This window comes from Pagrus pagrus (genome assembly GCF_965226575.1).
Source record: "Pagrus pagrus genome assembly, chromosome: 9".
NCBI lineage: Eukaryota > Metazoa > Chordata > Actinopteri > Spariformes > Sparidae > Pagrus > Pagrus pagrus.
The window spans coordinates 32701493-32773581 of record NC_140193.1 but is presented as its reverse complement, the minus strand read 5'-3'; the positions used below and the strand labels follow the sequence as shown (position 1 = coordinate 32773581).

The 72089-nt window shown below is 41.5% G+C and overlaps 1 protein-coding gene and 1 long non-coding RNA gene across 2 annotated transcripts; both read left to right on the top strand.

Annotated features, from left to right (window-relative positions):
* Positions 1-30769: 30769 nt before the first annotated feature.
* Positions 30770-33502, top strand: LOC311262166 (uncharacterized protein; the record flags this gene model as incomplete). Its single annotated transcript, XM_084361398.1, has 4 exons — positions 30770-30986; positions 31073-31166; positions 33065-33351; positions 33471-33502. 4 exons carry the CDS (start codon positions 30770-30772, stop codon positions 33500-33502), a joined length of 630 nt encoding a protein of 209 aa, XP_084217524.1.
* A 20-nt stretch (positions 33503-33522) lies between these two features.
* Positions 33523-35310, top strand: LOC311262273. The gene is made up of 3 exons (XR_014623227.1): positions 33523-33587; positions 33705-33864; positions 35232-35310. It is a non-coding gene; the product is annotated as an uncharacterized lncRNA (long non-coding RNA).
* Positions 35311-72089: the final 36779 nt, after the last annotated feature.

The following is a 72089-nucleotide window of genomic DNA, read 5'->3' as shown; positions in this document are numbered from 1 at the left end:
ATTCGGTACGCTTATGCATCATGACCAGACGCACAAAAAACCCTCTTGGACCCATAACCTCAGTCCAACGGGAAGTCTGCCATATTGGTTCAAAGTTGAGATTTCGCCGCCATTGTCACCCATTTCTATGCCTCGTACATTATTTAACTTGGCCTACAGATTTAACGCCACAGGCTTCACATTCACTATATATCATCTTCAGACCTTGATAATGAAAACTTGTTAAAAGCTTTCACCTACGTTATTTCTAGTGGGCGTGGCAGTGTGTTCAACTTCGCGACCCCCCTTATGGCTGTTCCCATTCTGTAGGAACCCATTTCTAAGCCTCGTACATCTTTTAACTTGGCCTACAGATTTAACACCACAGACTTCACACTCACTATATATCATCTTCAGACCTTGATAATGAAAAGTTGTAAAAAGCTTTCACCTACGTTATTTCTAGTGGCCGTGGCAGTGTGTTCAACTTCGCGACCCCCCTTATGGCTGTTCCCATTCTGTAGGAACCCATGTCTAAGCCTCGTACATTGTTTAACTTGGCCTACAGATTTAACACCACAGACTTCACATTCACTATATATCATCCTCATGCCTTGATGATGAAAAGTTGTGAAAAGCTTTTACCTACGTTATTCCTGGTGGGTGTGGCAGTGTGTTCAACTTCGATGACCGCCTTATGGCTGTTCCCATTCTGTAGGAATCCTTTTCGAAGCCTCGTACATTAACTAACTCATCCTACAGATTTAACACCACAGACTTCACATTCACTCAGTAGCATCCTTATACCTTCAACAGCCTTAGTTGGACTGGACACAGGAAGTCACTGAAGATGTCACTGTTGTTTTTTGTGTGACACGTATCCCATTTAGGGAGGAACTTTCGACAGGCAACAGGCAAGCACACATCTGGGTGCGCGGCCTCCAATGGCGCCACAGCCCGACGTACGTGGGCTTGCGAGGGCCCGTTCATCACTGCTTGCAGTTTTAATTTATTATTATTATTTTTTTTCCTTCCCCGAGATCGCATATTTGGCGGCCTGAACATACCCCAAAACTCACCAAACTTGGAATATAGATCAGACCTGGCGAAAATTTTTTTAATCTGTTGTCGTTGTGAATTTTCACCACTAGGTGGCGCTATAATCAAGCAAAGTGCGTTTTGGCTCATAACTCCCACATACTTTGTCGCACATTCAAAAACCTTATATCCACGCGTTCAGTGAATTGTGCTGAATCTTGTTATATAGGCCACGCCCATTTCCGGTTACCTAATTTTTTCGCAAATTAGCAAAATGTCGCAAACGTACTTTTGCTAACTCCTCACCGCCAATTTCTCCGATCTGCACCAAACTTTGCACACGGCATCTGTGGACCATCCTGACAAAAACCATTTAAAAGAATGTTGATATTCCAAAGAATACTCAAGTTATTAAATGACAACTTCCTGCACATTTCGTACTAAACAGGAAGTGTGGCATATCTCCACATTGGTCTGTCCGAATGACATGAAACTCAGGATACTACTTCCACATGAGCCCCTAAGGCTCTGTGCAAAATTTTGGCTGATGACCACTAGGTGGTGCTCTTTAAATTAAAGTAATTTATATCTCAACATCCGTTGGTCGGATTATCATAAAACTTGGTACACTCATTGCCACTGCCCTCCTGACGATAGCTGAAAAAGGGGCTACCGATCTTCCACTAGGTGGCGCTCTGGTGGCAGTTTAATTTTATATTTGGTACTGTGCCCACACCATAACACTTATGGATATGAAATTGATAGGGGTGGTACAGACTGGCCCCTGTAACTCACACACCAAAAATGACCAGCAGGGGGCGCTAAATGGCTCCATAGCGCCCCCTGGAATATTTCAAACTTTAAGCCCCGCCTCCTACATTCACAAACATGAACAAAATTCGGTACACTTATGTATCATGACCAGATGCACAAAAAACCCTCTTGGACCTTTAACCTCAGTCCAACGGGAAGTCTGCCATATTGGTTCAAAGTTGAGATTTCGCCGCCATTGTCACCCATTTCTATGCCTCGTACATTGTTTAACTTGGCCTACAGATTTAACGCCACAGGCTTCACATTCACTATATATCATCTTCAGACCTTGATAATGAAAAGTTGTTAAAAGCTTTCACCTACGTTATTCCTAGTGGGCGTGGCAGTGCGTTCAATTGCGATGACCCCCCTTATGGCTTTTTCCATTTTGTAGGTACCCATTTCTATGCCTCGTACTTTAATTAACTCGTCCTACAGATTTAACGCCACAGACTTCACACTCACTATATATCATCTTCAGACCTTGATAATGACAAGTTGTAAAAAGCTTTCACCTACGTTATTTCTAGTGGACGTGGCAGTGTGTTCAACTTCGCGACCCCCCTTATGGCTGTTCCCATTCTGTAGGAACCCATGTCTAAGCCTTGTACATTGTTTAACTTGGCCTACAGATTTAACACCACAGACTTCCCAGTCACCAAGGATCATCCTCATGCCTTGATGATGAAAAGTTGTGAAAAGCTTTTGCCTACATTATTCCTGGTGGGTGTGGCAGTGCGGTCAATTTCGATGACCCCCTTATGGCTTTTCCCATTCTGTACTGAGCCAATATGTCTATGCCTCGTACTTTAACTAACTTATCCTACAGATTTAACACCACAGACTTCACATTCACTCAGCAGCATCCTCATACCTTCAACAGCCTGCGTTGTGCCTGGTGGGCGTGGCCGTGTGGTCAATTTTGATCCTTCGCCATCACGCAGGAAGTCCTTCCAACTTCAACATACAAATTCCCATCTGCATCAAATTGGTCACACATGTAGAGGGGCTCACCCAAAATACGTCTCTGCATCAATACTACGTCATATCTATAGTTCCACCCACTGGACACAGGATGTCACTGAAGATGTCACTGCTGTGTTTTGTGTGACACGTATCCCATTTAGGTAGGAACTTTCGACAGGTAACGGGCGGGCACACATCTGGGCGCGCGGCCTCCAACGGTGCCACAGCCCGACGTACGTGGGGCTGCGAGGGCCCGTTCATCACTGCTTGCAGTTTTAATTATTATTATTTTTTTCCTGTCCACGAGATCGCATATTTGGCGGCCTGAACATACCCCAAAACTCACCAAACTTGGAATATAGATCAGACCTGGCGAAACATTTTTTAATCTGTTGTCGTTGTGAATTTCCACCACTAGGTGGCGCTATAATCAAGCAAAGTGCGTTTTGGCTCATAATTCCCACATACTTTGTCGCACATTCGAAAACCTTATATCCACGCGTTCAGTGAATTGTGCTGACTCTCTTGATATAGGCCACGCCCATTTCCGGTTACCAAATTTTTTATGCAAATTCGCAAAATGTCGCAAACCTACTTTTGCTAACTCCTCCCAGACGATTTCTCCGATTTGCACCAAACTTTGCACACGGCATCTGTGGACCCTCCTGACAAAAACCAATTAAAAGAATTTTGATATTCCAAAGAATACTCAAGTTATTAAATCACAACTTCCTGCACATTTCGTACCAAACAGGAAGTGTGGCATATCTCCACATTGGTCTGTTCGAATGACATGAAACTCAGGATACTCCTTCCACATGAGCCCCTAAGGCTCTGTGCAAAATTTTGGCTGATGACCACTAGGTGGCGCTCTTTAAATTAAAGTAATTCATATCTCAACATCCGTTGGTCGGATTATCATAAAATTTGGTACACTCATTGCCACTGCCCTCCTGACGATAGCTGTAAAAGGGGTTACCGATCTGCCACTTGGTGGCGCTCTGGTGGCAGTTTAATTTTATATTTGGTACTGTGCCCACACCATAACACTTATGGATATGAAATTGATAGGGGTGGTATAGACTGGCCCCTGTAACCCACACACCAAAAATGACCAGCAGGGGGCGCTAAATTGCTCCACAACGCCCCCTGGAATATTTCAAACTGTAAGCCCCGCCTCCTACACGCACGTACATGAACAGAATTCGGTACGCTTATGTATCATGACCAGACGCACAAAAAACCCTCTTGGACCCATAACCTCAGTCCAACGGGAAGTCTGCCATATTGGTTCAAAGTTGAGATTTCGCCGCCATTGTCACCCATTTCTATGCCTCGTACATTATTTAACTTGGCCTACAGATTTAATGCCACAGGCTTCACATTCACTATATATCATCTTCAGACCTTGATAATGAAAAGTTGTAAAAAGCTTTCACCTACGTTATTCCTAGTGGGCGTGGCAGTGCGTTCAACTTCACGACCCCCCTTATGGCTGTTCCCATTCTGTAGGAACCCATTTCTAAGCCTCGTACATCGTTTAACTTGGCCTACAGATTTAACACCACAGACTTCACACTCACTATATATCATCTTCAGACCTTGATAATGAAAAGTTGTAAAAAGCTTTCACCTACGTTATTCCTAGTGGGCGTGGCAGTGCGTTCAACTTCGCGACCCCCCTTATGGCTGTTCCCATTCTGTAGGAACCCATTTCTAAGCCTCGTACATCGTTTAACTTGGCCTACAGATTTAACACCACAGACTTCCCAGTCACCAAGTATCATCCTCATGCCTTGTTGATGAAAAGTTGTGAAAAACTTTTGCCTACGTTATTCCTGGTGGGTGTGGCAGTGTGGTCAATTTCGATGACCCCCTTCTGGCTTTTCCCATTCTGTACTGACCCAATATGTCTATGCCTTGTACTTTAACTAACTCATCCTACAGATTTAATACCACAGACTTTGCATTAACTCTAGCATCCTTATACCGTCAACAGCCTGAGTTGTGCTTGGTGGGCATGGCAGTGCGGTCAATTTCGATCCTTCGCCATCACGCAGGAAGTCCTTACAACTTCAACATACAATTTCCCATCTGAATCAAATTGGTCACACATGTAGAGGGGCTGGCCCGGAATACGTCTCTGCATCAATACTGCGTCATATCTATAGCGCCACCCACTGAACACAGGAAGTCACTGAAGATGTGACTGTTGTGTTTTGTGTGACACAAATCCCATTTAGGTAGGACATTTCCACAGGCAACGGGCAAGCACACATCCGGGCGCACAGGCCTCCGACGGCGCTACAGCCCAATGTACGTGGGGAGCGAGGGCCCGTTCATCACTGCTTGCAGTTTTAATTTATTAGGGCCCGAGCACGAATCTCGTGCGAGGACCTATTGTATCTGCTAGGATTATTTATTTATTATTATTTTTTTTCCTTCCCTGAGATCGCATATTTGGCGGCCTGAACATACCCCAAAACTCACCAAACTTGGAATATAGATCAGACCTGGCGATTTTTTTTTAAATCTGTTGTCGTTGTGAATTTCCACCACTAGGTGGCGCTATAATCAAGGAAAGTGCGTTTTGGCTCATAACTCCCACATACTTTGTCGCACATTCAAAAACCTTATATCCACGCGTTCAGTGAATTGTGCTGAATCTCTTGATATAGGCCACGCCCATTTCCGGTTACCTAATTTTTTCGCAAATTCGCAAAATGTCGCAAACGTACTTTTGCTAACTCCTCACCGCCAATTTCTCCGATTTGCACCAAACTTTGCACACGCCATCTGTGGACCCTCCTGACAAAAACCAATTAAAAGAATTTTGATATTCCAAAGAATACTCAAGTTATTAAATGACAACTTCCTGCACAATTCGTACCAAACAGGAAGTGTGGCATATCTCCACATTGGTCTGTCTGAATGACATGAAACTCAGGATACTACTTCCACATGAGCCCCTGAGGCTCTATGCAAAATTTTGGCTGATGACCACTAGGTGGCGCTCTTTAAATTAAAGTAATTTATATCTCAACATCCGTTGGTCGGATTATCACAAAACTTGGTACACTCATTGCCACTGCCCACCTGACGATAGCTGAAAAAGGGGTTACCGATCTGCCACTAGGTGGCGCTCTGGTGGCAGTTTAATTTTATATTTGGTACTGTGCCCACATCATAACACTTATGGATATGAGATTGATAGGGGTGGTACAGATTGGCCCCTGTAACTCACACACCAAAAATGACCAGCAGGGGGCGCTAAATTTCTCCATAGCGCCCCCTGGAATATTTCAAACTTTAAGCCCCGCCTCCTACACGCACGTACATGAACACAATTCGGTACGCTTATGTATCATGACCAGACGCACAAAAAACCCTCTTGGACCCATAACCTCAGTCCAACGGGAAGTCTGCCATATTGGTTCAAAGTTGAGATTTCGCCGCCATTGTCACCCATTTCTATGCCTCGTACATTATTTAACTTGGCCTACAGATTTAACGCCACAGGCTTCACATTCAATATATATCATCTTCAGACCTTGATAATGAAAAGTTGTTAAAAACTTTCACCTACGTTATTCCTAGTGGGCGTGGCTGTGCGTTCAATTGCGATGACCCCCTTATGGCTTTTTCCATTTTGTAGGTACTCATTTCTATGCCTCGTACTTTAATTAACTCTTCCTACAGATTTAACGCCACAGGCTTCACATTCAATATATATCATCTTCAGACCTTGATAATGAAAAGTTGTAAAAAGCTTTTACCTACGTTATTTCTAGTGGGCGTGGCAGTGTGTTCAATTTCGATGACCCCCTTATGGCTGTTCCCATTCTGTAGGAACCCATGTCTAAGCCTTGTACATTGTTTAACTTGGCCTACAGATTTAACACCACAGACTTCCCAGTCACTACGCCTTATCCACATGCCTTGATGATGACAAGTTGTGAAAAGCTTTTGCCTACATCATTTCTGGTGGGCGTGGTGATACGGTTTATTTCAATGACCCCCTTATGGCTTTTCCCATTCTGTAGGAAACCCATTTCTAAGCGTCGTACATTAACTAACTCGTCCTACAGATTTAACACCACAGACTTCACATTCACTTAGAAGCATCCTCATACCTTGATGATGAAAAGTTGTCAAAAGCTTTCGTCTACGTTATTCCTGGTGGGTGTGGCGGTGTGATTAATTTCAATGTCTCCCTTATGGCTTTTCCCATTCTGTGCGATCCCAATTTCCAAGTCTCATACTTTCACTAACTCGTCCTACAGATTTAACACCACAGACTTCACATTCACTCAGTAGCATCCTCATACCTTCAACAGCCTGTGTTATACCTGATGGGCGTGGCGGTGTGGTCAATTGTGATCCTTCGCCATCACGCTGGAAGTGCTTATAACTTCAAAATACACTTGCCCATCTGCATCAAACTGCTCACACATGTAGAGGAGCTCACCCTGAATACGTATCCCATTTAGGTAGGACATTTCCAGGCAAAGGCAAAGGGTGAGTACACATCTGGGCGAACAGGCCTCCGACGGCGCCACAGCCCAACGTACGTGGGGGGGCGAGGGCCCGTTCATCACTGCTTGCAGTTTTAATTATTATTTTTTTTCCTTCCCCGAGATCGCATATTTGGCGGCCTGAACATACTCCAAAACTCACCAAACTTGGAATATAGATCAGACCTGGCGAAAATTTTTTTAATCTGTTGTCATTGTGAATTTTCACCACTAGGTGGCGCTATAATCAAGCAAAGTGCGTTTTGGCTCATAACTCCCACATACTTTGTCGCACATTCAAAAACCTTATATCAGCGCGTTCAGTGAATTGTGCTGAATCTCTTGATATAGGCCACGCCCATTTCCGGTTACCTAATTTTTTCGCTAATTCGCAAAATGTCGCAGACCTAATCAGACCTAACTCCTCACCGCCAATTTCTCCGATTTGCACCAAACTTTGCACACGGCATCTGTGGACCCTCGTGACAAAAACCAATTAAAAGAATGTTGATATTCCAAAGAATACTCAAGTTATTATATCACAACTTCCTGCACATTTCGTACCAAACAGGAAGTGTTGCATATCTCCACATTGGTGTGTCCGAATGACATGAAACTCAGGATAATACTTCCCCATGAGCCCCTAAGGCTCTGTGCCAAATTGTGGCCGACCACCACTAGGTGGCGCTCTTTAAATTGAAGTAATTTATATCTCCACATCCGTTTGTCTGCTTGACATGAAACTTGGTACACTTATTGCAAATGCCCTCCTGAGGATGGCTGACGAAGGTCTTACCGCTCCGACACTAGGTGGCGCTCTGGCGGCAGTTTCATTTTGTTTTTGGCACTGTGCCCACACCATAATACTTATGGATATGAAATTCATTGGGGTGGTACACACTGGCCCCTGTAACTCACACACCAAAAATTGCCACTAGGTGGCGCTGTTATCAAGACAAAACCGTTTTTCCCTTGACTGCCTTCACTTTTCATTACTCAACGGAAGTTGTTGCATGAACAAGCCCCGACGGCAGCATGCCCCGACACGCGTGGACTGCGAGGGCCCGTACATCACTGCTCGCAGTTTTAATTAGGGCCCGAGCACGAATCTCGTGTGAGGACCTATTGTATCTGTAAGGATTATTTATTATTATTATTATTATTATTTTTTGTCTGTCCCCAAGATCGCATATTTGGCGGCCTGAACATGCCCCAAAACTCACCAAACTTGGAATATAGATCACACCTGGCGAAAAATTTTATAATCTGTTGTCGTTGTGAATTTTCACCACTAGGTGGCGCTATAATCAAGAAAAGTGCGTTTTGGCTCATAACTCCCACATACTTTGTCGGACATTCAAAAACCTTATATCCACGCGTTCAGTGAATTGTGCTGAATCTCTTGATATAGGCCACGCCCATTTCCGGTTACCTAATTTTTTCGCTAATTTGCAAAATGTCGCAAACCTACTTTTGCTAACTCCTCCCAGACAATTTCACCGATTTGCATCAAACTTTGCACACAGCATCTGTGGACCCTCCTGACAACAACTAATAAAAAGAATTTTGATATTCCAAAGAATACTCAAGTTATTAAATCACAACTTCCTGCACATTTCGTACCAAACAGGAAGTGTGGCATATCTCCACATTGGTCTGTCTGAATGACATGAAACTCAGGATACTACTTCCACATGAGCCCCTAAGGCTCTGTGCAAAATCTTGGCTGATGACCACTAGGTGGCGCTCTTAAAATTAAAGTAATTTATATCTCAACATCCGTTGGTCGGATTATCATAAAATTTGGTACACTCATTGCCACTGGCCTCCTGACGATAGCTGAAAAAGGGGTTACCGATCTGCCACTAGGTGGCGCTCTGGTGGCAGTTGAATTTTATATTTGGTACTGTGCCCACACCATAACACTTATGGATATGAAATTGATAGGGGTGGTATAGACTGGCCCCTGTAACCCACACACCAAAAATGACCAGCAGGGGGCGCTAAATGGCTCCACAACGCCCCCTGGAATATTTCAAACTTTAAGCCCCGCCTCCTACATGCACGTACATGAATAGAATTTGGTACGCTTATGTATCATGAGGAGATGCACAAAAAACCCTCTTGGACCCATAACCTCAGTCCAACGGGAAGTCTGCCATATTGGTTCAAAGTTGAGATTTCACCGCCATTGTCACCCATTGCTATGCCTCTTACTTTAATTAACTCATCCTACAGATTTAACGCCACAGGCTTCACACTTACTATATATCATCTTCAGACCTTGATAATGAAAAGTTGTAAAAAGCTTTCACCTATGTTATTCCTACTGGGCGTGGCAGTGCGTTCAACTTCGCGACCCCCCTTATGGCTGTTCCCATTCTGTAGGAACCCATTTCTAAGCCTCGTACATCGTTCAACTTGGCCTACAGATTTAACACCACAGACTTCCCAGTCACTATATATCATCTTCAGACCTTGATAATGAAAAGTTGTTAAAAGCTTTCACCTACGTTATTCCTAGTGGGCGTGGCAGCGCGTTCAATTGCGATGACCCCCTTATGGCTTTTTCCATTTTGTAGGTACCCATTCCTATGCCTCGTGCTTTAATTAACTCGTCCTACAGATTTAACGCCACAGACTTCACACTCACTATATATCATCTTCAGACCTTGATAATGAAAAGTTGTAAAAAGCTTTCACCTACGTTATTTCTAGTGGGCGTAGCAGTGTGTTCAACTTCGCGACCCCCCTTATGGCTGTTCCCATTTTGTAGGTACCCATTTCTAAGCCTCGTACATCGTTTAACTTGGCCTACAGATTTAACGCCACAGACTTCACACTCACTATATATCATCTTCAGACCTTGATAATGAAAAGTTGTAAAAAGCTTTCACCTACGTTATTTCTAGTGGACGTGGCAGTGTGTTCAACTTCGCGACCCCCCCTTATGGCTGTTCCCATTCTGTAGGAACCCATTTCTAAGCCTCGTACATTGTTTAACTTGGCCTACAGATTTAACACCACAGACTTCCCAGTCACCAAGTATCATCCTCATGCCTTGATGATGAAAAGTTGTGAAAAACTTTTGCCTACGTTATTCCTGGTGGGTGTCGCAGTGTGGTCAATTTTGTTGACCCCCTTATGGCTTTTCCCATTCTGTACTGACCCAATATGTCTATGCCTTGTACTTTCACTAACTCATCCTACAGATTTAACACCACAGACTTCACATTCACTCAGCAGCATCCTCAGACCTTCAACAGCCTGTGTTGTGCTTGGTGGGCATGGCGGTGTGGTCTATTTCGATCCTTCGCCATCATGCAGGAAGTCCTCATAACTTCAACATACAATTTCCCATCTTCACCAAATTGCTCACACATGTAGAGGGGCTGGCCCTGAATACATCTATGCATCAATACTGTATCATATCTATAGCGCCACCCACTGGACACAGGACTGAAGATGTCACTGTTGTGTTTTGTGTGACACGCATCCCATTTAGGTAGGACATTTCCACGGGCAACAGGTGAACACACATCTGAACACTGCAGTTTAGACATGCATACACAATAATCCGGCAATGGGGCCAGGTAAGCGGCACGCCCTGACATCCGCAGACCCCGACGCGCGTGGACTGCGAGGGCCCGTTCATCACTGCTTGCAGTTTTAATTATTATTATTATTTTTTGTCTGTCCCCAAGATCGCATATTTGGCGGCCTGAACATACCCCAAAACTCACCAAACTTGGAATATAGATCACACCTGGCGAAAAATTTTATAATCTGTTGTCCATGTGAATTTTCACCACTAGGTGGCGCTATAATCAAGCAAAGTGCGTTTTGGCTCATAACTCCCACATACTTTGCCGCACATTCAAAAACCTTATATCCACACGTTCAGTGAATTGTGCTGAATCTCTTGATATAGGCCACGCCCATTTCCGGTTACCTAATTTTTTCGCTAATTCGCAAAATGTCGCAAACCTACTTTTGCTAACTCCTCACTGCCAATTTCTCCGATTTGCACCAAACTTCGCACACGGCATCTGTGGACCCTCGTGACAAAAACCAATTAAAAGAATTTTTATATTCCAAAGAATACTCAAGTTATTATATCACAACTTCCTGCACATTTCGTACCAAACAGGAAGTGTGGCATATCTCCACATTGGTCTGTCTGAATGACATGAAACTCAGGATACTCATTCCACATGAGCCCCTGAGGCTCTGTGCAAAATTTTGGCTGATGACCACTAGGTGGTGCTCTTTAAATTAAAGTAACTTATATCTCAACATCCGTTGGTCGGATTATCACACAATTTGGTACACTCATTGCCACTGCCCTCCTTACAATAGCTGAAAAAGGGGTTACCGATCTGCCACTAGGTGGCGCTCTGGTGGCAGTTTAATTTTATATTTGGTACTGTGCCCACACCATAACACTCATGGATATGAAATTGATAGGGGTGGTATAGACTGGCCCCTGTAACCCACACACCAAAAATTACCAGCAGGGGGCGCTAAATGGCTTCACAACGCCCCCTGGAATATTTCAAACTTTAAGCCCCGCCTCCTACACGCACGTACATGAACAGAATTCGATACGCTTATGTATCATGACCAGACGCACAAAAAACCCTCTTGGACCCATAACCTCAGTCCAACGGGAAGTCTGCCATATTGGTTCAAATTTGAGATTTCGCCGCCATTGTCACCCATTTCTATGCCTCGTACATTATTTAACTTGGCCTACAGATTTAACGCCACAGGCTTCACATTCACTATATATCATCTTCAGACCTTGATAATGAAAAGTTGTAAAAAGCTTTCACCTACGTTATTCCTAGTGGGCGTGGCAGTGCGTTCAATTGCGATGACCCCCTTATGGCTTTTTCCATTTTGTAGGTACCCATTGCTATGCCTCTTACTTTAATTAACTCGTCCTACAGATTTAACGCCACAGACTTCACACTCACTATATATCATCTTCAGACCTTGGTAATGAAAAGTTGTAAAAAGCTTTCACCTACGTTATTTGTAGTGGGCGTGGCAGTGTGTTCAACTTCGCGACCCCCCTTATGGCTGTTCCCATTCTGTAGGAACCCATGTCTAAGCCTCGTACATTGTTTAACTTGGCCTACAGATTTAACGCCACAGACTTCACACTCACTATATATCATCTTCAGACCTTGGTAATGTAAAGTTGTAAAAAGCTTTCACCTACGTTATTTCTAGTGGGCGTGGCAGTGTGTTCAACTTCGCGACCCCCCTTATGGCTGTTCCCATTCTGTAGGAACCCATGTCTAAGCCTCGTACATTGTTTAACTTGGCCTACAGATTTAACGCCACAGACTTCACACTCACTATATATCATCTTCAGACCTTGGTAATGTAAAGTTGTAAAAAGCTTTCACCTACGTTATTTCTAGTGGGCGTGGCAGTGTGTTCAACTTCGCGACCCCCCTTATGGCTGTTCCCATTCTGTAGGAACCCATGTCTAAGCCTCGTACATTGTTTAACTTGGCCTACAGATTTAACACCACAGACTTCCCAGTCACCAAGTATCATCCTCATGCCTTGATGATGAAAAGTTGTGAAAAACTTTTGCCTACGTTATTCCTGGTGGGTGTCGCAGTGTGGTCAATTTCGATGACCCCCTTATGGCTTTTCCCATTCTGTACTGACCCAATATGTCTATGCCTTGTACTTTAACTAACTCATCCTACAGATTTAACACCACAGACTTCACATTCACTCAGTAGCATCCTCATACCTTCAACAGCCTGAGTTGTGCTTGGTGGGCATGGCGGTGCGGTCAATTTCGATCCTTCGCCATCACGCAGGAAGTCCTCATAACTTCAACATACAATTTCCCATCTTCACCAAATTCGTCACACATGTAGAGGGGCTGGCCTTGAATACGTCTAAGTATCAATACTGTATCATATCCATAGCGCCACCCACTGGACACAGGAAGTCACTGAAGATGTCACTGTTGTGTTTTGTGTGACACGAATCCCATTTAGGTAGGACATTTCCACAGGCAACGGGCAAGCACACATCCGGGCGCACAGGCCTCCGAGGGCGCTACAGCCCAACGTACGTGGGGGGGCGAGGGCCCGTTCATCACTGCTTGCAGTTTTTACTATTATTATTTTTTGTCCTTCCCCAAGATCGCATATTTGGCGGCCTGAACATACTCCAAAACTCACCAAACTTGGAACATACGTCACATGTGGTGAAAAATGTGATAATTCAACATGATGACACGTGACGACAGTAAGCGTGTTGCGTCATTGCGTCATTTCCTGTTGTTGTGTTACTGATAGTGATAGCGTACCTGCGCTGCTCCGGCTCGTCCGAGCAGATTATTGTTATATTCCTTACTGCAGCGGCCGAATTCCCGCTTACAATTAAGCACGTACTAGTCCACTGAAGCATTTAACAGTACTCTGTGTTTATAGCTTAATCGCTAAACTTACTGCTGTTTTAGCTCTCCTAGCTCTGCTAGCTAATCTATCGTATCCTAGCTTAGCCGCTATCAGCTAGCGATGGCTTCTCTCTCTCCCTCTCGCTCTCCTCTTTTCTCTTGCTCGATGTGACAGATGTTTAGTTACACCTCTGCCTCCCTTAGTGATACTGGTACATGTATTAAGTGTAGTTTATTTGTAGTGTTGGAGGCGTGGCTCAGTGAGTTGGAGGCTCGGCTCCGCAGCATGGAAACTCCGACTGTAACTGCTGCAGTTAGCCAGGCCCCCTTAGCTAGTGCGGACCGAGCAACCGTAGCTTCAGCTAGCCGTCCCCTGGCAACTCCCGAGCAGCCGGGAAAGCAGGGAGGCTGGGTGACTGAACGAAGGAAGCATAATACCAAGCCAAAGCCCACATTACAGCATCTGCCGCTTCACGTTTCTAACAGATTTTCCCCACTCAGCGACACACCCGCTGAGGAACCAACTCTGGTTATTGGCAGCTCCATAGTACGAAACGTGAAGTTAGAGGCACCAGCGACCATAGTGAAATGCATCCCAGGGGCCAGAGCGGGCGACATCGAATCAAATTTGAAACTGCTGGCTAAAGCTAAACGTAAATATAGTAAGATCATAATACATGTCGGCGGTAATGACTCCCGGCTACGCCAGTTGGAAGTCACTAACATTAAAGTTGAGTCGGTGTGTAACTATGCCAAAACAATGTCGGACTCCGTAGTTTTCTCTGGGCCCCTGCCAAATCTAACCAGTGATGACATGTTTAGCCGCATGTCATCATTCAAACGCTGGCTGTCGAGGTGGTGTCCAGCAAACGATGTGGGCTTTGTTGATAATTGGCGGACTTTCTAGGGAAAACCTGGTCTGATTAGGAGAGACGGCATCCATCCCACTTTGGACGGAGCGGCTCTCATCTCTAGAAATCTAACCCATTTCATTAGCCAACAACCAGCCTGACAACCCAGAGTTGAGACCAGGAGGAAGAGCTGCAGTCTTACACGCTTCTCTGAGCTTCCATTAGATCAGTTGCACATCCAAAACTTCATTGAGACTGTGTCTGCCCCCCGACCACCTAAATTAATTAAATTAATCAAATCAAAAGTTCACAGAAGAGGAGTTGTGCATGAAAAACTAATAAAAATTAACAGCAACTCTGCAATTTCCAAACAAGACAAGAGAATTAAATGCGGACTCCTAAACATCAGATCCCTGTCATCGAAAGCTGTATTAGTAAATGACTTAATTTCAGATTGTAATATTGATTTATTCTGTCTTACTGAAACCTGGCTGCATCCTGAAGAATATGTCAGCCTGAATGAACCCACTCCCCCTAGTCACATTAATACTCACATTCCTCGAGGCTCCGGCCAAGGAGGTGGTGTTGCAGCTATTTATGACTTAAGTCTGTCAATCAATCCTAAACCTAAATTAAATTATAACTCATTTGAAAGCCTTGTTCTTAGTCTTTCACATCCAACGTGGAAAACTTTACAGCCAGTTCTATTTGTTGTAGTGTATCGAGCACCTGGTCCTTAGTCAGAATTTTTATCTGAATTCTCTGAGTTTTTACCAAGTCTAGTCCTCAAATCAGATAAAGTAATTATATTGTAGGTGATTTTAATATTCATGTGGATGTCGTTAATGATAGCCTTAGTACTGCATTTATCACATTATTAGACTCTATTGGCTTCTCTCAGTGTGTACATAAACCAACTCACTGTTTTGACCACACCCTTGACCTTGTCCTAGCTTATGGTATCGAGATTGAAAATCTAACAGTTTCTCCACAGAATCCTCTTTTATCAGACCATCACTTAATAACTTTTGAAGTTCTATTACTGGACTACACACCATTAGGCAAAAACTCCTTCACTAGATGTCTATCTGATAGTGCTGTAGCTAAATTTAAGGAAATTATACCGCTGGCACTAAATTCAATGCCATGTCTTAATATAATAGAGGACTCCTCCGCTAACCTCAGTTCCTCACAAATTGATCATCTTGTTGATAGCACTGCAGGCTCATTGCGAACAACACTGGACTCTATTGCCCCTCTGAAAAAGAAACCTATAAAACACAGGAGGTTAGCACCTTGGTATAACTCGGATACCTGCAAATTGAAGCAAACATCACGGAAATTTGAAAGGAAATGGCGTTCCACCAATTTGGAAGAATCCCGCTTAGCCTGGAAGGATAGCCTTAAAATATATAGGAAGGCTCTCCGCAATGCCAGAGCAAACTATTACTCGTCATTAATAGAGGAAAATAAAAACAACAACAGGTTTCTTTTCAGCACTGTAGCCAGGCTGACAGAAAGTCACAGCTCTACTGAACCATGTATTCCTACAACGCTCAGTAGTAATGACTTCATGAGCTTCTTTAATGATAACATTTTAACTATTAGAGACAAAATCCATCATCGCTTGCCCTCAACTGGCACTATTGTATCTTTAAACACAGGAACCTCAGAAACAGTTGTAAATTCTGACTTATATTTAGACTGCTTCTCTCCCATTGACCTCCACCAACTAACTTCGATGATTTCTTCATCTAGACCAACAACTTGTCTCCTAGACCCCATCCCAACTAGGTTGCTGAAAGAAACTTTACCTTTAATTAGCACATCTCTACTAGAAATGATCAACTTGTCTCTATTAACAGGATACGTACCACAGTCCTTTAAACTAGCTGTAATTAGACCGCTCCTTAAAAAGCCTAATCTTGATCCAGAAGCTTTAGCCAACTATAGACCTATATCCAACCTCCCTTTCCTCTCCAAGATCCTTGAGAAAGCAGTCGCCAACCAGCTATGTGACTTTCTTCATAACAATAGTTTATATGAGGATTTTCAATCAGGTTTTAGAGCACATCATAGCACAGAGACGGCACTGGTGAAAGCTACAAATGACCTCCTAATCGCTTCTGACAAAGGACTTGTCCCTGTCCTGGTCTTACTAGATCTTAGTGCTGCATTTGATACCATTGATCATCACATTCTACTACAGAGACTGGAACACTTAATTGGCATTAAAGGACCCGCATTACACTGGTTTAAGTCCTATTTATCGGATCGATTTCAGTTTGTACATGTTAATGATGAGTCATCCCTGTATACCAAGGTTAGTCATGGTCTTCCTCAAGGCTCCGTGCTTGGACCCACACTATTCCCTTTATATATGCTCCCTCTAGGAAATATAATTCGGAAACACTCCATAAACTTTCATTGTTACGCAGATGATACCCAGTTATACCTATCAATAAAGCCAGATGAAACTAATCAGTTTACTAAACTCCATGCATGTCTCAAGGACATTAAGACCTGGATGACCTGCAATTTTCTGTTGTTAAATTCAGATGAAACCGAAATTATAGTACTTGGTCCTAAACACCTTAGAGATGCATTATCTAATGATATAGCTAGTTTAGATGACATTAACTTGGCCTCCAGCACCACGGTCAGGAATCTGGGAGTTATCTTTGATCAAGATATGTCCTTCAACTCCCACATAAAACAAATTTCAAGGTCTGCATTTTTTCATCTACGTAACATTGCAAAAATCAGGCCCATCCTGTCTCAAAAAGATGCAGAAAAGCTAGTCCATGCATTTGTTACTTCCAGGCTGGACTATTGTAATTCTCTATTATCAGGCTGCCCTAACAAGTCTCTAAAGAGTCTCCAGCTGGTCCAAAATGCTGCAGCACGTGTACTGACGGGAACTAAGAAAAGAGATCATATTACTCCTGTATTGGCCTCTCTGCACTGGCTCCCCGTAAAATCAAGAATAGAGTTTAAAAACCTTCTCCTCACTTACAAAGCTGTTAATGGTCAGGCACCATCATATCTCCAGGAGCTCTTACTACCCTATCACCCAACTAGAGCATTACGCTCCCAGAACGCAGGATTACTTGTAGTTCCTAAAGTCTCCAAAAGCAGAATGGGAGCCAGAGCCTTCAGTTATCAAGCTCCTCTTCTATGGAACCATCTTCCTGTTTTTGTCCGGGAGGCGGACACCCTCTCTACCTTTAAGAGTAGACTTAAGACCTTCCTTTTCGATAGAGCTCATAGTTAGGGCTGGCCCAGGCCTGTCTTGGACCAGCTCTTAGTTATGCTGCTATAGGCCTAGTCCGGGGGACAAATGAGACACTGAGCTTCTCTCTCCTCCTCTCCTCTCCATCTGTATACATTATGCCTGTATACATGCCCCATCTCTGCATGTCACTGACTTCACTTCTTCCCCGGAGTCCTTGTGCTTTCTAGTCCTACAGGCTCCCATGGATCCTGGCCGCGCCCGGGTCGTGGATCGTGGATGCGCCTACTGCTATGGCCCTGCCTGATCGTGGATGCGCCTACTGCCATGACCCTGCCTGATCGTGGATGCGCCTACTGCCATGGCCCTGCCTGACACCCACCACTACTGTTGCTAATATTAGTCATATCTCTGTTACATACGTTCCACTACTATTATTGTAATGCATTACTACATACTATCCTTACCGTTAACCACTGCTACTGTTATAACTCGTAATCACATTTCCATGTGCATTTCATTATTATTGCTGTAATACCTCTTTATGTACTTTCCTGTCAACCATCCATTATAATTGTATACATTGTGATCTCGTTGATCTGCTCTGTACATGCGACATCTATTGCACGTCTGTCCGTCCTGGGAGAGGGATCCCTCCTCTGTGGCTCTTCCCGAGGTTTCTTCCGCATTTTTTTTTTTCCCTGTTAAAAGGGCTTTTTTTTGGGGCAAGTTTTTCCTCACTCGAATCGAGGGTCGAAGGACAGAGGGTGTCGTCTCTGTACAGATTGTAAAGCCCTCTGAGGCAAACTGTGATTTGTGAATTTGGGCTATACAAATAAAATTTGATTTGATTTGATTTGATTTGATTGGGGGTGTCTGTGTCTATGCCTCGTATTTTAACTAACTCATCCTACGGATTTAACACCACAGACTTCACACTCACTAAATATCATCTTCAGACCTTGATGATGACACCTTGTGAAAAGCTTTCGCCTACATTATACCTGGTGGCCGTGGCAGTGTGTTCAACTTAGTGACACCCCTGATGGCTTTTCCTATTCTGTAGGAACCCATTTCTAAGCAAATCAAATCAAATCAAATCAAATTTTATTTGTATAGCCCAAATTCACAAATCACAGTTTGCCTCAGAGGGCTTTACAATCTGTACAGATACGACACCCTCTGTCCTTCGACCCTCGATTCAAGTGAGGAAAAACTTGCCCCCAAAAAAAGGCCCTTTTAACAGGGAAAAAAAAAATGCGGAAGAAACCTCAGGGAGAGCCACAGAGGAGGGATCCCTGTCCCAGGACGGACAGACGTGCAATAGATGTCGCATGTACAGAGCAGATCAACGAGATCACAATGTATTCAATTATAAGCGATGGTTGACAGGAGTGAAAGTACATAAAGATGTATTACAGCAATAATAATGAAATGCACATGGAAATGTGATTACTAGTGATAACAGTAGTAGTGATTAATGGTAAGGATGGTATGTAGTAATGCATTACAATAATAGTAGTGGAACGTATGTAACAGAGATGTGACTAATATTAGCGACAGTAGTGGTGGGTGTCAGGCAGGGTCATGGCAGTAGGCGCATCCACGATCCGGCAGGGCCATAGCAGTAGGCGCATCCACGATCAGGCAGGGCCATAGCAGTGGGCGCATCCACGATCAGGCAGGGCCATAGCAGTGGGCGCATCCACGATCCACGACCCGGGCGCGGCCAGGATCCATGGGAGCCTGTAGGACTAGAAAGCACAAGGACTCCGGGGAAGAATAAGTCAGTGACATGCAGAGATGGGGCATGTATACAGGCATAATGTATACAGATGGAGAGGAGAGGAGAGGAGAGGGGAGGAGAGAGAAGCTCAGTGTGTCATTGTCCCCCGGACTAGGCCTATAGCAGCATAACTAAGAGCTGGTCCAGGACAGGCCTGGGCCTGTCCTGGCCCAGCCCTAACTATAGGCTCTATCGAAGAGGAAGGTCTTAAGTCTACTCTTAAAGGTAGAGAGGGTGTCCGCCTCCCGGACCAAAACAGGAAGATGGTTCCACAGAAGAGGAGCTTGATACCTGAAGGCTCTGGCTCCCATTCTACTTTTGGAGACTTTAGGAACTACAAGTAATCCTGCGTTCTGGGAGCGTATTGCTCTAGTTGGGTGATAGGATAGTATGAGCTCCTGGAGATATGATGGTGCCTGACCATTAACAGCTTTGTAAGTGAGGAGAAGGATTTTAAACTCTATTCTTGATTTTACAGGGAGCCAGTGCAGAGAGGCCAATACAGGAATAATATGATCTCTTTTCTTAGTTCCTGTCAGTACACGTGCTGCAGCATTCTGGACCAGCCGGAGACTCTTTAGAGACTTGTTAGGGCAGCCTGACAATAGAGAATTACAATAGTCCAGCCTGGAAGTAACAAATGCATGGACTAGCTTTTCTGCATCTTTTTGAGACAGGATGGGCCTGATTTTTGCAATGTTACGTAGATGAAAAAATGCAGACCTTGAGATTTGTTTTATGTGGGAGTTGAAGGACATATCTTGATCAAAGATAACTCCCAGATTCCTGACGGTGGTGCTGGAGGCCAAGTTAATGCCATCCAAACTAGCTATATCATTAGGTAATGCATCTCTAAGGTGTTTAGGACCAAGTACTATAACTTCGGTTTTATCTGAGTTTAACAGCAGAAAATTGCAGGTCATCCAGGTCTTAATGTCCTTGAGATATGCATGGAGTTTAGTAAGCTGATTAGTTTCATTTGGCTTTATTGATAGGTATAACTGTGTATCATCTGCATAACAATGAAAGTTTATGGAGTGTTTCCGAATTATATTTCCTAGAGGGAGCATATATAAGGTGAATAGTATGGGTCCAAGCACGGAGCCTTGAGGAACACCATGACTAACCTTGGTATACAGGGATGACTCATCATTAACATGTACAAACTGAAATCGATCCGATAAATAGGACTTAAACCAGTTTAATGCGGGTCCTTTAATGCCAATTAAGTGTTCCAGTCTCTGTAGTAGAATGTGATGATCAATGGTATCAAATGCAGCACTAAGATCTAGTAAGACCAGGACAGAGACAAGTCCTTTGTCAGAAGCGATTAGGAGGTCATTTGTAACTTTCACCAGTGCCGTCTCTGTGCTATGATGTGCTCTAAAACCTGATTGAAAATCCTCATATAAACTATTTTTATGAAGAAAGTCACATAGCTGGTTGGCGACTGCTTTTTCAAGGATCTTGGAGAGGAAAGGGAGGTTGGATATAGGTCTATAGTTGGCTAAAGCTTCTGGATCAAGATTAGGCTTTTTAAGGAGCGGTCTAATTACAGCTAATTTAAAGGATTGTGGTACGTATCCTGTTAATAGAGACAGGTTGATCATTTCTAGTAGAGATGTGCTAATTAAAGGTAAAGTTTCTTTCAGCAACCTAGTTGGGATGGGGTCTAGGAGACAAGTTGTTGGTCTAGATGAAGAAACCATCGAAGTTAGTTGGTGGAGGTCGATGGGAGAGAAGCAGTCTAAATATAAGTCAGAATTTACAACTGTTTCTGAGGTTCCTGTGTTTAAAGATACAATAGTGCCAGTTGAGGGCAAGCGATGATGGATTTTGTCTCTAATAGTTAAAATGTTATCATTAAAGAAGCTCATGAAGTCATTACTACTGAGCGTTGTAGGAATACATGGTTCAGTAGAGCTGTGACTTTCTGTCAGCCTGGCTACAGTGCTGAAAAGAAACCTGGTGTTGTTTTTGTTTTCCTCTATTAATGACGAGTAATAGCTTGCTCTGGCATTGCGGAGGGCCTTCCTATATATTTTAAGGCTATCTTTCCAGGCTAAGCGGGATTCTTCCAAGTTGGTGGAACGCCATTTCCTTTCAAATTTCCGTGATGTTTGCTTCAATTTGCGGGTATCCGAGTTATACCAGGGTGCTAACCTCCTGTGTTTTATAGGTTTCCTTTTCAGGGGGGCAATAGAGTCCAGTGTTGTTCGCAATGAGCCTGCAGTGCTATCAACAAGATGATCGATTTGTGAGGAACTGAGGTTAGCGGAGGAGTCCTCTATTATATTAAGACATGGCATTGAATTTAGTGCCAGCGGTATAATTTCCTTAAATTTAGCTACAGCACTATCAGATAGACATCTAGTGAAGGAGTTTTTGCCTAATGGTGTGTAGTCCAGTAATAGAACTTCAAAAGTTATTAAGTGATGGTCTGATAAAAGAGGATTCTGTGGAAAAACTGTTAGATTTTCAATCTCGATACCATAAGCTAGAACAAGGTCAAGGGTGTGGTCAAAACAGTGAGTTGGTTTATGTACACACTGAGAGAAGCCAATAGAGTCTAATAATGAGATAAATGCAGTACTAAGGCTATCATTAACAACATCCACATGAATATTAAAATCACCTACAATAATTACTTTATCTGATTTGAGGACTAGACTTGATTAAAACTCAGAGAATTCAGATAAAAATTCTGAGTAAGGACCAGGTGCTCGATACACTACAACAAATAGAACTGGCTGTAAAGTTTTCCACGTTGGATGTGAAAGACTCAGAACAAGGCTTTCAAATGAGTTATAATTTAATTTAGGTTTAGGAGTGATTGACAGACTTAAGTCATAAATAGCTGCAACACCACCTCCTCGGCCGGAGCCTCGAGGAATGTGAGTATTAATGTGACTGGGTGGAGTGGATTCATTCAGGCTGACATATTCTTCAGGATGCAGCCAAGTTTCAGTAAGACAGAATAAATCAATATTACAGTCTGAAATTAAGTCATTTACAAGTACGGCTTTCGGTGACAGGGATCTGATATTTAGGAGTCCGCATTTAATTCTCTTGTCTTGTTTTGAGATTGCAGAGTTGCTGTTAATTTTTATTAGATTTTCATGCACAACTCTTCTGTGGACTTTTGATTTGATTAATTTAATTAATTTAGGTGGTCGGTGGGCAGACACAGTCTCAATGAAGTTTTGGGTGTGCAACTGATCTAATGGAAGCTCAGAGAAGCGTGTAAGACTGCAGCTCCGCCTCCTGGTCTCAACTCTGGGTTGTCAGGCTGGTTGTTGGCTAATGAAATGGGTTAAATCTCTAGAGATGAGAGCCGCTCCGTCCAAAGTGGGATGGATGCCGTCTCTCCTAATGAGACCAGGTTTTCCCCAGAAAGTCCGCCAATTATCAACAAAGCCCACATCGTTTGCTGGACACCACCTTGACAGCCAGCGGTTGAATGATGACATGCGGCTGAACATGTCATCACTGGTTAGATTTGGCAGGGGCCCAGAGAAAACCTTGTACATTGTTTAACTTTGCCTACAGATTTAACACCACAGACTTCCCAGTCACTAAGTATCATCCTCATGCCTTGATGATGAAAAGTTGTGAAAAGCTTTTGCCTATGTTATTCCTGGTGGGTGTGGCAGTGCGGTCAATTTCGATGACCCCCCTTATGGCTTTTCCCATTCTGTACAGACCCAATATGTCTATGCCTTGTACTTTAACTAACTCATCCTACAGATTTAACACCACAGACTTCACATTCACTCAGTAGCATCCTCAGACCTTCAACAGCCTGTTTTGTGCTTGGTGGGCGTGGCGGTGCGGTCAATTTCAATCCTTTGCCATCGTGCAGGAAGTCCTTATAACTTCAACATACAATTTCCCATGTACACCAAATTGGTCACAATTGTAGAGAGGTTGTCCCTGAATAGGTCTTTGCATTAATACTGTGATAAGTGAACAAATGGCTCCATAGCGCCCCCTGGAATATTTCAAACTTGAAGCCCCACCTCCTACATGCACACATATTAACGAAAGTCAGTACGCATATGTATCATGACCAGACCCACTGGACACAGGAAGTCACTGAAGATGTCACTGTTGTGTTTTGTGTGACACGAATCCCATTTAGGTAGGACATTTCCACAGGCAAAGGGCAAGCACACATCTGGGCGCACAGCCTCCGACGGCACCATAGCCCAACGTACGTGGGTGGGGGAGGGCCCGTTCATCACTGCTTGCAGTTTTCGGGGTGGTATAGACTGGCCCCTTTAACTCACACACCAAAAATCACCAGTAAGTGGCGCTGTTATCAAGCCAAAGGCGTTTTCTTCCACATAATTTGTTGCACAGTTTTAAACCTCATGTTTATGCGTTCCCTTAATCCAACTGAATTGTGTGATGTAGGCCACGCCCACTGTCGCGCTAAATTTCCATTCGCAAATTGGCCAAATGTCGCAAACCTACTTTTTCAAACTCCTTCCAGCCAATTTCACCAATTGGCACCAAACTTTGCACACAGCATCTGTGGACCCTTATCACAAAAATTATCAAAAACATTTTGATAGTCCAAACAACAGCCAAAATACAGAAAAATAATGTTCTGCACATTGTGGTCAAACAGACAGTTCTTCATATCTCCACCAAATACAGTCGGATTAACACAAAACTTTTTTCAGTTGTGTTCCATGCCCACATGGGGGTTTGTGCAAAGTTCGGTGCAAGTCGACCAATAGATGGCGCTTTTATTGCTAAATGACGAAATAACAGCTTGACCAGGTTCACTTTCATTTCCTCAATGGAAGTTGTTGCATGAACAAGCCCCAACAGCAGCATGCCCCAACAGCAGCATGCCCCGACGGCAGCATACCCTGCGAGGGCCCGTCCATCACTGTTTGCAGTTTTAATTTGTATTTTTCCCAAATGATCGCATTTTTCACTGCCTGAACATACCCCAAAACTCACCAAACTTGGAATATAGATCAGACCTGGCGAAAAATGTTATAATCTGTTGTCGTTGTGAATTTCCACCACTAGGTGGCGCTATAATCAAGTAAAGTGCATTTTGGCTAATAACTCCCACATACTTTGTCGCACATTGAAAAACCTCATATCCACGCGCTCAGTGTATTCTGCTGAATCTCCTGATATAGGCCACGCCCATATCCATTTTTTTTCGCTATCTCGCAAAAGTCACAAACCTACTTTTTCGAACTCCTCCCAGGCAATTTTTCCGATTTGCACCAAACTTTGCACGCAGCATCTGTGGACCCTCCTGACAAAAAGTTATTAAAAGAATTGTGATAGTCCGAAGAACACCCAAAATGTACAACAATTTCCTGCACATTGTGGTCAAACACACAGTCTTGCATATCTTGTCCAAATACAGTCCTATTCACACATGGACAGTTAAGACACGCATACACAATAATCGGCAAATGGGGCCGGATAAGCACACACCCTGACAGCAGCACACCCCAACGCGCGTGGACTGAGAGGGCCCGTTCATCACTGCTTGCAGTTTAAATTTTTGTTTGTGGCTTTCCACTTTGTTGTCATGAAGTTTGTTTATAATGCGATCAAGCACACGCCACTTGAGTCGGGAGTAGGTGGAGTCAGGTGGGGCCGCCTTAGGGAGCTCACATCTCGTACTGTCATTCAAACTTTATGCATTGACACTGCTGTTGTTTAAGATTTGTCAGCCCTCAGGGGCCCCCTACGGGCCTGGGGCCCCAAGCAATTGCCTGCCTTGCCTGTTGGCAAGTGGCACCCCTGCTCCTGGCCCAGGAGGCAAGTCCAAAACCTTATCTTTTTGTTCTTCATTTTGGGTTTCCTTCTCCATTAAGTCAGCACTTGTTCACCTTAAAACATTCTCCTAACAGCTGTCAACAGACATCTTACAGTATGTTCTTGTCACCACCAGAAAAAAGCAAAACATTTTTTTTGCTATACAACCCAGCCAGCATGTCCATGTGGGGCCCACAAGGGTTAAATACGGGCTATGTGGGTACTGAGTGGGCATGGGCTTGAACTGGGCAAATTTTGCAGGTCCCATGTTGTTTCACTTACATGGGCCCCACATGTGCAGCCCATGTGGGCTGGCTGTATGAGCCCCATAAGGGATGTAAGTGGGCTAAGTGGGCATGGGCATAAACAGGGCAAATTCTAAGGGCCCCATATTTTTTCAGTAACATGGGCCCCACATGAGAAGCCCATGTGGGCTGGCTAAATGGGCCCCATAAAGTATATATGTGGGCCCGGTGAGTCTGGGCTGGAGCTGGGTAACGTGGACATGGGCCCTATAGAGAATACAAGTGGGCTAAGTTGGCACGGTATGGGACTGGGAAACACTACGTGGGACCCATTTGGTTTTAGTTACATGGTTGCCACATGGGGAGCCCATGTAGGCTGGCTAAATGGGCCCTATAAAGTATATACGTGGGCTAAGTGAGTCTGGGCTGGAACTTGCTAACATAACATGCTAACATTCCCCTATAGGGAATATAAGTGGGCTAAGTGGGCATGGTGTGAAAGTGGGAAACACTGGGGCATGTTTGGTTTTAATAATGTGGGCCCCACAATTGAAGCCTATAAAGAATATGAAGCCCCTTTTAGACAGAATTTGTGTGTAAAGAAAGTCTACCTATAAGCCTTGGTTGATTTACCTCTGATACTACCTCAGAGCCACATCAATTCAGTGCAATCCTTCCACCTCTGGACCAGATACAGATGATGGGGTAGAAAATTAGAGTAATGTTTCCACCTTGAAAAGGCAGTGTAAATGGGGCTTCCGTTTTTCAGATACTGCCTCAACACCGAGGGGTAGAAGAAAAATCCCAGAACGCTTTGCTGGGACTAATCTTGGGCTAACACAGCTTGCCTAGAAATGTTATCTTTTCAAATAACAATGCAACATTTTGAAAATCAATTGGAATGTCTTCACATCTTAGCATAATGTAGAAAGGAATAGGTATCATTAGAACAAGAATGTCAGAAAAAAATGCTATTTATTAATGTTCATTAATGTTAACCTGTGTTTACAGGTCGGTGAGTTGCCAGCATCCACTGTAGATCCCTGACAAGTGGAGGCACCGTAAGTCCATCGTAGTTAATGGGAGCAGGGTAGAGACCTGAGCTTGAATTACTGGCTCAAAAATATACTTGATAAGACTTGATACTTGATATTATAAGAACTTAAAAAAATAAAAGAAACACTGACTAAATAAACTTTTTAAAAATTATATATATATATATACACATACATACATATTGTGGCATGCCGTTCAGGAAATTAGTCTTTGAATATATGAATTCTTGAATATATGGGATGAACCTTGAATGTATGGAATGCACCTTAATATATATACATATATATATATATATATATATATATATATATATATATACACACACATACATACATACATACAAGTTATAGTTTAATCATAGCCGTCATATCATACGAGTTGCAAATATTTGAAATTTAAAGATTAGACGGAGGAGTTAAGCGGGTTCTCTGCGGATGGATATGCTGTTTGAAAACCAGCTCCCTGGCTTAACCGTTTGGCGCTCAGACTGCTCCTCGTCTCCTTTCCTCTGTCGCGGCTTGATTAAGGTAAGACTAATGATTTGTCAACACGAGTGGATATTTCCAGTTTGTTTTATGTGTGCAGAATGTAGTTTACTAAAACTTGGAGGGAATAAACACGCTTAGCACGGCTTCGCTAGCTAGCAAAACATGCCTGGGCAGCTCATTTACAAGCCAATTTAGCCGATGTTGCCTCTCATGTTGACTTTTTCCGACCATGGGGTAGCCTACAAAACATGTTAAATCAGAAAGCATTGCCAGTAAATAAGTAACATTGTGGCTTGGTTGCTTGTCATTTATCCCCCTACCCCTCGAGCTGAGACTATAGTGAATCTGCTTCTGTGATTCACATTCATTTAAACATTTTTTTTAAATGTTATTGATTCATTTTATGAATTTGATTGTTTGTGTAATTTGAACCTTGATTTAACTTATGGCTGCACAGTATACAAAATAAAATGGTTTTAAGCATGTGACATTTATGCCATTACAGTGTTGGCATCTACATTCAGCATAATCTAGAGACCAAGACTTATTCAGTTGTGTTTGGATTTTAATTTTCAATTCAACTCTGAATTCAATGCATTTATTAACCACTAACCAATGTATTTAAATAAAGTTGATTCAAATTTGGCTATGACCATCAAACTTATATTCAACACAGAACATTATTATCTCTTGTATATGTGCTGTTGTATGTATGTATGCAAAAGGAAATGTATTATTTTGGCCAATAAAACACATGCTTCTTTGGTGTATTTTATTTTTTTAGTATGGTTCTTTCATTGCATGCAATGTTGCATTTTATTGTATGTTTTTGCAGGTCTCTGAGCATCTGATGTTTTGTGGGCATCACCAGTAACCAGAGTATTGTGAGGGGCTCTTTGTTATCTTTGCAAATAACAATGCCACATTTTGAAAATCAATTGGAATGTCTTCGCATCTTAGCATAATGTAGAAAGGAATAGGTATCATTAGAACAAGAATGTCAGAAAACAATGCTATTTATAATTTCATTAACGTTAACCTGTGTTTACAGGTTGGTGAGTTGCCAGCATCCACTGTAGATCCCTGACAAGTAGAGGCAAAGTCCACCGTGGGAGAAGGGTAGAACCCTGAGCAGGGAGTATCAAGAGGTTCCAACAGATCCAAAAAGGTAAATGAACACTTGGACATATTTTGATGACACTAAGGCAAATGTTTTGAGGGGTTCTTTGTTACTCTTTTGTTGTAGAGTGTTGTCAATGTAGTATTTATTGCCTTCTTTCTCTGTGCTACCTTTGCCAAATAGAGTCTAAATGCCTCTCTGCATAGACAGTGAAGCCTGCAAGTCAGAATACTTGCTCAGTCTTGATTTGTTCTGACGACCCCCCTGTAACTTATGTCCCTGGGATCATAGTGCCAGACTTGTGCTTTTTGCAAAGTAACTAAACATACCCCAAATCTGAAATCCAAATATCTGTCCAACAAGTGACTAGACAAATAGTCAGGTATATACGTGTAAGTGTCACATATTTGTCTGTTACAGATCAGAAAAATGGATTACTGTGGTAGTTCTCAAACCAAACGAAGACGCATTAAAGCCAAAGTTGCAGAGCACTTGGAGATGTTGGAAGACTTGCGTGCCAAAAACAAAGTGTCTTCAAATCTGGAGTGTGTCGCGGAAATGAACAGCCAGATTCCTAATGAAGAGTTGGACTCTCAGACTGAGGCTGTTTACATTGAAAGTGGCCAAGAATCAGATTCTGAGATGTTCTACAGTGATAGCAGTGAAGAATAAAATTTGGATGGCAGCACTGAAGAAACTAATCCTTGTAATGCTCTGAAAAGGAAATTGGCTGATTGGGCCCCAAATCACAATATTTCACACAGCGCATTGTCAGAACTATTGCATATTTTAGTGCAGTCTGGCCTGGATTTACCCAGAGATCCAAGGACTCTTTTGTCAACCTTAACAACCTGTGAAGTCAAAGAAATTGGACATGGTAGCTACTATCATTTTGGAGTGTCAAATGCAATTATTTCACAGCTGTCACATGAGTCAGATCCTTCAACAGAAACTCTAACTCTCCGTGTTAATATAGATGGATTACCGCTCTTCAGAAGCTCCAAAATGGAGTTATGGCCTATTTTGGCCAAGATCGAAGAACTGCCAAGGTCTAATGTTATTATCATTGGTCTGTATGCAGGCCCAACAAAGCCTAATTCTGTTGAGGATTACTTAAACGATTTCATTCAGGACCTGAAGGTTATAACAAATGAGGGGTTGCATTACAATGGAAAGCATTACAATATTGCCCTGCCGGATGCCTTCATCTGTGATGCACCTGCCCGTGCCTTCTTGAAATGTACCAAGGGTCATTCTGGTTACAACTCCTGTGAACGCTGTACAAAGCATGGGATTCACATGGACAATAAGGTGGTGTTTCCTGATTTGAAAGCACCACTTAGAACAGATGCACAGTTTACAGATATGATAGATGAAGAGCATCATCATGGTGTTTCACCCCTACAAGAGCTTGGCATAGGGATGGTGTCAAGCTTTGTGCTTGATTACATGCATTTAGTTTGCTTAGGAAATGTTAGAAAACTTGTAAGTCTGTGGATCAAAGGACCTCTAAGGTGTCGGATTTCTGCAACCACCATCACCATTATCTCTAACCATTTAAAATCAATTAGAGAACATCTTCCAAGGAATTTTTCTCGAAAGCCACGGTCACTTATGGAATACAGTCAGTGGAAGGCCACTGAATTCAGACAATTTTTGTTGTATACCGGCCCTGCTGTTCTCCAAGGACGCTTACCTACACGACTGTATAAGAACTTTATGCTACTGTCAGTAGCAATGAGAATTCTTCTCAGCCCAGCCTTGTGTTCTGAATACTGTGACTATGCAGACAAACTATTGAAATGTTATGTGACAAACTTTGTGAGGATATATGGATCAGAGCACCTTGTGTATAATACCCACAGTCTTATACATCTGGCTGATGATGCAAGAAAGTTTGGTGCCTTAGACAGTGTTTCATGTTTCCCTTTTGAAAACTATCTCGGCACATTAAAGCATTTGGTAAGAAGGCCCCAAAATCCTCTTCAACAAGTTGTAAGACGTTTAAGTGAAAAACCTATCCCCTTTGACAGTGGAAAGGAAATGAGGAATACGCCTCAACAACCACATCTGTATGGTCCAACTCTCCAAGAGTTCCCTGCTTGTGTACAATACAAAAAGTATAGACATGAGGGAAATATTATTTCATGCTCTCAAGGCAACAACTGCTTTGATGTTGAGGGCAGAGTTGCTGTTTTGAGGAATATTGTAGAGGTGTTATCAGGAGCTATGTACACTGTGTGTCAGTTTTTTGAGAGACAGGGATGCTTTTACAATTACCCTATTGATTCATCTTGTGTGGGGATCAGAACAGTGACACAACTCTCTGACCAGCTTCATGGTGTGCCTGTGACTGACTTAACAAAAAAACTCATACTGCTTCCTATGCAAAAGGAGTATGTGGCTTTTCCACAGTTACATGATGAGTGATTAACCTTATGAACCTTGCAGCATGTCACTCTTCAGCATTGTGGAGTTCAGAGATGAAGAATCAGGAGAAGGGAAGGCTCTAGTGGATATAATCCCATCGTGCTGGTTTACTGATGAGGACAAGACAGAGTGTTTTTGGCCATCAGGCCTTAGTCTTAATATTACTAAGGCAGTAAAGCACCAAGTCCAGCCAGATGTGTCATGGAGGACATACAGCGTACGTGTTATTGGAAATGCAGGTAAAAAACTGATTTTTGGGGTGTGGGATAAGTGAAGCTATATGAGATTTGGATTAACCTATATTTCTTTTTTTTGTCTTTCTAAGAAACATATGGAAATGCTTGGCGTAAACTTGCACGAGCTGAGGTTACATCTGACCTCCAGACGGACACTGATGTTCCAAAGAAGCGACCAAGAAGGTAATGTAAATTTACTTAAACCTCTTACTGTCCTCAGTGAAATTTTATAGTTTACCTTCACAGCTCATAAAGGATGAGTTTGCATTTCTTAACAATTTTTTATTAGTATAAAAAATAGTTGTAGGGTTGCAACTGTATGAAAAAAATATGACTTATTCTTTATGAATTATTTTCAGCCAGCATAACTAAAAAGTTCCTGCCTGTCATGGCTGACACATGTGACACATGATTGATTATTTCACATTTTGGACAGTGCTCTGAAATGAACTGTCAACTTCATTTAATAATTGTTTGATTTCTCAACTGGCCCAAGCATCTTTTTTTTTATTTAAATTTTTTTATTTTTATGGTGTTAATTGCTGTAAATATGTCACAACTGGCCAAACGATTAATTTTCATCTTTTGTGCCAGGCAAGTTGCACAGTTTCATCATGAACCATAGTAAACAACATACTGTATACAACAATATCGATATACAGTATAACATGGTGATAGGCGGGAAATTCCCGCACACATTTCAAACAGCCCAATGTTAGTACTGGTACACACAGGAGCGCTGCATCAGACAGTCCGATTTTAATGACACACGTCTTTGTGTTTATGGTTTACTGAATAATGTTAGATGTTTTTTTTCTTGCCGATGTTATAAAACACACACAGGCTGCTACACCTGTGCCGAGCCACATCCACTGTGCTATGGCTCAGCTGATCGGTGCTCAGATGGCGGTTAGGTCTTCCAATGTTAAACTCTTTTTATACAAAATGCAGCCAAACACCAGGCTGAAGAGAGAAGAACAGCAGAGCTCTCCTCTGACAGCTCGTCTGTGCATCTCCAGGTGAGACGGCTGGAGAGAGCAGTGCCGTCCTTTTCTTTCTTTCTTTCTTTTTTTTTTAGCGGCGCCGTCTTTACAGGTGAAGCACGCGTTGATGTCTGCCCAACAGGAGTTCCCCTGCCTATCTAATGCAAAGGCCTCGGTGATTTTGGCCACCGCCTTGATTAAAGTGTGTGTGCGTGCATGGGTGACCTTCAGATGTAGCATCTTGCACAAACCCCCGTTAGAAAGGCAAAGGAAGCCTGTATGTGGAAAGATGTCGCCTCCGAGATGTAGAATGTGTATTATAAAAGACAAAGTCACATTTCAGAACCGCTGATTTGTATCATCAGAACAGACATGTCCTATGATTTTCAGTAACCTTTCATATTTAATAGAGGGGGAACAATGCCTGACCGTAATATTCTCAGCTGTCAGGATGTGCTGTGTAGTTGCAACATCATTTATATCTGAAGCATAAAATATAATAAAGATATTTGGGCTCCGGAATGAATAGAGCGAGGAGACTAGAGAGAACAGGGAGCCACCAAAAAAAAAAGACTGACACAGACACAGATGCAGCTCCAAAAGATGACCACTCAGAGAGGAGAAGGAGGAAGAGACAAGAACAGTATAATGTAATGTAATGTATAAAGTTCAGAGAATTTAAGATTGAAGGAGAGCGATAAAATGTAATTTCAAATAATAGGACATACACGACCTGTAGTCCCCCCCCAACAAAGTAAAATTTCCCCCCACTTTTGGAAAATTAATTTCAGGCCCTGGTGATAGGCCATTATCGGCTCAAATTTTATTGTGCTTCCTTAAACTTGTATGTGTATGCCTGTAGTGCTTGGACCAACAGACAATACTGACACATTTTAGGGTCCAGCAAATTCTAATGTTTACAATCTGTATTAACTATCCAAAACGAAACCACTCCTTCAATAATGCATAATTGATAATCAATGCTAATATTTTCCCTGTGTATTTACCAAGACATTGCTATGTGTAAGTAACTTGTAAATAACCTTTACGTGTTCAAGTTTTTTATTGTTTGCTAAAGCATCTTTTACCTGAATGTAGGCCATCCAAAAGAACCCAAGTTCTTTCAAGTGAGGACGAAGCAGAGTCTTGTGATGAGGACGAAGTGCCACCTTCTCCTCCCCCTGAATTTGGCAGACCAGCAGTAGGATATGAGCCTAAAATCACCTCGAGAGGGAGTGGCTCCAGTGTGGCCCAGATTGTTCGAAGCCCCAGCGTGACCCAGATTGTTCGAAGCCCCAGTGTGACCCTGAGTGTTCGAAGCCCCAGCACGACCCCGAGTGTTCGAAGCCCCAGCTTGACCCCGAGTGTTCAAAGTGCTTCCTCAAGTGTGAGCAGCCATAGTGACACTGAAGGGGCCATGTTTGTAAAGTTGGTAACTCTCCTGGAAGAAGTGAAGGACATTCAAAGAGTACATGGCAAAATGTTGAACACACTACTGAAGCAGAAAGTGGCCGTGCCAGTGCTGGAACCACCTGAAGGGGCAGTTTTTCCTTTAAACACAATCCAAGATGTGCAGGCCATGAACGAGAAGCTCTGCAACTCAGAGTTCATGTCTGGAGTTGTAAGTTCAAACTCTGATTCACGTTTCATTTTATTTTTATTTGCCACTGAAATATAATCTAAGCTGTTAACTGATTACTCTTCTTTCTTTCCTGTGCCTTTCACTCCATACACTCAGATTGCTATGGTGGGAGAAATAGGAGGTACGTCATTGGATGATGCCACCAGAAGAATGATGGCATTCCTCATGTCCAATCAATTGGCACTCCAGTTCAACCTTTTTGGACGCCATGGCAAGAACAAGTTCAGAGAGCTGCGTCTTTTTGATGTTGTATACGGTAAATTTCAGTTAATGTTACCTAATGTAACTTCCTTCATCTTTGTAGCTTAAAATGTTGAAATTTGTAGATGTGTGCTGCAGCTTACAGCTGGCCTAATCGGTGAAAAGGGGGCACAACAAATCTGAGGCCACTGTTTGCAATTTATGTGGTTTTCCATATTCTCTTCATGGTGGCACATGAACTTTGTTATTCTGTGCTACAACTTGGTGATGTTTTTTTTTTTTAGCTTTGTGTAATTAGACAAGTGATGATAGCCCTTCCTATACTTTAAAAAGTTGTACTTATACTTTTAAAAGTTTGTTATCATTGATAACCTTCTAGGGTTTTTTTAAGGAACCCAATACTTTTCTTCATCAAGGTAGCATCAAAATGATCAAAAGGTTTTGATAATGTTAAATACTACTACTTCTATTTGAAGTAATTGGGAGTGTAATGGTTCACCAAATGCATGATTTGGTTTTACACCTCTATTTCTTGTACGGAGAGTGAAACCATAACCTCTCTTGGAATTTACAGACATCATTTGAATGCCTCAGGCTGATTTTCACTAGACTTTCACTATACACAAGTATTCATTGCTCTATTCTTCAAATACTCTATTGATCAAAATGTGTAATCATGTCATTTTTACAGACCTTGGACAACTATCAGGTTCATTAGATCTCTCTAGTTCAGGAACATTTTTTGTCCATTTCATGAAATACTTGCCATACTGTTTGATTGGGTATAATCTGTGTATATTGGCATACTTTTCTTTTAATTATTTATATATATATATATATATATATATATATATATATACAAACAGGTGACAATAATTCCTTTTGCAATGATAAATAATTTCCATTCCATGATTGGTTCTGTATATGTACAACATTCTAAAAATATGGTTAAAATGGTTCTACAGCAGCAGTTTAGCGATAAAGAGATGCAGTACATTTATTTTGCCAGTAGGTGTCCCTTCTCATTGTCAAGTTTGACTGGAGTTCTTCATTTTTGCTCAGTGAGTTCCTGTGAAGAAAGAGCAACTTGAACATCATATAGCTGTTTTTGAGTTCAGGAAGGCTAAGAAATGATCTGTTCTTTTTGTGTGAAGCACTTGAAATAATAGAAGGATGTGAACCTACCTGTTTTTTGCCGTAACACTAATAATACACTAATAATAGTTTTTCTCACAAATGCCTAATGGGATTTAGATTAGACAATTGTGCATCCATTGGACTGTGCTCCTTCGAGGAAAAAAAAAACATTGCAGTGGCTACAACCTTTAGAATGGCTGTCTGTTTTTTCTGTCTGTCACAATGGTTTCATAGTGTAAAAATTAGGCTAGAGTTATTAAGTTGCCTCTTGTGATTTATTTTTAGGAGCGCTCAAGAGGAACGCATTGACACAAGGAATTACACAGAAGGATGCAGAAAGGGCCCTCTCCAAGTGGTTCATCGGAGCCTGTGACAGAGGCGGAAACAGAACTGTAAGAGCTCAGAGAGACCTTCAAAAAAAGTTGGAAAGCGGGGTACTCCGCCAAGAAGAGTCCCTGTAGGTAAAAATTTGCACCACCCAGGTTTTGCTAAGGTGTTGTGGACTTGAGTTCGTTGTAATGTTTTCTGCCCCATTCTTTTTTTCTTTTTTTTAAAAAAAAGAAGTGCAGCTCAAATGTTTTATGTTTAAAACAAGTTTTATTTAACATTCATCCAGAAATATAACTTTATGTTGTGGTTTTTGTTGCTAAATTGTAGCACTTTTTTTGTAACTAAAGAGGAACAATGCAAATTTTTTACCTTTATTATATTTAAATTATTTATTTAACAGCTCGGGAGTAATTGTGATGGTTAAATTATAGCTGCTGCGCAGCGATGGGTCGGGTCCGGGCTATTTTTGGCAAATTTAGGCAATTCTGAGCAACAAACAGGAGAATAGGAAGACAAGACAGTTGACAACAATGTTCATTTTGGACCACTTGAGTATTGAACCCACAACTTCTGGGACCAAAGACTGTCATCTATCGCTCTGAGCTAACTGGCAAGTGGGAATACAACAGTGGCTTCACAAATTGAGTAAGCCATTCACTGTTGTGCAGGCAGATTTGAAACCACTATAAAAAAATCAGTTATCAAGACAAAAATCTGAAAATACACATATTGCAGCATGGAGATGTTGGTAACTTTAAAAATGATTGATTTGCTCCATAAGTGAATAACTGGTGTTTAGCTATGTCATCATTGCATTGACTCCAATTGTTCCCATGAAAGAAAAATTTTAAATGCTGTGAAAAATTCAGTTTTTGATAAATCAAAGGAGGAGAGAGGAAATAGGTTTAAGAAGTTTTACAGTTTTTGAAAAAAAACAGTGATGTACTTTATTACTTTTGTAATTTTTAATAGGTTTAAATGTACAAAAGTTTATTCAATATTGAGGCTACAGTTTGATGAAAGTTCTGAAGCTGTAGCAAGTATGGTTGATTTGTTATGAATTTTCAAAGGTTTGAACTTTAGACGCTTGCTGTAGCACCACCATCAGGACTATTGGCTTGGGTTTACAGCTGAGGTAATCTGGCATGAGACTGGACCTTTGTGCAAAATTTGGTTAGCTTTCATCCATGGTCCAGTCCAAGCTATTTGTTTTTATTTAATTTAGAGGCTTGCTGTGATGCCACCGTCAGGACAATGGTCTTGTGTTTTGTGTTGAGGACATCTGACATTTTGATCTGTCATCATCATCATCCTTGCTGGGTCTTGAATCCACAACCCCTGACACCAAGCACCAGCTCCTAACTCACTGAGCTTATTGGCTGGAAGTGAGACCCGCTGTGTGGCTTCATTTGTCGACTCAGGGAGTCACTGTCCGTGCAGCTGTTGTCAAGGCAGATTTCAAAAATGGTCAAAATGTCAGAAATTCTGTTACCTGAACAAAAATCTGATAATACATAAATTGCATCTTGACAGCATGGAAATGTTGGTGATTTGTTTTTAACTTAAAGTGTTTTGCTTCATAAGAGAAAATTTGATGTTTAAAAATGTCACTAACATTGACTCCAGTTGTTCCCATGAGAGCAGAATTCAAAATGTTCTCAAAAATTCAGTTTTTGAGATAAAATTCTGATATTTGCTAAACTCCATCAACCATGACTGCAAAATATTCTAAATTTTTTTCAGGAAGATTGAAAATGTATTTAGCAAGAATTTGATAGTATATGTTTACAGTACTGTTTACAGTCAAACATTTTGATGCACTGTAGGCTTAATTTTTGATAAATCAAAAATCCGAGAAACAAGTTTTGTGGAGGACGGTCTGAAGATGCTCTCTAGCAAGTTTGGTGACAATTGGGCAAAAATTGTGGGAGGAGATAGGTTTTATAAGTTTTACAGGTTTTGAAAAAAACTGAGTGATGGACTTCATAATTTGTAATGAGTTTAAGTGGACTAAAGTTTCAGCAGTATTGGGGCTACAGTTTGGTGAAAGTTTCTAAACTGTAGCATGTACTGTTGAATGGCTGCTTTCTGCCTTCCACCTAGCATCTCGTGGCCAAAAAACAACCTTGCAGGATCAGTCTCTGACCCCGTGTCCCAGCTCTCGTCTCGACGGCACCACAACACAAACGCGCCCCGTAATCTGTAATCTTTTGTTTACGACAGATACTGTAAGTCTACACAAACATACACATCGTGACGTTATCCAACGCTCCACGGATTGCGTTCTGGTCGGCTTTGTTGAAAAAAAATGCACATGGCCAGGTGGGGGAGAGAGGAGGGTTAGCAAAACAGCGAAAAAGTGACCAGACTTGCATAGTACCCCTTTAAATATGACTATCAAACCTGAAATATGGGTTATTAGCCTCACTTAATGAACAAAGGCCATGTGAGCAAAGGTGGGGCCACTTTGGATAAATTGCCCAGTTGGGCTTCGTGTACAAATTCACTTCAAATGCGTCTAAACTGGTAAAATCCCTCAAGCCCACATGGGAACCTACAGGTGGAGCCTTCATGGGTCTGATAGAACTTACCCAAGGGAGTGGATCGGACTATGCGTAGACATAACTCATAGGCGGCCATATTGCGTCAGTCGACTTGCTCTGACCCTGGCTGCAGTAGATGGATGATCCAGTCATCTGCACTAAAAAAAACTACTTAAAACTCTGAAATTTTGACTGTATACAGCTATTACTTTAACTATTTGCATAATGTTACTATAGTGTTACTTTCATAGAAAAGTACATGAATAAAATTATAATTCATAACAAACCAAACCCTTTGAAAATCAGTCAAAAACTGAGCAAGTTCTGGTTATTTTAGTAGAACATGCACCATAGGCTTAATGCTCTGAGGGAGCCAGCGGACCGAGCCAAGATGGTGGCCGTGTGGCGATGCCCTGTCATTGGGCAATAGCGTTGCTTGAGCCATCTAGTCGTCTTATATATATCTGTGGAGCTCACCCACTTAGGCCCCACCTAAAACCCAGCCTGAGCTCACTTCAAGACAATGTGGGGGCACACACATGTGGGGCTTACATGGGTCTCATAAAAGTCTCCCTCTTGGGTCCCACTTAAAGCCCAGTCAGATCCCTCTTAAAGTCACACAGGTGCAGCCTCAATGGGTCCCAGGTACATTGCCCAGTTGGGCCCTATTTAAGATCCAGTCTGAACCCTCTTCGTGCCCCTATGGGCAAACATATGGGGCCTACATGGCCCCACCTGAAACCCAGTCAGAACCCACTTGAAACCCATATGGGCAAACAAAGGTGGGGCCACGATGGAAACTGCGGACAAACCCACTTGAAACCCATAATGAAGCCTATTTGGGTCCCACTTAAAGCCCAGTCAGATCCCTCTCAAGGTCACACAGGTGGGGCCTAAAAGGGTCTCGGATAAATTGCCCGGTTGGGCCCCATTTAATATCCAGTCTGATCCCTCTTCGTGCCCATGTGGACAAAGATATGGGGCCTACGTGGGTCCTGTGCATCTCACCAAGTTGGGCCCCACCTGAAACCCAGTCAGAACCAACTTGAAACCCATATGGGCAAACACATGTGGGGCCACGATGGAAACTGCGGACAAACCCACTTGAAACCCATAATGAAGCCTATTTGGGTCCCACTTAAAGCCCAGTCAGTTCCCTCTTAAGGTCACACAGGTGGGGCCTAAAAGGGTCTCGGATAAATTGCCCAGTTGGGCCCCATTTAAGGTCCAGTCTGATCCCTCTTCGTGCCCATGTGGGCAAAGATATGGGGCCATCGTGGGTCCTGTGCAACTCACCAAGTTGGGCCCCACCTGAAACCCAGTCAGAACCAACTTGAAACCCATATGGACAAACACAGGTGAGGCCACCATGGAAACTGCGGACAAACCCACTTGGGACCCTTATCTGCAGCCCAAATTTAACCCTTATGGGCCCCGCATGGACATCCTGGCTGGGAAGGAGTACAGCAATGGTTTTGCATATACAGTATGTATATACATACATCATACTGGAAAGAGAGAATTTCCTTGTTGCTGACAATTTCTTGAGAATCGTGAAACACAAACTCTGCATCATTACTGTTAACTTTGGGTGTCTGTTGGACTTTCTGGACCTGCAGTTTCTCAAAACATTAGCTGGTTTCCTATATGAAAAGGTTTATAGGCCTGTTCTCTAGAAAGAAATACTTGATAATTGTTTTAAATGAAAACATCTTAAAACATAAAGAAGAGACTCTTGACTCTGCCATTGACAACACGGTGGCTTAAAAAAAACCAAAAGGAAAATAATTAAAATGCCAAAGTGCACATGTATTTATTACACATTGCTCTGTTGCGCTAAGACAGAATTAGTGTTCAGCAACTTGGTAGCAACTGTAATGGATATGGTTTGATGTGCAGTCTTCATGTATTCTCTGTAAATCAAAACAAACTATTGAATATTGATGTGTGCCAAAGATGAGAGAAGATGTTCAGATTTTCTTAGTTATTGTCATTTTAGTGTGGCAAATAAGTCTTGAGAATGATTTGACAAAGCCGAATTTAGACAGAACCACATTTGATACATCATTTCCAAGTTTACATTCATTAATGTTCATTTATTACATTAAAATTAATCATTTCTAAAAACATGTGAAAAGGGTATAATGCTTTCGTTACACCATGTGTGTGTCTTTTTGCAGATTCGTATGCATGTTCTCCTGCTTTGGGAGTAGCAGGTTGGGGAGGGACGTCACAATACCAACAGCCTTTCTGTCAAAATGGAGGGGACGGACCAATTAGCCCCACGGAGAAGAGGGAAAGAGAGAGGTAAGAAGGAAGGGAATTGTGAATTTGACACATTAAATGGTGGCACTCATTAGCATGTGGCTTTGTAGAGTTGGGGTGTATTCATTCAATCCTTGAATGTATATTGCTTCGCCACCACGGCCGTAACCCCACCTCTCTTCTCCTCAGTCTGTCCATCATCCCTACGGCCAGCTTTCACTATAATCGCCCCATTTAGCCTCCTTTTTCATTTAGTCTCTTCGTTTTTTCTGTTGCCTTCAACTTTTCATGCCATCATGCTGGCTAGTGTCCCTGGAATCCCGAAATCAAAACAAATGAAGCTGGATAATTAGATGTAGGAACAAATGAAATGTCAGACACTAGTCGGTAGGCTCAACACCAATAACAGAATAAGCTTATCTTCTTGTGTTAGACCCAGATATTAATTTGATACCTTGTACAGAATGATTGACCAAGAACTGTGGATGTTATTCAGTGGTTCCTGCAGGCTTTCTGAGGATACAATACAAACTAATTTTGACTTGAATTTGACTTAAGCATATACAAGCTTGTTGTCTCTGCTATATGAGCCTGAAAAAGAGCAAACTAGCAGGCCCAGTGCGGTGCCTTTCCCTCCATTGTGCTAAGATCACCTCGTGCCAGCTTTCCCTTGTCACATTAGTGCACATCAAGACACTGAGTAACACAATCCACACAGAAACAAAGTTGTTTGTCTGTAGTTTGTGTGCTTTGGGCAGAATGATAATTCAGCATTAGGGGTGGAGCCAAACCCGAATACGATATTCGGAAAGGCACAAATAACGTGTTTTTTGCAAATACTTATTTTAAACAAATACTTTAAAAAATATTTGTATTCGGGAACAAGAAAAACATCATATCAAAAAGCTACGTTTCCTCATGAGACCGCAGTACATGCCCGGATGAGTGAGTGAGTGACGTTCAGGAGTCGGGGGTGGGGGCATCAAAACACCGCTGTTCCAACCCCCCCCCCGCCCCCGCAGCTGTCCATGGTGCTGCTGAACCAGGTGACGTTGTTGACACTCTGCGTTGTGGCTTGTCTGTGAAACGCACGTTGCTCAGGGACTGGGCAGATCTGTCCCACTTGCTTTGTCCCTCACTCCGTTGGGAGATCTTCCACAGAGTAAAAGAAATACACATTGTTTCTCTCCCCCGCTCCGCTCGAGGGCGGCTGAATGCGGCTTGAGCCCACTTCACGGACGCGAGGCCGCTGCAGCCGGCGACCCTGCTGACAGCAGACCCGGGGAGAAAAAAAATTCTTTGCTCGGTGCTTTGGTTGGGTTTTAGGCAATGAAGAAAGGAGTTGGTTAAGTTTAGTAAAAAGACCAGGTAGAAGCCAGAAGCACAATGACCGTTAGCTATAGGCTACTATGTCATATTATTTACAGATTAAGTTTAGTTCTTGGAATTCTGTGCATTAGAAAGAACAGTTCTTTTAAGTATTATTTGTTTTTATTCTGTCTGTTCAACGTCCTCCAACAAGGACGGGTGGTGGTGGGGTTCATAATGTTCACAATGATATTTTATTAGTTGTTGGTTTAACCATGGATGAGGTAATGGCTGTTATGTCATGTTTCATCTTATACTTACTGTAGTCACTAGCACAACTACTGCTACAGTATATTACATGTTTTGTTTTTCATCTTTGGTTGGTCAAGCACCTTCCTTTACTGTCTTTCGATGTGCACAATTACTATGCATTGTTCACTGTATGTAAACCAGTGTGCTCCTGTTCATGAACAGTGCAACAGACGGGAAGATGACATAATTTTCAATAACTTTCCTGTCTTTTGTGTAGTTTATTTGTCAGTTCACTGTATTGCTGTAGACTGACCAGGTTATCATTGTGATTTTGGTCAAACACACGTTCACAAGTGGAAACTCTGAAACTTGCATGGTCCATGCCCTGTGTCCTGAATTTTATTGAACACCCAACATGAAGCTGCTTGTTAAAGAATTAGAGGACAGATTAGCTAATATTTCCTTCTGTTCATATTGCTCATTAAAATATCCCTATTCCATAATTATAATGTGAATCGGAATTCTGTTGTTGTGTAAAAATAGTTGAGTTTCCATCCACCTTTTCTTATTCGCATTTTCAAAAATTGCGAAGAAATACTTGGATGGAAATGCCAGAAATTTGAAAAAAGGCAGTAAATTCGCAAAAAAGTTGTTACGCTTGGAGGGGGTGGATTTGTCAGCGTATCGATAAAAGGAAAATGCAACTTTTTGTTATGGAAACAGGTTTGCGAATAAATCATGACTAACCCCCCTATTGTGTCACACGCAACGATGGACCGTGGACTTACTCACGCCGAAAGTTTCCCCGACGACCCGGTACGCCGCGCATGAAGCAGGCTTATACAGAGCTATGGCAATCCTTTTTTTCTGTCGACACAGGTGGTCGGTGGCTCGGGAGCAGTGTGCGAAATACCCGTCAATATTCGGGGGGTCCCCATCTCCCGATTGTTGTGCAATACCAATCTAAATTTTCTCAATATGCAGTAGGCCTATAACATTACAATATTTCATGGATGCAAGCCAATCAGTCTATAGCCTACATGACAACACACACACCACACACTTAACAATTTTTGATAATCCGATATGCTATAGTATTCATAAAGCAACACTGACAGGAGGTTGCATTGGCTAAAGTGTTTTGGATGCACGTTTTTTTATAACAAGGAGAGGCAAAGTTGTGCATTACAATGCAGACACGACAATAATTAGCACCAATCTGGCGCACTTACAAGCGCAATCAACGGAATAAATGCCAGGTATAGCCTGTCGGAGACTGGCACCTTTTTGGATGTGAACCCAAAGTGTGTGAGTGATACACTCTGGTTTAGCTGTCGCTTGCTAGCCATTTTTAGTATGATTTCTGAACGTTATGTCTTTCTTCTGTTTGGCGCACATGGCTAATTTGCATATGTGCGCAGGATGGCTGCTCCACTTGTCAACAAATACAACATATCTGTGAATACATGTTTTGAATTTTGAATACTGGACATGGTGAGCTTAAACACATTTTAGTGACCATTAGTGACAATAAAATATTTTATTTTTAATTTTTTTGGCAAAATTTGAGACCCTCTTCAAATGTTGCTTTTGAGGCTTTCAGGGGGTCTCATGGGTTAATTTCGCACAATGCTCGGGAGAAGTGGTCCCACAAATGGCCCGATTATAGCACACAGATCTTCAAATGTGGCCCTTGACACCTGAAAATGTTTGAGCCAGAGTTTGTGGGTGAAGTGCTGCTGGATGACGACTTCCCAAAAGTCCTTCACCCGGCGACGTTCCCAAACAAATGGAGAACGATGCGGTCTCCCTCCAGCAAACTCCGACAGCACTCGTAACATTAAAAATCTTCTTTTCCTTCTCTTCAGGAGGGTTTTGTAGGCTGTGAACGCTGACAAAATTGTAGCTAATGTTCTCCCAAGAGCCAACAGGTTCACCACTAAATTGTCCATGATGTTGAGTGTCAGCTGAGTGTCAACTGTTGTCATGGATACATTCACGCTCTCCTATGACGTAATCTCACGGCGCACTCCTCCTCTCCCAATAATCGCAAACAATAACGAATGGAAACGGGCATAAATTTGCATTTGCTTTTTTTATTCACTACAAAGACACACCCCGTACTGAAGCCATATACGTGAGTTGAGTGCGTTGTCTGTTATTTGTTTGTTGTCATTTGAAATGGTTGTACAATGGATTTTTTTTTCTTTTAGATCTAGATTTTATTTTCTCACAGACAAAAACATTTTTTTCTTCTGCACTGCCAAAGGACGCTGTTCAGCAGTCCAACATTAAAATCAAATCAAATCAAATCAAATCAAATTTTATTTGTATAGCCCAAATTCACAAATCACAGTTTGCCTCAGAGGGCTTTACAATCTGTACAGAGATGACACCCTCTGTCCTTCGACCCTCGATTCGAGTGAGGAAAAACTTGCCCCAAAAAAAAGGCCCTTTTAACAGGGAAAAAAATGCGGAAGAAACCTCAGGGAGAGCCACAGAGGAGGGATCCCTCTCCCAGGACGGACAGACGTGCAATAGATGTCGCATGTACAGAGCAGATCAACGAGATCACAATGTATTCAATTATAAGCGATGGTTGACAGGAGTGAAAGTACATAAAGATGTATTACAGCAATAATAATGAAATGCACATGGAAATGTGATTACTAGTGATAACAGTAGTAGTGATTAATGGTAAGGATAGTATGTAGTAATGCATTACAATAATAGTAGTGGAACGTATGTAACAGATGTGACTAATATTAGCGACAGTAGTGGTGGGTGTCAGGCAGGGTCATGGCAGTAGGCGCATCCACGATCCGGCAGGGTCATAGCAGTAGGCGCATCCACGATCAGGCAGGGCCATAGCAGTAGGCGCATCCACGATCAGGCAGGGCCATAGCAGTGGGCGCATCCACGATCCACGACCCGGGCGCGGCCAGGATCCATGGGAGCCTGTAGGACTAGAAAGCACAAGGACTCCGGGGAAGAAGTAAGTCAGTGACATGCAGAGATGGGGCATGTATACAGGCATAATGTATACAGATGGAGAGGAGAGGAGAGGGGAGGAGAGAGAAGCTCAGTGTGTCATTGTCCCCCGGACTAGGCCTATAGCAGCATAACTAAGAGCTGGACCAGCTCTAACTATAAGCTCTATCGAAAAGGAAGGTCTTAAGTCTACTCTTAAAGGTAGAGAGGGTGTCCGCCTCCCGGACCAAAACAGGAAGATGGTTCCACAGAAGAGGAGTTTGATAGCTGAAGGCTCTGGCTCTCATTCTACTTTTGGAGACTTTAGGAACTACAAGTAATCCTGCGTTCTGGGAGCGTAATGCTCTAGTTGGGTGATAGGGTAGTATGAGCTCCTGGAGATATGATGGTGCCTGACCATTAACAGCTTTGTAAGTTAGGAGAAGGATTTTAAACTCTATTCTTGATTTTACAGGGAGCCAGTGCAGAGAGGCCAATACAGGAGTAATATGATCTCTTTTCTTAGTTCCTGTCAGTACACGTGCTGCAGCATTCTGGACCAGCTGGAGACTCTTTAGAGACTTGTTAGGGCAGCCTGATAATAGAGAATTACAATAGTCCAGCCTGGAAGTAACAAATGCATGGACTAGCTTTTCTGCGTCTTTTTGAGACAGGATGGGCCTGATTTTTGCAATGTTACGTAGATGAAAAAATGCAGACCTTGAAATTTGTTTTATGTGGGAGTTGAAGGACATATCTTGATCAAAGATAACTCCCAGATTCCTGACGGTGGTGCTGGAGGCCAAGTTAATGCCATCCAAACTCGCTATATCATTAGATAATGCATCTCTAAGGTGTTTAGGACCAAGTACTATAACTTCGGTTTTATCTGAGTTTAACAGCAGAAAATTGCAGGTCATCCAGGTCTTAATGTCCTTGAGATATGCATGGAGTTTAGTAAGCTGATTAGTTTCATTTGGCTTTATTGATAGGTATAACTGTGTATCATCTGCATAACAATGAAAGTTTATGGAGTGTTTCCGAATTATATTTCCTAGAGGGAGCATATATAAGGTGAATAGTATGGGTCCAAGCACGGAGCCTTGAGGAACACCATGACTAACCTTGGTATACAGGGATGACTCATCATTAACATGTACAAACTGAAATCGATCCGATAAATAGGACTTAAACCAGTTTAATGCGGGTCCTTTAATGCCAATTAAGTGTTCCAGTCTCTGTAGTAGAATGTGATGATCAATGGTATCAAATGCAGCACTAAGATCTAGTAAGACCAGGACAGAGACAAGTCCTTTGTCAGAAGCGATTAGGAGGTCATTTGTAACTTTCACCAGTGCCGTCTCTGTGCTATGATGTGCTCTAAAACCTGATTGAAAATCCTCATATAAACTATTTTTTTGAAGAAAGTCACATAGCTGGTTGGAGACTGCTTTCTCAAGGATCTTGGAGAGGAAAGGGAGGTTGGATATAGGTCTATAGTTGGCTAAAGCTTCTGGATCAAGATTAGGCTTTTTAAGAAGCGGTCTAATTACAGCTAGTTTAAAGGATTGTGGTACGTATCCTGTTAATAGAGACAGGTTGATCATTTCTAGTAGAGATGTGCTAATTAAAGGTAAAGTTTCTTTCAGCAACCTAGTTGGGATGGGGTCTAGGAGACAAGTTGTTGGTCTAGATGAAGAAACCATCGAAGTTAGTTGGTGGAGGTCGATGGGAGAGAAGCAGTCTAAATATAAGTCAGAATTTACAACTGTTTCTGAGGTTCCTGTGTTTAAAGATACAATAGTGCCAGTTGAGGGCAAGCGATGATGGATTTTGTCTCTAATAGTTAAAATTTTATCATTAAAGAAGCTCATGAAGTCATTACTACTGAGCGTTGTAGGAATACATGGTTCAGTAGAGCTGTGACTTTCTGTCAGCCTGGCTACAGTGCTGAAAAGAAACCTGGTGTTGTTTTTGTTTTCCTCTATTAATGATGAGTAATAGCTTGCTCTGGCATTGCGGAGGGCCTTCCTATATATTTTAAGGCTATCTTTCCAGGCTAAGCGGGATTCTTCCAAGTTGGTGGAACGCCATTTCCTTTCAAATTTCCGTGATGTTTGCTTCAATTTGCGGGTATCCGAGTTATACCAGGGTGCTAACCTCCTGTGTTTTATAGGTTTCCTTTTCAGGGGGGCAATAGAGTCCAGTGTTGTTCGCAATGAGCCTGCAGTGCTATCAACAAGATGATCGATTTGTGAGGAACTGAGGTTAGCGGAGGAGTCCTCTATTATATTAAGACATGGCATTGAATTTAGTGCCAGCGGTATAATTTCCTTAAATTTAGCTACAGCACTATCAGATAGACATCTAGTGAAGGAGTTTTTGCCTAATGGTGTGTAGTCCAGTAATAGAACTTCAAAAGTTATTAAGTGATGGTCTGATAAAAGAGGATTCTGTGGAGAAACTGTTAGATTTTCAATCTCGATACCATAAGCTAGAACAAGATCAAGGGTGTGGTCAAAACAGTGAGTTGGTTTATGTACACACTGAGAGAAGCCAATAGAGTCTAATAATGAGATAAATGCAGTACTAAGGCTATCATTAATGACATCCACATGAATATTAAAATCACCTACAATAATTACTTTATCTGATTTGAGGACTAGACTTGATTAAAACTCAGAGAATTCAGATAAAAATTCTGAGTAAGGACCAGGTGCTCGATACACTACAACAAATAGAACTGGCTGTAAAGTTTTCCACGTTGGATGTGAAAGACTCAGAACAAGGCTTTCAAATGAGTTATAATTTAATTTAGGTTTAGGAATGATTGACAGACTTAAGTCATAAATAGCTGCAACACCACCTCCTCGGCCGGAGCCTCGAGGAATGTGAGTATTAATGTGACTGGGTGGAGTGGATTCATTCAGGCTGACATATTCTTCAGGATGCAGCCAAGTTTCAGTAAGACAGAATAAATCAATATTACAGTCTGAAATTAAGTCATTTACTAATACAGCTTTCGATGACAGGGATCTGATATTTAGGAGTCCGCATTTAATTCTCTTGTCTTGTTTTGAGATTGCAGAGTTGCTGTTAATTTTTATTAGATTTTCATGCACAACTCCTCTTCTGTGGACTTTTGATTTGATTAATTTAATTAATTTAGGTGGTCGGTGGGCAGACACAGTCTCAATGAAGTTTTGGGTGTGCAACTGATCTAATGGAAGCTCAGAGAGCAGCTCTGCCTCCTGGTCTCAACTCTGGGTTGTCAGGCTGGTTGTTGGCTAATGAAATGGGTTAAATTTCTAGAGATGAGAGCCGCTCCGTCCAAAGTGGGATGGATGCCGTCTCTCCTAATGAGACCAGGTTTTCCCCAGAAAGTCCGCCAATTAATCACTCGGAATACTTCCAATTACATTGAGTTAATCTATTAAAGCTTTTGGAGCCAAATGTTGAAACGCAAAAATGGTTCTAGATGAGTTCCCAAAACTTTTCAAAGGTAACAGGCATTTCAGAAACAAAAGTTTGGTTTGTGTACAAGACACCTAAAATATTGTCATTTCATGTAATGTTGCAGCCATTATGTATAACAAAATGATGTATATGTTTTGAAGTATCATACAGCCTTCACTGATTCCTGTTATTGAGCAAACGTAATAATAACAAGCTTCCATAATGTGGATATGATGCTGTTATACACTAGGATTCTATATTTTTCTGATTATTATAAAATATAAAAAAGTATTACTTTTGAATTTTCCCTACCTTGTTCATTGTTAAGTCAATTGTTTTCTACATAAGCTTGCAAAACCTTGAACAAAACCTCAGTGATTTCATAAAACAGCTGTGTACTGTAGTTCTATGAAAATGTTACTCCACAGGAGGACATAGTGCATTTGTTGGGGACTATTTTCAGCAGTATTTGGTGCCTTAGTTTGAAGCAGCAAGGCAGTATATGTGGGATTAAGACAAAATAACATTTAGTGTATGAGCTCAGATAGTGGAGAAACTTGTCAGTCAATGCAACAATGTGACTCAGTGAGTTTTTAGAAAACAATGGAGCTCTATGGTAAAGAGAAAGAAGATAAATCAGGCTCTGGACCAGACAATACTTGTTAGTAGATCAAAGTATTGTTGGTTTGGTCTTTTTACAGCATTTTGCTGCAGTAACCTATAGAATGTTGCCAGCCTTATCCTTGAATAGTATAAACCAAAGTCCATTCTCCTCTTCACACGTTTTACTCTCTCCTCTCCTGTTCTCTGGTAATCTTTCTCTCCCAGTGTGGCCCTCAGTCCCCTTTTTCTACTTGACCTCTCTCTCTCTCTCTCTCTCTCTCTCTCTCTCTCTCTCTCCCCCGTTAGCGCCAAGCAGCCCGAGCTGTCAGAGCAGCAACAATCCCAGTCCATTAGTATGGTAATGAGGCTGTGGGCCGACAGGTGGCCTGCTAGACAGCTCAATTAAACTGCTCATTAAAGAGGAAAGTTAACGAAGCTGCAGCCTGGTGCCAGTACGGCATTTAACATACAATGTGATGTCACAGGCAACAAATTGCTGGTGAGTAGGGGAGTGTGTCACTCTGCATGTGTGCAAGTAGTGTATGAGCCCATGTCTGTGTCCTTGTGTGCACATGTATGAATGTGTGTGGGTGTAAATAAGCAATGAGTTTTGTCTGTGTGTTGCCAGAGATCGAAATAGCAGGTCAGAGAAAGTTAGATGGACGTTACTAATAAGGCAGAGGTGTGGCTCAGTGATCAGTTGAGATAAGAAATGGGAAGAAATGTGACGGAAAAAGGATAAGTCACTCAAACTTGGCCTTTTACAGTCCCATCAGGCTGCCAGCGGCTATCATTAACTGGACCAGAACATAGCAATGCTCTAATTGCTATAAAACAGATGAAAATACACAAAGACACAAGTTACTACACAGTATTTTAATATTCTCAATATTCCAATACCCCAGTGTGTTCAAGGAAAATTGAATTAAGGAAAACATTTTTACCATTTCTTAAACAGTACAGCTATTTAGACTTTTACAATGCATAGGCACCCTGCATGTCAACTTCCACGATCTTAATCTACATTATTCTAAGAATAATATTTATTAATATATAATATTATATATTTTGTGAATTTTATTAAAATTGTATTGTAAAAAATAACAGATTGGACTGTTTTGGCTACTACAAATGATATAATATATGATAAATCAAGATATTTAATAACTATAATGCAACTGATCCTAGTAAACAATTATCTGTCACGTTATTATCATCTTATCACCCAAGCCCATTGTGATGCAGGCTGTTGTTGTGCTGACCGGGTTTGAATAACTGAGAAGTTAAAAAAAAAGAAAAAAAAAAAGAAGAAATCACCTACATTAAACATTACCTACAGTTATGATCTTCAAATAGTTATGATAAATTCTTACTGTCTCAGTAAAGATTAATATTTCTTCTTTCAATCTTACATAGACAGAACAACATATCAAGTATATTGATCTTCCACTGCAGGGATCCCTTTCGAATTGGATATCTTTGTCCTGGCAGTATATTCACATATCCTGTGGGTATATTATCTGGTATTTTGTTCCATAGCTACACAACAAAACAAAAATGTAAAAGAAAATACTGTAGATTTCAAAAATACTCTTTTTTGAGAGTAAATCTGACTGTTGAAGGCCCCTTAATGGCTTGAGCCTCTGTTTGATTAGTATCTCCTTCACTTTACTGTTGGTTTTGTTGTACCTGTCTGGGTTGACAACTCATATTCTTTTATATCTGCTGACATAATTCATAGGATCTGCCTATCGTCACCCTGAGCAGATGTCTTATCAGCCAGAGTAACTGAAAACACCTGTGTGGGTGTGCAACATGGCCCACGAAAGGAGATGACAGTTTAACAGTACTTTACACTAGAGAAGAATACTGGATGCACACAACAGACACTACTGAAACTCAAGGTATAAGCTCCATTTTATATCTCTAGTATAGTATTTGCTCTATATACCATATTTACTTTACTGTGTACTGTGTACTTGTGTACATTTATTGTTCACAACATATGTTGTATATCTGAGACTTCCCTGTGCATTTGGTTAACTTGATGTAAGAAGCAGAAGAATTTTAAGATGACATGAGAATAGTTTTTATGCCTCTAGCTGAAATGTAGACATCACAGTCACTTCTCCAGAGCTTAAATTCCAACATACAAATAGACTCAACTTCATACACACAAGTTATTAATTAATTACTACTATTTCATAATAAATGTGAATATCATTGTTGTGGATTTATTATTGCTATTGATGCATTATTAAGAACAAATTAAGCAAATAAGGGGAATCATAAGGAATCATCCAAATGATCTTAAATTAAGTTGCAGTAATATGAGATACAAATCAATTTAGAAGGCCATAAAGTGGATTTGTAGACACAGTAATCCATTAATCTAAAACAATGAAAACATCAAACTTGTTGCTGTATTCACTGGAATAAACTATGTCCTTACAGTAGTATTTTCAGTATGTGATTACAGTTTTTATTAAATTTTTCAATTCTATTTGATTAGTCTGGTTTGTCTTGAGGTTTGTGGCATTAAGTAAAACATGTCTTAATAGTTGCTCATTGTTTCTGAAGTAGGAGAGTAAAGATGTAACACCACATGGTAATCAGTTTGTAACCCTGACCAATTTAGTCTGTAATCCCGGGGGCGTGCTCTCTCAAGTGTGAAAATGGGGCCATATGTGTCACGCTTCTCTCTCTTACTCCTGTGTTTCGATCTCTGCATCTGTGACATGGAGGATCATGAGAGTTAATGGGGTAGGACTCTGGTCAACAAACGGGGTTATGTATGGGTACAAACAAGAACATGGTGAGAAAACAGACCCACCACACTCGTTCAAAGCTGTCTGAAAGATGTCTGCCCTTATGAATATGCTAATCCTAGTTTACCACGAACAAAAAAAAATGCTCATTAATGAATCAGTAACAATGGCCTCTAGCTGCCGTTAGAACTAAGAGTAGTGTATGTGCGCGTGAGAGTATGATATAAAACAATAGCAACCTAATCCAAACCTAAGCAGTTCAAGGAATATTTAATAATCACTGCTATAAACAGCGTGATTGCAGAAAAAAATGTAATTCAATTTATTTAGCATGATAGCATATGAACATCAAACAAGTGTCAAGGAAAATTAAAATTTGTAACAGACAGTGATTGACAGGCAGACAGCGACAGGCCTGCTCCCAGACACAGTTAGGTGTGTCTTGTCTGAAAAAGCTGTTTCACTGCATTGGGTATTAACCTACATAACACAGACCTCCTGATGATGTGAACCATACTGGATGGGTACAGGCCATTTTGACCACAAAACTAGAACAAACCGTCAGTTAAAAACAGTAGCGAGGGCTCCACTTTCATGGGTCATACACAGGGCCAGTGTTTAGTCTAGTGAGCTGTGTCCTGTGCTCTAAGGGTGTACTGGTTTACTTTTGGTATTTTTGTTGCTAGACGTGATGCACCATGATATTGGCTACGATAGTAAGCTCATACATTACAGGTACAGCAGGTGCCTTTGATGTACAGGAAATAAAGTTTGTTATTTGAGCTCAGTATCATGAAATGCAAGTGAAGAATTTGAAGGTAAAAATCAATTTTAAAAACAAGCTCAATGTTGTATCATCCATAGAATTTTTCTTCCACATGTGAAAAAAGCTAATTGTGTTTAAATTAATGTAATTCATATGTTAAAATGTAAATTTCTTATATGGGAACTGTCATTTATATAGTAAAAAGCCAGCCAATATTGAAAATGCCATTTTCACATGTGGCATTATTTTTTTCATTTTTAAACTTTTAGTTCCCATGTTCATACAGCCAATCGCAAGTGAAAATGTGTGAAAATAAGGAATTGTTTTGTTTCCACATGTGGAAATTCTAATCTACATGTGGAAAAAGGATATGAATGTGTGTAATTCACATGTGGATAGTTTCATTAATTTGTGAATAAAGCCACCACATGTCCAAGGGGTCAAACTAAAGAAAAATTCCAATTGAGTATCAATGGCTTGATATGATATGACTGAACTTTTAGGAAACAAAATTACACCTGAGCAAATAAGATTTGATATATGCAGTTAAACTTCAGAAATTCAAAATATAGGCTAGTAAATCTAGAATGAATTTACATTACGGTGAGGCTTCACCAGGAACAATGCTCTGTTAAGTAGACAGGCAGAGGATGTAATCATTTCCTGGACAGAACTATGTCATTTGTTTCTGATTGTATGGAAAATAGACTCTTGTTTTGAAACCGTGCTTGAGGTAAGATTTGATTAAGGGATGATACATATACAGATTTTTTATAAATACACATTTTCATAATCATAATGATATAACAGGAATGGCTGTTTTCCAGGAAAAAAATGTAAAAACCCAAGGCAAGATTTTAGCTGCTGCCCCTTGCATCAGAACCAAGAAGCTGAATGTAGGCTTTTAAACAAAAAAGAAGATTTAATCATAAATCAAATAAGCCATTTAACAAACAAGCCTCTTCAAAAAAGTAAGATGCCGTCATATACTCTGTCTCTCACAGTACACTACAGCCGCCGACTGCCCACTGGCACCAGCAGCGCTTAAAACACAAACATGGCCACAACACTAGGGCCGTAACACCTCAGCAAGATTTTAGCCGGTGCCCCTTGCCCCTCCCCTTGACAATTACTGTTGCACACCAATCATGTTCATATACTCACTGACTGATAATGTTGTAGAAGCTGTTGCTGCACCGCTGGGCATGTCTGAGGTGAGGGGGACAGGAGCACTTGCTGCTGCATGTCTGGAAGGTGATGAGGTCGAGGTGTTGTATCAAAATGCATCCGAAGAGAGGAGTAATTGTGAACAGTGGGTGTTTTATTCATTATATTAATAAATAAAGCTGCTGATAGTGAAACCCATGTTACCATCATTGCTGGAAGTGAAGCTAGTCTTTTTAAAAATCAAAATCTTTTTATCTTTATTTATCTGTAATGATCATTACAGAATTATGGAATGAACATTGATGTATATCAACAGCAGCTAGCAGTGATATACCAAAGATAAGCATGAGTTAGACAGGTATGAACAGGGGAAAAAGAAAAAAAGGGTGACAGAACACACACACACAAAGAAAAATTCAAAAATACACTAACAGCAACCTATAAAATAATCCCTCCCCAGTCACTGCCAAAGTACTAGACGTAGTGCAAGCCCACTGCACCCAATGGTCAAGCCTTTACAGGGTCTGGAATGCATTTAGGAAAGGACCCCACACTTTCTTGAATTTCCCATTTGATTGCTGAAGTGAGCATCTAATTTTCTACAGTTTTAAGCAGGACATGATAATTTCCAGCCATTGTGCGTGAGTGGGAGGGGAGGCCTCCCTCCATCTGAGCAGAATCACTCGTCGAGCTAGAAGGGAGGCAAAGGATAAAGGTGAGTTGTTTTTCTGTAGTTAGCTGGAGGTGGAGCTAGTTTGAAGTACTTAATATACAGTTTTATGTACAGGGACATCAGATAAATCTGAGGGGTTGTGTGATGATTCATGGGCGAGGAAAAAGAAAAAACAAAGTTCTGATCTGTTTTTAGTTTCTGGACTTCACCAGCCTTTGCTTTTTGGTGAGATATTGGATCATTTAAACATTTATTGAAATGAAATCATGTGAGAATCATTGATGGAAAAAACACTATTTGGTGCACAATGTGTCACATTTTAAAAGCTTGTTACGCTATCCACTGTGTAAAATCTATCTATCTCTATATTTAAGTAACTATTAACTTTTGCTGTCAAATAAATGAAGTGGAGCAGACGGTACAATATTTCTCTCTCTGAAATGGAGTGGAGTGGAAGCATAAAGTACCTCTAAAGTGTACTTTAGTACAGTAGTTGAGTAAATGTAGCCTACTTAGTTACATATCACTACTGATTATAACCTATAACATAAACATAACACAACCAGCAAGAGTAATTACACCTGCATTCATGCACAAAACATGTATTCAATGAGCACTTCTCTCGAATGATGCATGCTGTTCACTTTGACTTATAAAAATGCAAAGGCTTGAAACCAATAATTATAAAATGAGATGGGAATGGGAGGGCATTTTAATTGACTAACGTATCAGGGCTAACATTGGCTAACTTGACTGAGATGTCAATAGAAATATATGCCTGGTTTCTTGAGGCAGACAGTGGATGGTTTGTGCATCACACTTAAAGCAACACTAGGTAGTTTCTAAACTCAGTTAAGTGGTAGAATAACGGTTAATAGGATGAACGGTGACGCCTCTGCAGCCTGAGGGGGGTCGCGCCAGCAGAAACCGCACTGTGTAACTTCCCAGATCGGGTAGGTACCTACCTGACGTAAAGAAGTCTAGTGCGACCTGCTTTACGACACGTTTATTCGTCGGTGGATTTAGCCAGCAGCAACTTGGATTTTTTGTAAACCAACGCCATGGCCAAGCCAGCTAAAAAAGCCAAGAAGGTATTGTCTGAGGAGGCGAAGAAAAGAAAAAGAGAAAGTGATATAACATGAGCCGGACACAGATAAATATTGGACCAGCTTACACTGGTCACTGGTGGAGTGAGCTGAGAGAAGAAATAGGTTTCAAGACTGATGGCGACCAAGCCTAGATGCTACTGGATTTGTATGTCATATGTTACATATATACATATTTATTATCTTACCGACTTTTACTTTGAGTTGATTTGTTGTTATGTGGTGTTCATTGGGGCACTATTTGTCCACAGTTTATAAATGTAATAAAGCCGGGAGATAATCTAATGCTGTCCGTTTCGATAGCTTGCATGTTTTCATGTAGTGACTGTAAACAATGACTAACTTACTAAAACACTATGAACGTCTTGTCTTGAAAAGTTGCGGATTCCTTAGTTCATGCAGATTATCAACATAATTGTTGAACAGTGTTGTCGGGAGGTAATGTTAAGCTATTGTTGTTATCGGTAACGTTAGCATGCTACTTAGCTACTGTTGTCGTACCGAGTTGGTGGTAGTTATTACACCAAGCACAACGTCAGCTTGCACATTTTCATGTAGTGACTGTAAAAGATGACTAACTTAATAAAACACTATGAACGTCTTGTCTTGAACAGTTGCGGATTCCTTAGTTCATGCAGATAAGCAACGTAATTGTTGAACAGTGTGATCGGGAGGTAACGTTAGCATGCTACTTACTGTTGTCATACCGAGTTGGTTGTAGTTATTACAACAAACACAACGTCACAACTTGTGATTGTATTTAGTAACTCCCGAAAACATAGTTATATTTTCAGATGTTACCAAACACATTCACGCCCAAGCGTCGTGTTTTGGAAGTAACTTAGGGCCAGATCTACTAAAGGTTTGCCTGCATTAAAATGTGTGCAAACTCCTTGCACACGCAAAAAAAATGTAGAAACTGATTTACTAACAGTGCGCAAAAAGGGTTGCGTCTGTCAAAGGTGCAAAATAGCGCGTCTGCATTCAGTTAGTACCTTTGCAGCAATGAATATGCAACATGGGGCGTTTACACCCAATTGTGCGTGTTGTGGGTGGAGAAAATGTAAATATATTAATTTAGCACACGCAAAGTGATTCATCAAACCTGAAAGCAATTTTGCCAATAGAAACTGCGTCTATATTTAACACATCTCAAAGGGAGGTGCAAACGGTTTGTATGCGTAGTTGCGCACACATGGCTGCTGTTATTGTTGCAAGAAGGAGACGCCGAAACAATGGATGGAGACGCCGATAACGCATTTTTCACCCTCGTGTGAACATTTTTGGGATGAATGAGGAAACTATCATTGGAACATATCGCCTATCCAGCCTTGCCATTTTGGAGCTGTTGGAAAAAAAAACTCCTTGCAAGTTTACTATTATTATTATATTTATTATTATACGCCAATTTTTCTTTTGTTCTTCTGATGTCTTGGTATCTCCTTTTCACTTCATCCACTGTTCGACTGTTTTTTCCAACAGTATTAACTTTTTCACCGATTTTCTCCCACACACACAGTGTTCCTTTGCGCGACCGTCAGATTCCTTTGCTGCAGCTCATTGAAATGTTTATTCGCTTCCTCTACCAACACTTCTAATTCCAAAGGGTCCAATTTCACTTTACGCTTTCGCTCTCTCAAACTCGCCATGCTGAAAACCATGAACCGCGGTTCAACCCCACACGCAAATTTCTAGATTGAGCATGCAGATTAGTACAAGCAATTTGGGATCTTAGTAGATCTGGCCCTTAGTCGGTGCAATCACTATAACCAACTCGGTATGAGAATAATTCCCGCATGCTAATGTGCTGTGCAGCCTATATGCTAACAAACTACCAACTGCTATCTCTGAATCTAGCTTGTTGTTGGCACTCGATTGAGGTTTCATGTTTTTGATGTTTCCAAACAACGCTTTGTGATTCGCCGGCTCGAATCACAAAGTCAGTCACGGGTAACTCCAGTGTGTTGAGCCAGTGTTCTTTTGATGCTGCAGGAAACTTAGAAAATAGGGCTTATTTAATAGGTGACGTAGTTATGTTTTTGTGGGCTTTTTTGCAAGTTTTAGAAATAACTATTAAAATAGTATCAGTAACCCCTAGCATTTGCCTATACCACAGGTAAGCCCTGGGTCTAGAGACCAAAAACAGAGCTAAAAGAGAGTGAATATTGGAATATTAGCTGACATCTGAAACTACAGACCTGTATCTCTTCTTTCATTTCTCTCTAAAACGCTGGAACGCGCCGTCTACAACCAACTGTCCTCCTATCTTTCACAAAACGACCTCCTTGACCCTAATCAGTCAGGCTTTAGGACTGCTCACTCCACTGAGACAGCCCTCCTCACAGTGACCAAGTCCCTCCGTGCCGCCAGAGCCTCGTCCCACTCATCCATCCTCAACCTATCTGCTGCGTTTGACGCAGTCAACCACCAAATCCTCCTCTCCACTCTGGCTGAACTTGGCATTGCTGACTCTGCTCTAACCTGGTTCACATCATACCTGACAAATCGCACCTTTCAGGTCATATTGAATGGCTCCTTGTCCAAACCCTGCTTTCTGGAAACTGGTGTCCCTCAAGGCTCAGTACTAGGACCACTTTTGTTTTCACTATACACTAGATCACTAGGCTCTGCAGTCACTTCATATGGATTCTCTTACCACTGTTATGCAGACGACACCCAACTGTTCCTCTTTTCCCCCATCCTCCAACACCCACATTGCAACTCGCATCTCGGAATGTCTGGCAGACATCTCTGCTTGGACAACTCTCTTCATCCTGAGGAAAGACTACCCTCATATGGATAGTGGTCAGTCACTGTCAAGGATGTCACAGTATTGTCTTCATCAACTGCGAGAAACCTGGGCGTAATCCTTGGCGACAGACTTTCCTGCACCCCCAACATCATTGCTGTGGCAGTTCCTGCAGATTTGCCCTCTACAAAATCCGCAGGATCCGGTCTTTCCTCACAAAGGATGCAACGCAACTCCTGGTCCAAGCGCTGGTCATCTCCCGCCTGGACTACAGCAACTTGCTCTCGGCTAGACTCCCAGCCTCTGCGACCAAAACGTTGCAGCATATCCAGAACTCTGCAGCGTGCCTCGTTTTCAATCAACCTAAATTCTCCCATGTGACCCCCCTCCTCCGTGACCTCAACTGGCTTCCTGTTGCAGCCCGCATCAGATTCAAGACGATGGTACTGGCCGCCAAGGCCGTCAACGGAACTGCACCCATCTACCTCCAAACACTGGTCAGACCACACACCCCAGCGCGAGCACTTTGCTACACTACATCAGCTAGCTGGCTGGTACCGCCATTGCTGAGAGCAAAGAAAGGTCGCTCAGCGACGGCACGACTCTTCTCTGTTCTGGCGCCTCAGTGGTGGAACGAGCTCCCGACCAGACTTCACCTTGACAAACTTGGATATTGGACTTTAAGTGGATACCAATGTAGGACCCTGAGAAGACGTGTCTCTTGACCTAGATTCAAGTAAATCAGACTGTTGAAATTGGCATACTCTGTTCAGCTGGTTCTCCAATTAGTTTTTCCTCATAACATGTCATCTTAAAATGTTTACAAAGATCTTTAGCATGCTGCTCAAAAGATTCATCAGAACTGCAAATGCAAAAGCCACAATGCTAATTTTGAGCCTAAATTTTCTGGAGGAGAGCAGACAGTACCAGATTTGTCTCTCACTCTAGCTCCCTCATTTTCCACTCTACAGAAATAAAAAAGACATGAATGCAATAGTCTACTTGTCCTCTCACTCAAAATTTTAAAATATAACCAATAGCACCAGTAGTACTAGCAGCTGTTTTTCTGCTGTCTTTAAGTGGAGTTTTTTCAGTTTTCTCCATATTTCTCTCTCAATGATACAGCAATTTCCAGCCTTAGACTGATCCTCCAATCATGTCGGTGGACTGATGTTAAGCTCTTTCTAGTGAGTTTAACTGTTTCAGATTACATTTACATTTGAATCATTTCTTTGTCTCTCTTTTTATCTCTTACTGTCTTTCTTTCTCTCTCCCTCTTACACATACCCAAACAATTTGCTCTAAATCAACTTCATCTTGTCTCTCTCTTCCTCCTTCTCTCCTCGTCAACTTGGATCTATTCCTTCGTTCTCCCATGTTCCCCCAGCGAAAAAATAATCTGTTGTCGTTGTGAACTTCCACCACTAGGTGGTTCTATAATGAAGGAAAGTGCGTTTTGGCTCATAACTCCCACATACTTTGTTGCACATTCAAAAACCTCATATCCACGCGTTCCCTGAATTGACTTGAATCTTGAGATATAGGCCGAGCCCATTTCCAGTTACCTTATTTTTTCGCAAATTCGCTAAATGTCACAAACCCACTTTTGCTAACTCCTCCCAGGCAATTTCACCGATTCGCACAAAACTTTGCACACAGCATCTGTGGAACCTTCTGACAAAAAGTTATTAAAATAATTTTGATATACCAAAGAATACTCAAGTTATTAAATAACAACTTCCTGCAGATTTCGCTCCAAACAGGAAGTGTTCCATATCTCCACATTGGTTTGTTGGAAGGACATGAAACTCAGGGTACTACTTCCCCATGAGCCCCTCAGCCTCTGTACTAAATTTTATCTCATGACCACTAGGTGGCGCTCTTTAAATTGAACATTTTTATATATCCACATCGGTTACTCTGATTTACACAAAACTTGGTACAATCATTGCCAGTGCCCTAATGAGGATAGCTGACAAATGTGTTACCGATCCGACACTAGGTGGCGCTCTGGTGGCAGTTTCATCTTAGATTTGGCACTGTGCCAACACCATAACACTTATGGATATGAAATTCATTGGGGTGGTATACACTGGCCCCTGTAACTCACACACCAAAAATGACCAGCAGGTGGCGCTGTTATCAACACAAAGGCGTTTTTTGCCAATAACTCCCACATAATTTCTTGCAAAATATTAAACCTTATATCTACGTGTTTTCTGAATTCAGCTGACTTGTGTGATGTAGGCCACGCCCACTTTCACGCTGAATTCCATTTGCAAATTCCGGAATGTCTCAAACCTACTTTTTCGAACTCCTCCCACCCAATTTCTCCGATTTGCACCAAACTTTGCACACAGCATCTGTGGACTCTCCTGACAAAAAGTTATTAAAATAATTGTGATAGTCCAAAGAACGCCCAAAATATAAAACAACAATTTCCTGCAAATTGTGGTCAAACAGACAGTCTTCCATATCTTGACCAAATGCAGTCCCATTAACCCTCTAGGCGCCAAAGTCGCATTATTGCGACAGGCAACATTGCTGAATAAAACAGCCCATATCTTTAAATCTACTGCCCTGTGCTGTTACTGCTTGCTACCACTAGATGGCCACTAGATTCAGCTTCAATCCTGACGTCATTTGTGGGTGTGTTTCTATGCAAAATACCTGAGAAAAAAAAGTTTGAAACCCGACACCGGCTGTCAGAGCGGCACCGGCTAAGCGGCAGAGTGGGAGAGGAGAGAGCCACGGAGCGGTGGCAGAAGTGTGCTGGACAGATAGAGACACAGATAGCGATTTTTGTAATAAAAAACAAAATGCCCCAAAGACTTTACAGTGCGGATGAGGTGCTTGCACAGATCTTTGCTGATCGCGATTCAGAAAGGGACGATCTGCCCTCTGATGACGATCGCCCGTCAGAGACGAGTGACTCTGATCATGCTGCAGCTGCAGACACTGTCACACAAGCAACACGCACTGATCACGGCGAGAGTGAGTGATTAGGAAATTGACTCCTATCAGATTCCTGTTCATTTACTCTGAGAATGAGAGGATGAAAAAAATCTATGAAAAAATGAAATGAAATGAAAAAAAATCTACTGTGTAAATATGTTCAGAATTCCGTTTTACTGAATTTTACCTGGTGATATACAAATTAGATTAGTAAATTTACTCCACTCAAACTTCTGTTCCTTTATTTTGAGGATGAGATGACAATATAAATATTTTTTTTCTGTGTAAATATGTTCAAAAATGAGTTTTACTGAAAGTTACATCCAGTCACCTGGTGACGTCACAATATGCAAATTAGATGAGTAAATTTACTCCCATCACAAACTTTAGGTCATTATGAATATTTTTCTCATTTACAGTATGGATTTATCTCTCACCACTTCCAAGCTACAGCCTTTTGAAATCTTAAAGTCCAAACGGAATATATTGCTAAATAAACTCTGGCGCCTAGAAGGTTAACACTACAGCTTTTTTAATAATGTTTCATGGCCCAATGACGATTTCTGAAAAATTTGGTGCAAATCGGCCAATAGGGGGCGCTTTTATTGCTAAATGACGAAAGAACAGCTTGCCTGCCTTCACTTTTGATTCCTCAGCGGAAGTTCTTGCATGAACAAGCCCTGCTGTCGACACCAGGATGCCCCGACAGAAGCATGTAGCGACAGCAGCACGCCGCGACAGCAGCTGTGCCCCGACCCGCGTGGACTGCGAGGGCCCGTTCATCGCTGCTTGCAGCTTTAATTATTATTATTATTATTTCTTTTTATTAGTTTTTTTTTTCTTTGTCCAAAATGATCGCATTTTTCACTGCCTGAACATACCCTAAAACTCACCAAACTTGGAATATACGTCACACCTGGCGAAAAATTGTATAATCTGTTGTTGTTGTGAATTTCCACCACTAGGTGGCGCTATAATCAAGGACAGTGCGCTTTGCCTAATAACTCCCACAAAAACCTCATATCCACGCCTTCAGTGAATTGTGCTGAATCTCCTGATATAGGCCACATCCATTTTCCGCCTACCGTTTTTTTTTTTCCGCAAATTTGCAAAATGTAGCAAACCTACTTTTTCGAACTCCTCCCAGGCAATTTCACCAATTTGCACAAAACTTTGCACACAGCATCTGTGGATCCTTCTGACAAAAAGTTATTAAAAGAATTTGCATATTCTAAAGAATACTCAAGTTATTAAATAACAACTTCCTGCAGATTTCGTTCCAAACAGGAAGTGTTGCATATCTCCACATTGGTGTGTCCAAATGACATGAAACTCAGGATACTACTTCCACATAAGGTCCTTAGGCTCTGTGCAAAATTTTGCCTGGTGACCACTAGGTGGCGATCTTTAAATTGAAGTATTTTATATCTCCACATCGGTTGCTTGGATTAAAACAAAACTTGGTACACTCATTTCCAGTGCCCTCCTCAGGATAGCTGACAAAGGGGTTACCAATCTGACACTAGGTGGCGCTTTGGTGCCAGTCTAATTTTATATTTTGCACTGTGCCCACACCATAACACTTATGGATATGAAGTTCATAGGGGTGGTATAGATTGGCCCCTATAACTCACACACCAAAAATGACCAGCAGGTGGTGCTATTATCAACACAAAACCATTTTTGGCTAATAACTCCCACATAACATGGTGCACATTGTTAAACCTTATATCTACGTGTTCCCTACATTCAGCTGAATTGTGTGATGTATGCCACACCCACTTTCACGCTAAATTTCCATTTGCAAATTCGCCAGATGTCACAAACCTACTTTTTGAACTCCTCCCAGGCAATTTCTCCGATTTGCACCAAACTTTGCAAACAGCATCTGTGGACCCTCCTGACCAAAAGTTATTAAAAGAATTGTGATAGTCCAAAGAACCACCATAATATAAAACAAAAATTTCCTGTATATTGTGGTCAAAAAGACAGTCTTGCATATCTTGACAAAATGCAGTCCCATTAACACTTAAGTTTTTTTAATTGTGTTCCTTGGCCCGATGACGGTTTGTGAAAAATTTGGTGCAAATCGGCCAATAGTGGCAGCTTTTATTGCTAAATGATGAAAAAACAGCTTGACTGCCTTCACTCTTGTTTCCTCAACGGAAGTTGTTGCATGAGCAAGCCCCGACAGCAGCACGCTGCGACAGCAGCATGCCCTGACGCGCGTGGACTCCGAGTGTCATGATTCTGTCTGTTTGGTTTAGTTTCCTGTTTTATTTTGAAATTGTTCCCTTGTGTGTCGTGTCTTACTTGTCACTTCCTCTTGTGGTTTTTCATTGATTACCTCACCTGTCCGCGTCCGTCTTCACTCACCTGTACCTCGTCTCGTCATTAGTGTCTGTGTATTTAGCCTCTGTTCTCCCTTTTGTCTTTGTCGGATCGTTTCGTTCATGTCCATGTTGCTTTGTTCGTTCGTTCGTTTCCATGTTGCTGGTTGGTCAGTGTTTACTCCGTCTTCCCTTTGTTCTTCCCGTCCTTCATTGTGTTAGCTTGTAGCTTGTGTTAGCCTGTGTTCGTCTTGTCCGTCTTGGTTTGTCTTCCCTGTGTTATCTCCCAGTTTCGTCCTCAGTGTCTCCTCGTGTCTCCAGTGTCTCCTCTTGTTTCCAGCTTGGTATGTTTGTAGTTTGGTTTCTCTTTTAAGTTATACTTTGCTTTTTGTTGCTCTTTGTGTTAGCCTTTGTGCTATTTCAGTTTTTGTATTCTGTTCTCTTGTTAGTTTGTCTGTGTTCACCTTGTTTGTATTTAATTCAGCTTTAATTATTAAAAGCTCGCTTTCTGTTCCCCTTATACTGTCTCCTGTGTTTGCCTGTGTGTGATCCTGTGTGTGTGCGTTCCTGTGTGTGTCTGCATTTGGGTCCTCCCCTCCTTACCTTTCCCCCTAACTCCCTTAAAACCCTGACACCGAGGGCCCGTTCATCGCTGCTTGCAGCTTTAATTTTATTATTGTATCTTCCGGGTCTGATATTTTAGCCACTAACTCTGTCAGGTGACTTAAAGTTATACAAAAATGGAGGACCCAAGTGCAGACACAGGCACACACACAAGAGGCAGGATAAGGGGAAACAAAAGGCGAGCTTTAATAAACAAGCTGAATACAAACAAACGAGGAATACAGAATTAAAAATGCGTCACGAGGACAAAAACAAAGTAGCAACTAAAAGCTAAAACAAAGTGTAAACAAAAGCAAAGTACAAATCAAAAGAGAAACCAAACACCAAAACTACAAACATACCAAAACGGAAGACACGAGGAATCACAGGAGGAAACACTGGGGAAGTAGCTGGTGGAGAACACAGGGTCACACGGACATCACAGGGGAAATCACAGGGAAACACGGACGAACACAGAGGAAGACAGACCAAGATGCACACAGTCTAAACACAGGCTAACACACTAACACGGAGAAAGTCGGGAACGGGAAATCACAGAACATCACGGAGGGAAAACAAAACGAACTCACGAAGACAAGAGGGAGGACAAAGACTAAATACTGACAACACTAATGAGGGGATGAGAAACAGGTGGAGTGAGGAGGGACACGTGTGGACAGGTGAGGGAATCAACGGAAAGCACACAGGAGGAACTGACAAGCAGGACGCGACACACAAGAACAAAACTTCAAAGTAAAACAGGAAACAGAAACAAACAGACACTGAACCATGACAAACTCCTTCCACATTTTTCAACATATTCACTCCATTCAAACACCAAAATAATCATCTCAATTGGGAATCAACTGCGTCTATTTTTCTCAATGATACCATTCATAATTTCAGAGATATTCAACGTTTTTCTGCCATTTTTCCCAATTCAAGCAGATGACAGAATGTTAAAAAAATCTGACATTTTCACACTTTTTCAAGCATTTTCAAAGTTTATCTATCTATCATGGGCCATGATGAATTTTACTGTTTAATCACAACACAAAACAGACATCCTGTGACTCGCTCTGTGCGTGTCCTCGCACAGAGCGAGACTGAACACAGGAGCTCAGCTTCGTGGCTGAGACATGAACTAGGGGATGCTGCCATTGCGGGCCGGTGCGCCTGCAGTTATATAACGATTATTAGACTAAAACATTGAAATATGCCAACTCTGATATGTTCATATACTTAAAACGGATGGCGCAACCTAACGCAGACAAGTCAGCTTACCGTTTTTAGGTGATATGCCATGTTTGTAGTCGAGCTGTGATATACAAACTGTTGTTTGCAAACTTTGCATTCGACTTTTTTTCCATTTTCTATTTTTATAAAATGCTGCCACACTGCTGATATCTTTGACATGGTAGAATAGGAATGACTGTAAATGAAACGCTTAAAAATAAATAAATATTTAACAAACCACCGGACCTAGGCCTTCTAGTACGTTCTTCAATCTGTTGTCTGTAGTGGGTTGGGCTAATCAAAAATAGTGAAATAGTGATCTGAAGACACTGTTACCTGTGAAACAGGGGTGCTCTGAAAACACCCCCCATTAGCACTTGGTACTTTCCTCCTGATGAAGTCAAATATGCCATATGTAGGGGATACAGCATTGGGATGGAGAGGACAGCATGTAATTAACACGCCAAAAATCGACCGAGGAATTTTGGTCGAACCAGAACATATCGACCAATAAATCGACCAGTCGACTAGGAGATTACAGTCACTTTTTATTCGAAATTCGAAAGTGGGGGGAAAAGTTCTTAATTGAATGTAATGACCTGTTCGAAATCAAAATGTACAGTCTATAAGCGCAACAGACCGTTTGAAGTAGTTCGCCTTGTGATCCAGCAGAGGGCGCTCTAAAACTTCACTATCAGCTTGACCTATTGCACGCCCTATTGACCTATCAATTCAGCTAGTAATATTATGTTGTTTGCTACGAAAATGGAGGAAACTAGCGAGCAAAGCCGTCGAGAGCGGACAATCACGACACCAAAGCATCTGAGAAGTAGTGGCTCGTAAATACCTGTGTGTGCCAGGAACCTGTACGCTATGGACGGGTGTTCTTGTCGGCAGGTAATATTGTAAATGAAAAGAGTGCCGCACTTGATCCCGATCACGTTGATAGACTTGTGTTTTTGGCTAATAATATTAGAGATTAAGCCGGGCCGCCATGCCGTTCGGCTTGCCTATCAATTCTATGTTTTACCTTGTTTGCTACATTTTTAGTTCAAAGCTAGGACACAGCTGTTTAAAAAACATTTATATTAACATTCGAGTGCTGCATGAAAGTGATGTTAGACTGCCTGTGAAGTTAAGAAAATAATTAAAATAATGTCGTGGGGGGGATTTATTCGACATTTAGTCGACAATTATTCACAATTATTCGTGTCATTTCAAATTCGTTCGAACTTCATTTTTTGAAAAAGTGACAGCCCTAATATATATATATGTATATATATTAGGGGTGTGTAGAGCAGCTGATATTTGTATTTGTATTTGTTGGGGGGGGGAAAAGTATTTGTATTTGTATTTGTATACGAGTAAAATTAAAAAAAAATTTTTTTTTTAATTACACTTCTAATTTTTGTTATAGTGTAAGTATTCTTTAATTATCCATTATAATAATTATGGATATGCAATATTGGATGATGTTTTTTCATAAATCCAGCAATGAACATGTAACAAGGAATGTCATTGAAAAGAAAATAACATAACAGCCATTGCCAACAACCAACCTGACAACCCAGAGTTGAGACCAGGAGGCAGAACTGCAGTCTTACACGCTTCTCTGAGCTTCCATTAGATCAGTTGCACACCCAAAACTTTATTGAGACTGTGTCTGCCCCCCGACCACCTAAATTAATTATATTAATCAAATCAAAAGTCCACAGAAGAGGAGTTGTGCATGAAAATCTAATAAAAATTAACAGCAACTCTGCAATTTCCAAACAAGACAAGAGAATTAAATGCGGACTCCTAAACATCAGATCCCTGTCATCGAAAGCTGTATTAGTAAATGACTTAATTTCAGATTGTAATATTGATTTATTCTGTCTTACTGAAACCTGGCTGCATCCTGAAGAATATGTTAGCCTGAATGAATCCACTCCCCCTAGTCATATTAATACTCACATTCCTCGAGGCTCCGGCCGAGGAGGTGGTGTTGCAGCTATTTATGACTTAAGTCTGTCAATCAATCCTAAACCTAAATTAAATTATAACTCATTTGAAAGCCTTGTTCTTAGTCTTTCACATCCAACGTGGAAAACTTTACAGCCAGTTCTATTTGTTGTAGTGTATCGAGCACCTGGTCCTTACTCAGAATTTTTATCTGAATTCTCTGAGTTTTTACCAAGTCTAGTCCTCAAATCAGATAAAGTAATTATTGTAGGTGATTTTAATATTCATGTGGATGTCGTTAATGATAGCCTTAGTACTGCATTTATCACATTATTAGACTCTATTGGCTTCTCTCAGTGTGTACATAAACCAACTCACTGTTTTGACCACACCCTTGACCTTGTTCTAGCTTATGGTATCGAGATTGAAAATCTAACAGTTTCTCCACAGAATCCTCTTTTATCAGACCATCACTTAATAACTTTCGAAGTTCTATTACTGGACTACACACCATTAGGCAAAAACTCCTTCACTAGATGTCTATCTGATAGTGCTGTAGCTAAATTTAAGGAAATTATACCGCTGGCACTAAATTCAATGCCATGTCTTAATATAATAGAGGACTCCTCCGCTAACCTCAGTTCCTCACAAATTGATCATCTTGTTGATAGCACTGCAGGCTCATTGCGAACAACACTGGACTCTATTGCCCCTCTGAAAAAGAAACCTATAAAGCACAGGAGGTTAGCACCCTGGTATAACTCGGATACCCGCAAATTGAAGCAAACATCATGGAAATTTGAAAGGAAATGGCGTTCCACCAATTTGGAAGAATCCCGCTTAGCCTGGAAAGATAGCCTTAAAATATATAGGTAGGCCCTCCGCAATGCCAGAGCAAGCTATTACTCGTCATTAATAGAGGAAAATAAAAACAACACCAGGTTTCTTTTCAGCACTGTAGCCAGGCTGACAGAAAGTCACAGCTCTACTGAACCATGTATTCCTACAACGCTCAGTAGTAATGACTTTACTTGGTCCATGATAAAATTTTAACTATTAGAGACAAAATCCATCATCGCTTGCCCTCAACTGGCACTATTGTATCTTTAAACCAGGAACCTCAGAAACAGTTGTAAATTCTGACTTATATTTAGACTGCTTCTCTCCCATTGACCTCCACCAACTAACTTCGATGATTTCTTCATCTAGACCAACAACTTGTCTCCTAGACCCCATCCCAACTAGGTTGCTGAAAGAAACTTTACCTTTAATTAGCACATCTCTACTAGAAATGATCAACCTGTCTCTATTAACAGGATACGTACCACAGTCCTTTAAACTAGCTGTAATTAGACCACTCCTTAAAAAGCCTAATCTTGATCCAGAAGCTTTAGCCAACTATAGACCTATATCCAACCTCCCTTTCCTCTCCAAGATCCTTGAGAAAGCAGTCACCAACCAGCTATGTGACTTTCTTCATAACAATAGTTTATATGAGGATTTTCAATCAGGTTTTAGAGCACATCATAGCACAGAGACGGCACTGGTGAAAGTTACAAATGACCTCCTAATCGCTTCTGACAAAGGACTTGTCTCTGTCCTGGTCTTACTAGATCTTAGTGCTGCATTTGATACCATTGATCATCACATTCTACTACAGAGACTGGAACACTTAATTGGCATTAAAGGACCCGCATTACACTGGTTTAAGTCCTATTTATCGGATCGATTTCAGTTTGTACATGTTAATGATGAGTCATCCCTGTATACCAAGGTTAGTCATGGTGTTCCTCAAGGCTCCGTGCTTGGACCCATACTACTCACCTTATATATGCTCCCTCTAGGAAATATAATTCGGAAACACTCCATAAACTTTCATTGTTACGCAGATGATACCCAGTTATACCTATCAATAAAGCCAGATGAAACTAATCAGCTTACTAAACTCCATGCATGTCTCAAGGACATTAAGACCTGGATGACCTGCAATTTTCTGCTGTTAAATTCAGATAAAACCGAAATTATAGTACTTGGTCCTAAACACCTTAGAGATGCATTACCTAATGATATAGCTAGTTTGGATGGCATTAACTTGGCCTCCAGCACCACCGTCAGGAATCTGGGAGTTATCTTTGATCAAGATATGTCCTTCAACTCCCACATAAAACAAATCTCAAGGTCTGCATTTTTTCGTCTACGTAACATTGCAAAAATCAGGCCCATCCTGTCTCAAAAAGACGCAGAAAAGCTAGTCCATGCATTTGTTACTTCCAGGCTGGACTATTGTAATTCTCTATTGTCAGACTGCCCTAACAAGTCTCTAAAGAGTCTCCAGCTGGTCCAAAATGCTGCAGCACGTGTACTGACAGGAACTAAGAAAAGAGATCATATTACTCCTGTATTGCCTCGCTGCACTGGCTCCCTGTAAAATCAAGAATAGAGTTTAAAATCCTTCTCCTCACTTACAAAGCTGTTAATGGTCAGGCACCATCATATCTCCAGGAGCTCTTACTACCCTATCACCCAACTAGAGCATTACGCTCCCAGAACGCAGGATTACTTGTAGTTCCTAAAGTCTCCAAAAGCAGAATGGGAGCCAGAGCCTTCAGTTATCAAGCTCCTCTTCCTTTTCAATAGAGCTTATAGTTAGGGCTGGCCCAGGCCTGTCTTGGACCAGCCCTTAGTTATGCTGCTATAGGCCTAGTCCGGGGGACAAATGACACACTGAGCTTCTCTCTCCTCCTCTCCTCTCCATTTGTATACATTATGCCTGTATACATGCCCCATCTCTGCATGTCACTGACTTCACTTCTTCCACAGAGTCCTTGTGCTTTCTAGTCCTACAGGCTCCCATGGATGTGATCTCGTTGATCTGCTCTGTACATGCAACATCTATTGCACGTCTGTCCGTCCTGGGAGAGGGATCCCTCCTCTGTGGCTCTTCCTGAGGTTTCTTCCGCATTTTTTTTTCCCTGTTAAAAGGGCTTTTTTTGGGGGGCAAGTTTTTCCTCACTCGAATCGAGGGTCGAAGGACAGAGGGTGTCGTCTCTGTACAGATTGTAAAGCCCTCTGAGGCAAACTGTGATTTGTGAATTTGGCCTATACAAACAAAATTTGATTTGATTTGATTTGATTTGATCCATGGTTAAACCAACAACTAATAAAATATCATTGTGAACATTATGAACCCCACCACCACCCGTCCTTGTTGGAGGACGTTTAACAGACAGAATAAAAACAAATAATACTTAAAAGAACTGTTCTTTCTAATGCACAGAATTCCAAGAACTAAACTTGATCTGTAAATAATATGACATAGTAGCCTATAGCTAACGGTCATTATGCTTCTGGCCTCTACCTGGTCTTTTTACTAATCTTAACCAACTCCTTTCTTCATTGCCTAAAACCCAACCAAAGCACCAAGGAAAGAATTTTTTTTTCTCCCCGGGTCTGCTGTCAGCAGGGTCGCCGGCTGCAGCAGCCTGGCGTCCGTGAAGTGGGCTCAAGCCGCATTCAGCCGCGCTCGAGCGGAGCGGGGGAGAGAAACAATGTGTATTTCTTTTACTCTGTGGAAGATCTCCCAACGGAGTGAGGGACAAAGCAAGTGGGACAGATCTGCCCAGTCCCTGAGCAGCACGCATTTCATAGACAAGCCACAACGCAGAGTGTAAACAACGTCACCAGGTTCAGCAGCACCATGGACAGCTGCGGGGGCGGGGGGGTCGGAACAGCGGTGTTTCGACCCCCCCGCCCCCACCCCCAACTGCTGAACGTCACTCACTCACCCATCCGGGCATGTACTGCGGTCTCATGAGGAAATGTAGCTTTTTGATATGATTTGATTTTTGATTTCTTGTTCCCGAATACAAATATTTTTTAAAGTATTTGTTCGAAATAAGTATTCGTAAAAAACAAGTTATTTGTGCCTTTCCGAATACCGTATTCGGGTTCGGCTCCATATATATATATATATATATATATATATATATATGTATGTATATGTATATGTATATGTATATATATATATGTATATATATATATATATATATATATGTATACATATATATATATATATATATATATATATACATACATATGTATACTTTTTTTATTCTGTGCTGAATGACAAAGAGATCTTGTATCTATCTATCTATCTATGTATATATATATAAAAAAAATTTTCATATATATATATGTGTGTGTGTGTGTGTGTGTGTGTGTGTGTGTTCGTGTGTATGTATGTATATACATATCAGGGGAATTCCTTTTTTATTGCTACTCCTTCTAGTTGGCCTATGCATGACCTCAGACCCACCCTTTTGTCTCAAAAGACTCTTTATGAATACATTTGTAAGGCTTAAGGCAGCAAAATATCCTTTCATTTATGGAGTAGAGGTAAAAGTTCATGATATTGTTAAACTTGGCTGTGTGCGCACACGTGTCTGCGTCTTTGGTGAGTTTTGGTACTGAAATAAATACCACTACATCCCTGTTTACAAGAAAAAAACAAAACAAAAAACAAAGAATCAAAAGCAAATTCAAAGTAAAAACTAGAAGTGAAATCAAAAGGACAATAAAACTGTTAAAAGTAGATGAAAACATAAAATAGACATTCTTATAAACAAATCTTTTGAATGCAACCTGGCTACCACCTCAATAATTTACTCAATACAAAAATTAAACTGACTTTCTGTTTTTAGCATCTAACTACACTGACATTTCTAATAAATGCTTTACATTAATATTGCATCCTTTGTGCATCGTTTAAGATCCCCTGGAATAGAATGGAAAAGTTAGCAGGCATAAATCCTGCCTAACATAAGACTTTACTGCTCATTGTTTTATTTCTGTACATCAGGCATTCAGTAGTAGAATAAAACCAAATGTAATCTTGGCAATCTTTCAACCATAAACATTACAAGTTTAAAATTAAATTGTAATCAGCTGGCAGTGGACTTTGCAACATGAGAACCTGAGATGTGGAGCTTTAGTGAGAATGCGTCCTGATTGGAGATGTAAGCTGGCTGTGCCACTCCAATGACTGTACCACTAGAGAGGCCAGTGCGTTCGCCATATGGGGCAGGGATGGTCAATAGGATTATGTCGTGCACCTCTCCTT